At 35.6% G+C, this 69,000-nt stretch overlaps 3 protein-coding genes across 3 annotated transcripts; all 3 read left to right on the forward strand.

Moving 5' to 3' along the window:
• Nucleotides 1-31,178: 31,178 nt before the first annotated feature.
• Nucleotides 31,179-31,595, forward strand: LOC127080564 (uncharacterized). Its single transcript, XM_051020881.1, has one exon. The coding sequence runs from the start codon at nt 31,179-31,181 to the stop codon at nt 31,593-31,595; it is 417 nt and encodes a 138-aa protein (XP_050876838.1).
• A 6,636-nt stretch (nt 31,596-38,231) lies between these two features.
• On the forward strand, nt 38,232-38,648 carry LOC127080565 (uncharacterized). Its single transcript, XM_051020882.1, has one exon. It carries the CDS (start codon nt 38,232-38,234, stop codon nt 38,646-38,648), a length of 417 nt encoding a protein of 138 aa, XP_050876839.1.
• A 110-nt stretch (nt 38,649-38,758) lies between these two features.
• On the forward strand, nt 38,759-39,943 carry LOC127080566 (uncharacterized). The gene has a single exon (XM_051020883.1). The coding sequence runs from the start codon at nt 38,759-38,761 to the stop codon at nt 39,941-39,943; it is 1,185 nt and encodes a 394-aa protein (XP_050876840.1).
• Nucleotides 39,944-69,000: the final 29,057 nt, after the last annotated feature.

Consider the following 69,000-nt stretch of genomic DNA (forward strand, 5'->3'; position numbering starts at 1 on the left):
TAATACCACTCCAACTGTGTGCCAGATAGACTCTCTTGGAAGAAATGGATCCATAACTTCCTATCAGTGGTATATGGCTGAATCTTTCTCACATAAGCTCTCAGATGCATCTGAGGACAAGATGCACCATCGTACTTAGTGAAAGTGGGGATCTTGAATTTGCGAGGAGTGACCACATCAGAGACCAGTCCCAAGCTTTCGAAATCCAGACCGGGCGCCTTTTGACCCTCCATAGCTAGCATACGTTCTTCCAGCAACTTATACTTATCCTCTTTTGGAGAGTACTGTTCATCTTCATAATCTTCCTCGTCGTCCTCCTGGTTGAGAGGATCAACATTCTCATCTTCCGAATCATTTTCTGTCTCCTCCTCTTGATCCTTCGGAAGTCTAATCTTGATTCCCGCAGCCTGTCCTTTACGCCTTCTTCCCGGGTTAATGTAACTCACAGGTTTCTAGTCTTTCTTCTTCTCGAGCAAGAGAGCCTTCAGTTCCTCCTGCCCCTTGGATAAGCTCAGCATCATCTCCTGGAATTGAGCATTCTGAGCCTGGAGATCTTTGACAGTTTGTTCGAGAGCCATTTTTCTGTTTAGAAGGAAGACCGTGAGAATATTGATCTTTTAGGATACCTGTTATGCAATGTTATGTTATGCTATGCAATGTATGAAATGTTTTCAAGGACTCCTGGAATTTAACTTTGCGTAAACCACCAAAAAGAGGGAAACTTTTATTAATAATTTTTAATCAATGTTCATTACAATAAATAATAGAATACAACAAAAGCTCAAGTCTCCCAGGGACGGCTTCTTTTCGGACGAAGATATGTATTGAGTCTTCGTTCCTCATTAAGCTGGCTGGTGAGTTCTAACACTTTCTTCCTTTCAGCACAGAACTAAGATTCAAAAGTATCCCTTTCCTCCCTCAACTGGATCCAGGATCTCTTCAACTCTTCAACATCGGTAGGCATATCTGGATAAGGAATGATCTGAGAAGTACCTCCTTCAGCTTCTGGTTCAATAATCAGCGGTCCGACTGCAAGATATGGCATGCCAAGTTCACGAGCTCTTGCGCGTACCCATCTGAGATAAGGTTCCATAGGAATAGAGTTTTTCGGTCCTAAAGTACTTCTTTTCACCATGCCCCAAGCTCATACAAATCTTTGACGGAGACCTTGGGAATCGTTGTCATAGTCAAACGCCGTGCCTTGGATGATTATTTCATGTGGACCGTCTCTTCGAGCATAACCAAACTGGCGTAGGGCTAAAGCTGGGTTATAAGTAATACCTCCTCTTATCCCCAGGAGTGGTATGTTAGAGAATTCTCCACAACGGTCGATGATGATAACATTTTCTTCAAGATGAGGACACCAACAGATGTCCGAATGGGAGAGTGACATTATCCTTTGAGACCATTTCAAATTTTGCTCATTCTTCAAGACTGATTGAGGAAGGTGCGAAATAAACCACCTAGACAAGAAAGGTATGCAGCACATGAGAGTCCCTTGCCTTTTCATAGTACGAGTGTGAAGGGAATGCAAAATGTCTCCGAGCAAGGTAGGTACAGGGTTATGAGTGAGAAATATCTTAATAGCATTCATATCTACGAATTGGTCGGGATTAGGAAATAACACCAAACCATAGATTAGTAACGCTAGAATGTCTTCGAAAGCATGGACATTCATAACCTTTAAGAATTCTCGGGCCTTACTTATCAGAAACTTGGCAAGTAAACCCTTAACTCCACTTCTTGTTACCCAATTGGTTTCAATATCGGACTTTGTCATGTGTAAAGCCGCGGCAACTTCTTCAGACTTCGGAATCTTTTCTAAACCACTGAAAGGTGTTTGATCAAGGATAGGTATCCCAAGCATCCTGGAGAATTCTTCTAATGTGGGTACCAACTGATAATCTGGGAAGGTGAAGCAATGATGTTTGGGATCGAAGAACTGGAATAGAACCCTCATCATATCCTCTTTGAAACCAGTGGTAACCAAATTGAGGAGAGAACCATGTTTCTTGATGAACTGAGCATGATCGGGAAGTTCTGACACTAAATCCTTGAGTTGAGGAGAGATCGTTACAAGATTGATCCGGATGGTCTTCCTGAAAGCCATAACCTGTTTAATAGAGCAAAGCCAAATCCCTAAGTCCTTGAAATGGTTAGTACAATGCCATGATGTTATGATGTTATGATGTTATGTAAATAACAAGCAAGTCACACAACCATCACCCCTAAGTTTTAAGGCTTGCATGAGTTCCATAGGTAAGTACCCTCCCCACTGAAGTTTGGTTGGTTCAACCTGTCCTAGAATAGTAACCGGGTTCTAGAAGGATCTCAAATCATTGACCTTTCCTTAAGTCCACTTCAGTGCAACACCAAGTGGTTGACCAAAGCTTCCCCAAAGTCCAATCTCAAAGAGTGTAGTATCGAGTCTCAACCAACCCCAGTCGGAACCGAAGTCAGTTATCTCACTACTTTCTAATGGCTAGGATGAGTCAATTAGGGTTCTAAAGGTCTGGTTAATGCTTTGATGACACCGCGCGGGAGCCAAATTTTTTCTCAAGTAAACATGAGGAACATCAGGACATCCAAAGTGTCGCATTAATCGTAGCCATCATTTTGACCATTCCAGTATACGCCGGATAGTCGCGATGATATATTGCTACTTACCTAAGGTACACTAGATCCGAGTGTAGGATCTTTCACTCAAGCATAAAATACCCAAGCAATCCCTTAAAAGTAAATCAGACAATTTGAATAAGTGATCTTGTTTTTAAGGTAACCTCTCCTTTTAAGGGTCCCCAGCAGAGTCGCCAGTTCTGTCATACGGTGAACTGACTTTGTGTGTTTTGCTTCGGAAAGCAAATGTCGCGGATAGCAAGAGTCGCCACCGACTTTTCTTTTATCCAATAAGGAAAGGTGGAAAAGAACAGGAAATACCTTAATTAGATTTTGGGTTCGGGAGGTACATTATACAAAGGGAAGGTGTTAGCACCCTTTGTATCCATGGTTATCCATGGGCTCTTAATTGCTTGATCACTTATGTTTTTCTTGTCTGAAAAAGTGTGTGAGAGTTGTTTAGAAAATGTTTTGAAAAGAGAGTTTAACTTTGTAATGATTCCTGTATGAATATATACAAAGTATTTATCTCGTTTAATTTTGAAAGCTGTTTAGAAAAATATAACTTGGCAATGATTCTAGTATGAATGTATACCAAGTGGTGATTTTCTAGTAATTGCAAAGTGGGAGGTATGAAAAATGTTTTAGGTGGTGAGTCGGCAATTAAGAGTTATACCTGCCTAAGGTCTTTATGGGCCTTTCCTATCCTTATGAGGGTAAAACTGTCCTTACTATTGAGAAATAAGTAGTCTTATCCTTTGGATGCAAAAGGGTCATCATAGGGTCATCGATTGGTCATTGAAGGCAACATTTGTAAGGATACCTTAGCATTCGAAGGGACGATCATCATTTAACCGTAGGCTACAACGAAGGGTCATCGAGGGACGAAATCATATATTCGAAGGCAACATCCGAGGGACTATGATTTATTTTATAGGGACGTGATGATTTAATCGAAGGGTCTTTGCTAAGTGTATCCCCACATTCGCGGGACATGACCGTAATACCGGAGTCGTAGGGTAACAAAGAGAGGTCCAAGATCACTTATTTAAAGGCAAAGTTTTACAATTAATTAGATAGCCGTAATCAATTAGGTAATTAGAGTGAATTTCCACATTAAAATCGATTAAACAATTAGGATGAATCTCCACATCAAAATCAACTAAATAATTAGGATGAATCTCCACAAGGGTATCCCACAAATAAAGTGGAATACCTAGCAAGCTACTTGTTCCTGGGAATATGTGAACCCTTACAACATTCAGCACACAGGTCAGAATACCAAATGGGGGTGCAATCGAGGATTGCACCGCAAAGGAAAACACAGCAGTAGGAATGTCAGGCAAAATAACGCATGATTAACATAGAACAGATCAAATAAGCACAGAACAGAACACCCAAAATATTAGCGACTGTCACGTTCGCCTCTGCCTCGCCTAGCGAATACTCGCTACATGCTCGCTTAGCGACGTGCTAGCGAGCAGCTGCGGGTTTTGAATTTCAGAACAATATGACCTCAGCCTGCTGCACGCCTTATGGCGTCCAATACACAAATCACATGGTTCAGCATTCACAATATTCAGGCACACTTAAATTCACATGCAAAGCCTCAGATATGTTTATGAATTCAATTATAATATCACATATGCAAATTAAGAACATAAAGCGGTAATAGTAATGCAAAACCTGTTTGCAATTGAATTGCAACCTTGAATTGGCAAGTCGGATTGAGTTGGGCGGAGGTGACCTTGATGCGGATGAGCTTCCTTCAGGGTTTCCTTTAGGGTTGCTCCGAATTCTCTGGGTTAGCCTCCAGGGTTTTGCTATGCCTTCTCTCTATCTCCCGTCTTCCTTCCGTTTTCATTCTGTTTTCGTCCTGTTTTCTGAATGAAGTCCTTGGTATTTATAATGGTTTGTTGTGACCTAATGGGCTCAGAATGAAGCCCAAAATTTTCTGGTATTCGCAAGCTTCGCTAGGCGAGTATTGTATCGAAGGGTTCGCTAGGCAAAGGATTTGCTCGCCTAGCGAGCATGCCAGTTTGGGTCATTTTCTGGATTTGGCCATCTGTGAGCTGGGTCTTGGTTCCTTTAAGGTCAATGCCTTGGAAAATAAGTTGGGGTGCCTTAAAAAATGTCATGCAAAATTAACGGGCAAATTTTGGGGTATGACAATGTTTATTGAGTTTTTTCACCGTTCTTAAACAAATCTTTGTTATCCATTTAGTGAGTATCAACCCTCAAGATACTACCATTAGTGATCTGTGTTAAACCTAAAACTTAGATGAACTTCATCTTCTACCTCCAAACATCTTCTTCAATTTAGGACACTCTATTTCTTCATTAAACTAAGCTAAAAACCATCATTTATTCCATAAAAAAAAACTCAAAAACATCATTTATTTCATTAACAAATTTCAGAACTCCATCACCTTTTCTCCAACTTTAATGACACAAGGAAAACATGCATTCAAGTTAGAAATGTTAGTTGTTGTTCTTGTTGTTCTTTTTGTTATTGTTCTTTTTGTTGTTCTTGTTGTTATTCTTGTTGTTGTTCTTATTGTTGTTGTTGTTGTTTTTTTTCTCATTGTTCTTGTTGTTGTTGATATTGTTGTTGTTTTTGTTATTTTTCTTCTTCTTGTGGTTCTTATTGTAGTAGTTGTTGTTGCTATTGTTGTTTTTGTTGTTGTTCTACTGCTACTTTTATTCTATTTTATTTTATTAAAAGATATACAACAACGGTTGTTTAAAGTAAACATTGTGATAGGTTGAGACATACAACAACGGTTGTTTAAAGTAACTGTTGTGGTAGGTAGCGTGCTAATTGACTTATAATCACAGTCGCACGACTGTGGTGGAAAACATCATACGTACAATCACAACTTACCTCACAACCATTTTGAGAGGTGTTTTCCATAGTAGTGAAACTTTTTTACCACTTACTTTAGGGGTAATAATCTCGCCCTTTTATTTCAAAAATCATGCAAACCCTAAAAAAATATACATGTTAAAAAAATAATTGCTAATAAAAAGTATTCAAAAGTAAATTGAACATTTTAGTATTATAAATACATATTACTAAGTCATATAGAATATTTACTTATTAGTCTTCCCATATCTCATCTTGATGATCATAAAGAAATGCATGCACATCATATGAATCATTTTCTTCATGTGAGGGACGCATGTGTGTTGCAAAAGAATGGGACTTTAATATATTAAGAGTTAAATCTTGATTTTCATCACTAGCAGAAATATGTTTTCCTTATATAATATTTTACATCTATTGTTAGAAGGATCAGTGATATAAAAAACATGTTTTTTTGGGATGCCATGATGAATGATTCTTTTATATAAGCCGCCTTGCGAAGGTCAACACGTATGAACCCTGATTCATCCTTGTATACTAGTGTTATTGTCAATCCACTTGCATTTAAATAAAGAAACTATAAATATAACATAATAAATCTTTTGAATCTCCTGAATAACCCCAAAGTATAGTATATATGTCATTACAAGATTATTATCTTTGGAACTAGAGAATTACATGGATTTAGCATCAACCATAACCCCATTATTTTGCATGGCACTAAGGTCATCCTTTGATTTTGTGTAGAATCGAAATTTACTAATTTCATATGCACTCCAAGTTATTACATTAAACTTAGGTATATATGACATCCATTTAATTATCTTGGGTTCACCATTATCCTTAGAAACCCTTTCATTAAATCAATTTATGAAGTTTTATGCTCTGTCAACAACCATTTTTCATTTAGAAACCCTTCCATTAAAATACTTTATGAAGTTTTTGTTATGCCTGGTCAACAACCATTTTTCATTCTTCTAGGGGAATGTTTCCTTGATAAACCTTTTGCGAGCATATAATTAAGGTTGAACATCATCAACATTATTTAATATATACAAATTTGCTTGAATAACTATTGACCCATTATTAGTGTTACCAAAATGTCCCAATTAATAAATGGTCAGTCCCAACTAATATTAATTAAGTCAACCTGAACTTACTATTTACTTTATTTATCCCAATTGATAACTTTTAGAGCACATAGGAACTCAGTTGATCTCAATTAATAGGAATTTAGGTATTTAAGAAAATACGGGGTATTACATCTTCCCCCTTACATAAAATTCGTCCTCAAATTTAAATATTACCTGGAAGAGATGAGGGTAAGCTTCTCGCATTTCTGACTCCATTGCCCAGGTAGCATCGTCCGAATGTGATTCATCCCACAGAACCTTAACAAGAGGAATCTCCTTATTCCTTAATAACTTAACTTCTCGTCCTGCAATATGACTTGGTAGAGGTTCCAAATTCATATTTGCTTCTACTTCTGTTGAATCTAGAAGGATGGGATAAAGAGAATCGGGAATGAACTTCCGGAATTGAGGTACGTGAAAAATGTCATGTATTTCTGATAGGGAAGGTGGTAAAGCTAATCTGTAAGCTACTTCTCCAATCCTCTTTATAATCTGGTATGGCCCTATGTATCTCGGACTTAGCTTCCGTGACTGAAACGGTCCTTTCATTCTTAACCTCAGAGTCACCTTCAAAAATACATAATCACCTTCATCAAATTCCAATGGTCTTCTCCGGTGATCCGCATAGCTCTTTTGGCGATCTTGCGCTTTCTTCATCTTATCACGGACCATCCGTATCTTTTTGGTAGTCTCTTGAATAATCTCCGGTCCTAAGATCCTTTCTTCACTAACTTCCGTCCAACATAGAGGGGTTCTACATTTCCGTCCATACAAGGCTTCATAAGGAGCCATCCTGATACTTGTATGATAACTATTGTTATATGCGAATTCAATCAATCGTAAGAGCTCCTTCCAATTCCCTCCACTTCCAAGTACACAAGCTCTTAACATATCTTTCAGCATCTGTCTTGTCTGTTCAGTCTGACCATCCGTTTGAGGATGATTAGAAGTACTCAAACACAATCTCAATCCCATATCTTGCTGGAATGCTTTCCAAAATCTTGAAGTAAACTTTAGGTCTCTATCAGACACAATACTAGTTGGAACACCATGCAACCTAACAATTTGTGAAAAGTGCAACCGTGCAAGATGACTTGCCTGTAAGTAGTCTTCACGGCCAAGAAGTGCGCGGACTAGGTCAACCGATCCACAATCACCCAAATTAAATCATAACACCTTGGGTCCGAGGTAACCCCACTGCAAAATCCATTGAAATACTATCCCATTTCCAAACTGGAATCTCTAAAGGTCGTAATAAACCACCTGGCTTCTGATGTTCGATCTTTACTTGCTAGCATACTACGCATTCCGACACATACTCTGCAATATCCCTTTTCATTCCAGGCCACCAATAATCCTTCTTCAAGTCTTGATACATCTTCTACGAACATGGATGTATAGTAAACACCCCTTTGTGAGATTCCTCCAAAACTTTTCTTTTCAGCTCAACATCATTCAGAACACAAATCCTTTGATTAAACATAATAACTCCATCCGGTGACTGAGCGAAACCTGGTTGAATCGACATCTCTTGCAACTTCTCATCTATCATTTGTCCTTGTCGAATCTCTTCCCTTAGGTTAGAAGTAACATTCAAATTTCCCATTATCACCCCATTCTGCGTCCAACTAAAATAAAGATAAAGATCTCAGAACTTTTCCAACAATGCGTATTCTAACATCATCAACTCAGTTTTATGAATCTCTTTCCAACTTAAGGCATCCGCAACCTTATTCGCCTTCCCCGGGTGATACTTAAGCTCAAAATCAAAGTCCTTCAAATACTCCATCCATCTCCTTTGTCTCATGTTTAACTCTTTCTGGTCAAATAAGTATTTCAAACTCTTGTGATCACTAAACATCTCAAAATTCACCCCATACAAGTAATGTTGCCACACCTTTAATGCAAAAACAACAATAGCTAGTTCAAGATCATGAGTCGGATAGTTCTCTTCATGAGGCTTCAACTGACGAGAGGCATAGGCTACAACCTGACCAATCTGCATTAACACCCCTCCTAATCCTTTCTTAGAGGCATCACAAAATACTTCATAAGGCTTACTAGGATCCAGGATGATTAAAATAGGAGCAATTGTTAGCTTTTCCTTCAAACTCATGAAACTCTTATCACACTTCGAATCCCATTTAAAAGAAGTTTCCTTTCGGGTAAGTCTAGTCATTGGTAATGCTATCTGCGAAAACTCCTTTATAAACCTTCGATAGTAACCTGCCAAACCTAAGAAACTTCTTACTTCAGAAGCATTCTGCGGTCTTTCCCAATTAATAACTGCTTCAACTTTAGAGGGATCCACTGATACTTCTCCTTGTGATATTGCATGACCAAGAAACTTCACTTCGTTCATCCAAAACTCACACTTACTTAATTGGGAAAAAAGTTGCTTCTCTTGTAGTACTGATAGAATAATCCTTAGGTGTTCTCCATGCTCTTGGGGAGTACGAGAATAACTAAGAATGTCATCAATAAAGATCACCACGAACTGGTCCAAGTAAGGTTGAAATATCTGATTCATATACTCCATGAAAACAGCAGGGGCATTCATTACACCAAACGACATTACAAGGAACTCATAATGGCCATATTGGGTTCTAAATGCGGTCTTTGGTACATCCGAACTCTTAACTCTTATTTGATGATGGCCCGATCGTAAATTAATCTTCGAGTACACACAGGTTCCTTCAACTGATCTAACAAATCGTCTATCCTTGGCAGAGGATACTTGTTCTTAATGGTAACTTTATTCAACTGGCGATAAGCAACACATAACCGCTCACTACCATCCTTCTTCTTTACTAATAACACTGTAGCTCTCCATGGTGAGACACTAGGTCGAATGAAAAGCTTGGTTAACAACTCTTCCAATTGATTCTTCAACTCTCTCAACTCGAGTGGCGCCATGCGGTACGGAGAAATGGAGATTGGAGTCGTCACAAGTATCAGATCAATAGATAATTCCACTTCCCTTACAAGAGGAAGAGAGGTGACATCCTCAAGGAAAACTCCCGGAAATTCACAAACGACATGAATTTGTGTAACACTCAGATTATCACTAGATTCCTTGGTAAGTACCAAGAGAACTGACTTTTCATTCTCAAATAAGAAATTAACCATGCCAACTGTACCTTCCAAGATAGTAGTTAATATATCCTTTGGAGTAGCTTCACTAGATGGAATGATAATCAACTTCTCTTCACATCCAATAAACACCGAATTGGCGGAAATCCAATCCATCCCCAAAACCACATCAACCTTCTTAAGTGGTAAACAAATAAGATCAATCTGGAAAATTCTACCATTCACCGAGAGCGAACAATTTTCAAAAATCAACGGTGTCTCAACAACATCATCCATGGCGGTAGTAACCACCATAGGAGGAGACAAGGAAATTGCTTGCAAGCCAAGACGCTTCATGCACTAAATTGATACAAAAGAGTGTGTCTCCCCACAATCAAACAATACAAAACAAGGATGATTATTGACGAGACACGTACCAGCAATTAAGGCATTGTTGCTCTTAGCCTTCCTTGCATCCAAAGTATAAACTCGATCAGTACTGCTCCCCTGCATCTGATTCTTATTCTGGGGACATTCCCTAGACATGTGTCTCTACCTTTGACAAGTAAAACACCTAACTCCACTTCCAACACATCTTCCAAAATGAGACTTATTACACACTTGACATTGAGGAGAATGGTTAGGTCTTGCATGTTGCACATGTTTTCCTTTGAAAGACTAAGATCTAGGCCTAAACTAGCTAGCTGGCCTCCCTTGGTCTCTCTGTTAACTCCTATACTGATCCCTTTCTTCTTGAACTTTCTTCAAACTGTTCTCAGCCACATAACATTGCCTTAAAAATTCAGCATAAGTAGTGAATTCCCTTTAAGAAATACTATGAGAAATTTCACCCCTTAGACCAAAAAGAAACTGATCAATCTTCCACCTCTCATCTAGTGCGTACGCAGCTTGTCTAGAATAAGCAGCCATATCTTCAAACTTCTCACCATACGTAGATATTGTCATAGTACCCTGCCTAAGCTGTTGAAACTCAAACTCTTTCTGAGTCCTCCAAGAACTAGGAAAATACTTATCCAGGAAAATAGTCTTAAAATGCTCCCAATCCTTAGGTATTCCTTGATTGGTCATAAGAGTTGAAGCAATCTCCCACCATCTCACAGTGGGACCCTTCATCATGTGAGAAGCAAACACAACCTTATTCTCTTCACTACAATGCACTATCTGAAAAATCCTTTCCATGCTGGTTATCCACTCCTGAGACTTCACATGATTCAACCCACCATGGAACTCAGGAGGATTCATGCAGAAGAATTCTCGGAAACTGCCACCTCCATCTTCTTGTGGAACCCCTTGAGGATGTAAACCACCATTCCAGTATTGCATCATCTGTTGCATGAATTGATTATATTGATGTTGCATCTGTTGCACAAACTGAGGCCATTGAAAAACTTCACTACCACTTGCCGGTTCAGAGTCTGTATTCTGGGATCTGGGCTTATCACGACCTCTGCGTCTGTCAGCCGTGATCCTGAATGTCATACAAATAGGATTAAGTTGATCAGGCTCAATACTATGAATTAACATCAAGGACAATGATGACAACCCACATATGAGGCAGAAAGAAATAATTATAATATTTCATGGCTAGGTCAAGGATACGACCTGCTCTGATACCAATTGTAACACCCACATATAATATATGTCTAGAATACATATTATACATAGTGTAAAACTAGTACTGAAATACATAAGCGCCTAGCAACACATTATATATATATATATATATATATATATATATATATATATATATATATATATATATATATATATATATATATATATATATATATATATATATATATATATATATATATATATATATATATATATATATATATATATATATATATATATATATATATATATATATGCCCCAAAGAAACATAACATGGCATAAAATGTACATAAAAGTGCCCAAAATAAAACTAGGAGCTAGACCATTAAACAATAATCTAAAAAATATCTACAAGCGGAGCAGCCATCCAGTCATTAGGTAAGCAAGACGTCACTCTATCTTACCCTTACCCTTCGCCTGCTCAGAACCACCTGAAAAATAATCAACAACGTGGGGTGAGATAATAATCTTAGTGGGTTCCCTATCTTATGGGTCCACTCGACTCTACAGGGTTTTCTAATCAATATTCAACTCAAGTCAGCAAGGTAGCGAAGACTTAAGCGATGGTAAACTAACTCGTAATGTATGGCAACATGCACCTGAGTTCTCACAACTCAACCATGATCATTATTCAGATCACGAAACATCAATTCCAGAACGGACTTACGTCTAAGCCAGGCCTGATTCATGCATGCTCATATGATTCGACTTTCGCGATAGATATTTGGTTCTCTATGAGGCTTAATCCCCCATTCAAGTGACTTTCACCCGTATGGGTTTCTAACCCACTAAGGGTCTCTTTCACCGTATGGGCCTCTAACCCACTTAGGTGTCCACCTTTCCCCCACGTCCTCCGTGGTTGGGACTCAAACCCAATTGAGGCAAGAATCATTGGTCTCACATCCCAATGCTTACTCATCTAAGCATACCAAATAAATATGTGCACCATCACAGAAAAACACACATTTTGAATACAAGATCGAATCCACAAATCATCGGTTGCACAAATCATAACAAGATCCGTCAATCACATGTGACTTCGTTCACCATCATACACAAGTAATAACATGGCAGGTTCCATACAATGCATCTCATTCTCAATTATCGCAACCATTCGTCCACGACCTCCACATAAGCGTCGTGCGAATGAATACCGTCTTCTAGTGTTATCCAAGTTATAAACCTAGCTTATGGCCTAATACCAATCCTAGGTAAACTCACTAGTTTCATTATGTAATCTTCACCATTAACATTTATTCAACACAAGCATAGCATCACAAATGATTAATGGTTGAAAGAATGCACTTAAAGACCTTTAAGAAGTGGAATTTGAGGTTTTTAACATAAGCCAATCAATTGGTTGGGGAAGCCCAATCGATTGGTTCCTCTCACATTTTTGTTTTTCAAAGTTTGTAAAGGATCAACCAATTGATCCTTAGTGTAAATCGATTGGCTCACTAAAATTTTCCACTATTCCTAAACAGAAAGTTCATGCAATCGATTGCAATACACTGTCAATCGATTGGTCCTGCTAAAATTACATTTTCTGCAAAACAAAAAGGTTGTGCAATCGATTGGTGACAGGGACCAATCGATTGGTCCTCACACATTTCCACATTTTTATTTCACAGAACACCATTTCCTCTATTACTTCATTTCTAACAAACCATCCACTTCTTCTTCCAACAAAACCCATCATACTACATGCTCATATACACATATATACAAAGGATTCCAAGTTCATAACCACAAGGATTTCAAGGACATAATCCCAACCAATCATTTAACCACAACCACAATAAATCATGTAGTCACAACAATCATGAAGAACATATCAAAGCACATGTTCATAGAAATCAACAAAATCAAGAGAAATATTCATCATATAGCATGGATTTTCATGATTTATCTATGATTCTACAACTCTAATCTTCTTGAAATCCTAGGTTTTCTAACTAAAACCCACCTCAAGAAATGGAAGAGGAGAAGTTATTGTAGATGATATGGTGATGATGGAGATGATGATGTTGGTTCCAAGCTCTTGATCTTTCCAAGCTTTTCTTCTTCTTCTTCTTCTCTACTAGCTTGGTTTCTCTTCTTCTCTTGAGCTACTTCTTTGTCTCTGTTCACTTGTCTGATACATAGAGAAAGCAATTGGCATATGGTAGGTAGTAAGCGATAGTAACATGTGGACCACAAGCCATGGAGCATTTCTGTGGTTAGAAGTTGGGTAGAAACAAATATCTTAAGTGGTACTAACCCTAATATTTGTTCTACCAGAGCTATTGACCCATTATTAGTGTTACCAAAATGTCCCAATTAATATTAATTAAGTCATCCTGAACTCACTATTTACTCTATTTATTCCAATTGATAACTTTTAGAGCACATTGGAACTCAATTGATCTCAATTAATAGGAACTTAGGTATTTAAGAAAATATGGGGTATTACAGATATATCATGGGAGTGTCATTCTCTCTCTCTCTCTCTCTCTCTCTCTCTCTCTCTCTCTCTCTCTTTATATATATATATATATATATATATATATATATATATATATATATATATATATATATATATATATATATATATATATATATATATATATATATATAACTAACCTATTCCCTCAATTTTTTTAAAAATCGAGGGAATATAGCTATAAGGGAGTTCACTTCGATCTCAGTTACTGCATTTTATGTTATTTTATATTTAATATTTTTTTTCAGTTGGCGGATTTCCAACTTTCCTTTTTTTCTTTGCTAATTTTTTTTTTTCATTTTTTATTAGTATTAACCTAGGTTACATAATTCAACTGAGAGGTAATATATTTTGCATTAATATTTTCAAATCAATTTTTTCAAAAGACCTTTTTAATTTTGTATTTTATATAATCAAATCCCTCTATTTTTGAAAAAACTAACGTGATAGATATTTTAAATGTATTTCCAAAATATGACGCTATGGTGTTTTTTTTTATTAAAAGATACACGTAATTTTTTTATGAAAAACCGACGTGATGTATCTTTTGCATGAAATACTTCAGAGAATTAGACTCTAACTTTTCATTACTTATCAATACTCTAACTTCATATCGTCATTCTCTTTGCAAAAATCATAGGCAATTTTCATCGTAACTCTCATAAAAACTTTTCCAATAATTGACATTCATCAACACTCAAACATCAAAATACTTGCACTTGTTTCACTGAAAAGGCTTTTGTATTATTAAAATGGCTTTAGTATCACTGAAATGACTTTTGTTTCTCTTGATCATTTTTTTTCCATTTGATCACTAAAATATTGTTAGCCAGTATGTTTTTACATGTTCTTTATCACTGAAATGATGTTAGTTAGTAAGTTTCTTTATTTAGATAGTAATGGCCAATTCGAGAAGCACCTCCCATACAACATCTGCTCCAACCTCTATTAATTCAAAATGTAAAAGAATAACTAGGGGTACCACAATGTATACCAAGGTGAAAAAAGTCCACAAACAGAGTATTCGTTACTCTGTAACAGTTGATGTTGCTATCGGCGGGGCTTATGGTGAAAATACTGAGAACTTTATGGGTTACATTGTGTTACAAGGTATAAGTAAAGTGAATATTTTGATAGATAGATAACATGACATTGAAGATGATTTGAAAAATACCATGTGGACCAATATTATGGTATTTATTTTGAATTTTATGATTTATTTTGTAAGTATATATGATCATTTTTTTTTGTTTAATACTAATAACAACTGTATTGCGTAAATACAAGAGGTGTTTCATGTTAGTCCAGATGATAGTATGGGGAAAAGGAAATTTCTTACATATGCTAATGTAGGGACGAAGCCAGAAATTTTAAGTAGTAGGGGCAAATTTATATATAAAAAAATTTCATTGTAAATATAACAATAAACATGCAACTTTTATGTCATTTTAAATATGATTTATAAAAATATTTATAGAAAAAAATAAGGTTAAATATACAACACCCCCTAATGTAGGTGAATTTCGCTTTACCCCCTATAAGCCTTGATTGCACTCCATCTCCACCATCACGCCATGAGAAATGGAAAAGGGCACGTCAAAGAAAAGGCGACGAGTTCACATCAGAGGCTACACGCAAAGTGGCCGAAAAGGTTTTAAGTAAATACTTTTTTCAACAATATTTATTTTAGTTAAATCAATTTGGTAAAGATGAAATTTTATTTGTGTTGCAGGATTTACTGGTTGAACCATCCAAAGAAGACCTCTTCGTTCCACAAGATTGTCAAAATATCTTGGTAGAAGCGATTGGAATCGAGGAGCATCCTGATCATGTATGTGGTCTTGGAAGAGGTGTTGGCTTCAATTCACATTTTGGACCATCTAAATCATGTAGATAAGAAAAACGTAAGAGAGAGATTGAAGAGATAGTCGTTGTACATGTGAGAGAGGTAAGGGAAACATGGATTCAGGAGGCAAGGGAGAGTTTGTTGTAGCAGGTGCAGAAGACTGTCCAGAAGGATCAAGAGTAACAAGAGAGGTTGGTCAAGGAGGAGCACAAGAAGTTGAAGAAGGAAGAGTTTGAGAGGATGTCCGAGAAGAGAACCCACGGTGTGCTTAAGGTATAATTAAAGTTAAAAAATTGGGTTGTATGTTGTTGTTTTTATTGTTTGCATATTTTAATTTTTGTATTGTATTTCTGTTGTTTTTATGATGCAGAAATTGAATTTGTTGGATCTACTTAACCAATAAATTTCAAATGCTCAGTTGTGCATTCATGATAAAGTTATGGGTGGTACAAGCACGAAATAAAGTTGTTCTGTCCACCAGGATAATATTGAAACTACACCACTATAACTATGTAACACTAAGAGACTTTCAATAACATTACATAGTATTCTAGACATCTGCCAAGATATTAAATTAAGTCAAGATCCTGATCAATTTTCGTACTTTCTTAGACTCCAGTTATGGAATTTTTTTAAAGGGGGAAGAATGGCTAGACAATACTATATTGCAATTGTGGTGCTCGTAAGCATAGTTTTTACGTTCATTTCTATTTATATTCATATGTTCTCGTACTTTAACAAAGATTTGAGTCTTGCATGTTCTTGCATGAGATATATGTTGAAAAGAATTTAAGAAAGTATGGTTTCCTAGATCTAGGGTACATTAGCCTTCATGGTGGTATGGTAGCAAACAACATCATGCTTTACGTACAAGAGAAGTTGTTGAACGAGAACAAGGAATGTTATTTGGCCCCATTTTTCTGCCCGTAAGCATATATTAATTTGTGTTTTCATTTATAAATTAACGTTATACATATTAATAACTATTATGAATGTTTATGCAGTAGTCATTGACAACTAACTATTATATGTCTGAAGCAAAATGATGTAATTATGTTTTACGTGTTGCACAAGGAACTTGAAGAAGTTATGGATAATGCTTTGAGTGGGTAAGTGGTATTATTTTTATTATTCAAATGTTACCTTTAGTTTTGAATAGTTTTTATTCATGTTTAATTTTAACCAACATGTGTAGATTGATGGAGAGATATAATGAAATCAAACCTAATGTACTTGGTAGAAAGCCAAAGTTCTATTACCCAAAAGTAAGTATATTACTTGTTCTTTTTTACATTCTTTTATTTGTGTGTATTAGAGAGATAAATGTATGAAAATTATTTGTAGTGGTGAAAACAACTCGAAAACCATTCTTGTCTCTGAAGGCATTACAAATGGATGGACTAAGCATAAAGTATTAGCTTAATCCATATACATGTAATTTATGTATATTTCCTAAGTTAATATTATTGTTGTTAGCTTATTATAATTCAAAATTTGTTCTAATTATAAGAGTTTAACAACATATCACTATATTCACAAGAAGATATGGATGACATTTGATCACGTTGGGTCAGTGTCTTCTTATCTTGTTTTGAAACTCAACAACAATAGTTTTTCTTGGTTGTGCAAATATATAAATTTTGTATTTTGTGTTGATGAGAACAATGTAAATTTGTACATTTTGATTTTGAACACAATGTAAATCTTGTATACTGTGTTGATGAGAATAATGTAAATTTGCACATTTGATTTTGAAAACAATGTAAATCTTGTAATATATGTTGATGAGAACAATATTAATTTGTGCATTTAAAATGATTGGATTATGGTTCTGCCAATATTCTATTTCTGTGTAAAAAATGATACAGGCTAGTCAAAATGAGCTTTAAGACAAATTATATATGACAATATATAAGATTTAACCCCCCGATTATAAAGTAAAATCAATGTACCAACATAATTGATTACCTAAAATTTTAAATAAAACTGAGAGGTAAAGTGGAAGGCGCTTCATAGTTTTGAAAAAAAATATGTTGTTGCTATGGATCGAATGAATGACCTTTTCCATTATAACCTCGATTTTTAAATAACCGAGGGGTAAAATGGATCATTTTCATGTCGCCCTTCATTACATCGGTTGTGCAACCAAGATAAAATCAATTTCGTGTCCGAGATGAGATACGTTATTTGTAGTAATGCAATTAATTTGAGAACTTTCATCGATACAAGTTTTTTGACATTTAATGAGTACCCTTACGGAACTTTGATACCGGGAAAATATTGGCAACAAGTTTTTTTTTCTTTTCTAAACAGAGTGTAACATGCTGAGGAAAATATGTTTTTTTACCTATTTGTTTTATGGATAACTCTTGTCTGATACCCATCTCCATCAAATGTAGATGAGCATTTTTACCATCTTATGTCTTGTCTTGAATGTTGAGAGTTTAGAATGTTCCAATCATACTATAACAAACATTTATCTCCACGTGCATCACATAAAGACAATGTCTTACATCGAGGCTAGACCAATATGGAAGATCAAAGAACACCGACCTCTTTTTTCATATATGTTTTTCCACTGGATATTTTTTGTTCTTTATAAAGACAACATTAATGTGTTGTTGTCGTTTATAAATTTCCTACCCATTTAAGGGCTTTGGAGCGATATCAAACTCCTAATCACCATTAAAAGCCTTACTCAATATACGATATGGTTAATTGAGTCTTAGAAATTTTTGATGCCCAAGGAAAATAGTCTTTGTTCTATTATTTATTTGGTGGAAGCATGTATCAGTTTCACATATAGGACATGCTTTATGTCCCTGAAAGCTCTACCCAAAAAAATTACCGTATGCAAGAAATTTATTGATTGTCCAAAACAACATGATATGCATTATCAACATCAACTCCTTCCTCTCACACTACGCCAAATAAGGGAAAAGAGGGCGCTTATTTTGGCCTATAACAGCGCTTTTAAGCGCCCTCTAAAGTGGCGCTGGCATAGGTAAAGACATCGCTTTGTTTTCCAGGAGAAAGCGCTGTCTAAAGTGGCCCTTTAAGGGCCACATTATAGTGCGCTTTCAGAAAAAAACGCCCTCTGGAGTGGTCCATAAAGGGACACCTTAGAGGGCGCTTTCTGGAAAAAGCGCCCTCTAAAGTTGTCAATGTAAAGTGTTTAGAGGGCGCTTTCTGGAAAAAGCACCCTCTAAAGTTGTCAATGTAAAGTGTTTAGAGGGCGCTTTCTGGACAAAGCGCCCTCTAAAGTTGTCAATGTAAAATGTTTAGAGAGCGCTTCCTACAGAAAGCGCCCTCTAAAGTGTTAAGCGCCCTCTAAAGTTGTCAATGTAAAGTGTTTAGAGGGCGCTTTCTGGACAAAGCGCCCTCTAAAGTTGTCAATGTAAAATGTTTAGAGGGCGCTTCCTACAGAAAGCGCCCTCTAAAGTGTTAGTTATTTTAAAAAAAATTGTTTGAAAAACAGTGGATATTTAATTGGTAACCTGTTCGCATGCTGCAAAAGTGTAAAATTCATATTGATTTCATCCTTTAATCCAATGTCATACACCATTAATCCATTGATATATACAACATGAATCCATTTATATACAACATTAATCTTCCATATATACAACATAATATATGATTCTTTGATCAACAATATACAACAACATATTCATGATTTAGTAAAAGTACAACAACAATATACAACATATATACAACAACAGCATACAACAACAACATTCCATACATATATGTACAACAATATACAACCTAGCTATATGATTCTTTGATCAACAATGAAATGACACAACTCATCCTTCATTTCATCCAAATGAGCTCTTGAGTAAGATTTGTATTCCTCAAAGTACTACAATTAAGAGAATAAAACATATTCATGATTTAGTAACAAATTAGATGAAATATCCGATAATATTAAAATAAACCCTAAGTTATTATTCCATACCATTTTTGGGATGTCTATACGATTCAACGCAATGATATCTCTCATAAATCTCAATACAAAAAATCCGCAATCGACCGAATTATTTTGCTGAGGACACTACACAGAAAAACAAACAATATATATATAGTTAATTTCTTACAAACACTATTATAAGCAAAAAAACAAACACTATTATAAGCAAAAATAAGATACTTAATATATACCTGAACTCTGATCCAGGTAATGTCCTTCCTATTGCGATAATTCTTTTTCGATCTAAATTTTATTATTGCCCTAACAAAATAAAAACGTATATTGAGATCAATCTGACATACATAATTAAATATACAAATACACACGAATATTTAGGGGAATTTCACTTACGCGTCAACCGTCTTCTTCATACTCGGATATTTACTCCAATCACCCGATAACGAATCGAGATAATACACTATTAGTCTCGAAAGATCCATAGCAACCAACACCCAGTGACCACTGTAAAATAAAACAAAAATTTAGATGAATGAAAATTTTCTACGTAAAAGATATACATAGATTAGAATGAAATTATTAGAAAGAAAATCTAACCCGTTGCCAGAATTAAACGGTAAAAAATACAAACTGGGTGTAGTATTATCGCCGGCCGCCATGAATCTATCGACTAGATCATTCTTTACGGATGTTGGATTTTTCGTTATTAACGTTGCGTTGATACGGGAAGCAACAATAAAATTGAAACGGTTACACAATTCAGTTCCCCGCAGCAATGTTACATACATATACCTTAAATAGAAACATAATAAACATTAGACTACTCATTGAAATGTGTAAATAAATTGTTCAACTAAGTAAATTATAGATTGATCGGAGTACCATATGTATGTATGAATGACAGCGATGCCCAATTCGTCGTGTTCAAAAAGTTGTTGCATGTCCTCCTTTGCAATTATTTCGAAATGAGCAGCTCCGAAAACACCTTCATCAAAATCTATACTACGAATGGCCCCGTGCATAATATCGGACTCATTCACCATTTTCTCAAGACGCATCATAATTTGAGATTTTGTCCCGGACGTCGTTGGAGGAATATCGTTACCAGCTTTTTTCAACTTTCGACCGGGAACCTAGAAATTCATATAAATTAAATCATGACTTTTTGTGATGCAACAAAATAGTTGCGTATATAATTCAATAGGTATATATATTTTTACCTCTTTTAGAGATGCAACCGACTCGATGCGTCTTGAAATCCCTTTACCAGCTTTATGCGTGGGTCTTGTAGGAGTCTAACATTACCATGTAATAAGGATTGATTAAATATCATAATTGTAGCTGAATTGAAATGTGAATACTAAAGATTCATAATCATTTAGAACATATATACCTCGGCATCTGGGAAAATTAGATCTGACGGCCATCCAACAAAGGATCCGACTGCTTCTCGCATCAACGTTGTCTCTGAAACAACGTCAGGTAATGGTAGAAGCGCGTCGGTATCTAATACAAGGTCAATCGAAACTTTCATATATCCCACCGGGAGGGGATTATGGTGAAGTAATTCACCCGAAGTGTTGTGCACTTTTCCCTTGCCAACCATGCGATAAGTTGGTGACGATAGATACAGCTGACAAGGTGAAATGCCCTAAACCAATAATAAATGTTATTGTTAACGTGTATATGTGTCAAGTAAAAAAGTGCTATTTTAATTTCATAATAACATATATAATTACCTCGGGAAATTTCGGTTGACAATTGATACTAGCTCGGTCACTAGTATCTTTTGCCTCGGAGGCGCACCTTTCCTCTCTATACCTTGCATTCTCGTTTTGCAGTTGGAGTACTTGTGCCCTTAACTCCGCCAAGGTCTCCATCACCTCTTTGTTGGTAGGATTTTTTGTTTTTGGTTTTTTATAAAATGACGACGGAGTCACACCAAAACCCTTACCCCTCACACGACCGGAATACTCAGGAACATTTAGTACTCGACTAAGTACGCTCCTGCAATCCTGGACCTCGGTTGAAGGTAAGGTTTGGGATAAAGTCTCTTGAAATATTATTAGAGGAGATTAAAAATGAATTATATGTCTAACAAAATTTTCGATATAATTAAAGAAATAATGTTACATATACTTACACATTCGTCATAAACAGTTTGGACCGCTTCAACGACAGCCCCATCCTTCCCAACCCGAGCAGCCTTCCATAATACGTGCTCCGGAAGAGATGTTGCGTCACTTTTCTCCTCGGCTAGCTACACATTGAATTAGATTATAAGATCATCAGTTATAACATATTGTGACAATGTATAAGCTCATAGCATTTGAATATACTCACAATTCTTTGTTGTAACCGTGCATATCCCGTACGCCCTTTTTTGTACGGATACGCGGGTTTTGATGCCCTTTTCCGATTTATGTCGCTTACTTCCTGGATAAAAAAGTTTAAGGCATATTAGAACCAAGTAACTTAACAATTGTATAATACCATAATTAATAGACATTACATGGAATTTTTCGTTTCTTCGTTTGGCGACAAAGTTATTCCATTCATCGGCTGAAATAATCTCGGCATACTTCATTGGCCGTTCTGCTTCAACAAATTTTCCTTCCTCATCCTTGAGAAATTTGTTGGACAAAAAGGATCGAAATCCTCGGAGTCTTTTTCCGGCCAATTGAATACAATATTTTTGCCGGCTTTCATCGATGTGAAAGGATCTCTAAAAAACATACACATGGAGTGTGTTATTATAAAGTAATATTATAACAATATATGGTCAACAAATAGTCAACAAAAAAACATATAACAATATATGGTAAGTACCTGTATCTCCGACCATATTTTTTCTTTGCCAACCTTCAAGTCCGGACTTCTCCAATTATCACATGTAATCGGAATATGTTGTCGAACAAGGAAACCAATGTAACTTGCCAACATTGAACCGTTAGGCTCAATTAGTTGGTCTTCAGCACTCCAATGTACTTCAAATTTTACACCCTTGTCTCTTGCACGAATGATTGACTTCATAACAGTCAATCCTCGTTTGATTTCTTTTTCAACATTGTTACGTGATCCATTCGCGTCATGGGTATCGTCTTGGTTAGCCATTTTATCTGTAATATAGAAATGATTCAATAAGACCCAAGTAAGACAATGATTCAATACGTGAACACATTCATATACCTTCCATTTCTCTCATGTTACAACAATCTAAACTCTTTTTTTTTTTATCAATATTGAATATAAACTCACACACACCTACTGCATGCAAAAGACCAATGCAAACTTATGGTGTTTGGAACATGAACAAACTTGCATCCATAATCATCAAACTTCCAAGCACAAGCTCAAACACACTTCAAATGATATCAGTTTTCAATCAGAAATAAAAAACTCAGTTTGCCCTAAACAACATTAATCAACATAATACACAAAATGTAAAACTAAGTTTAGAAAATGCCCTAATCAAACACATGAAGAAAGTGAACGGTAACGATGGAGAAGAGAAATACCTTCAAGGTGACGGTAACGATGGAGAAGAAAGTGAACAGTGACGGTGGACGTGAACGTGAACGCAGCAGCAGAAAAAGGCGACGGCGACGATGACGGTGAGGGAGGGAGAACGAACGGAGGACGAGAGTAATCGCTGTAGAGAGTAATCGAAGTAGAGAGAAAACCTAGTTACGTAAACGAAATAGCTTATAGAGAGGGAAAATAAAGAGACATGCAGTATATGTTATAATTTTAATGTTTACTAAAGGGGACCTTGGAGGGCGCTTTTGTAAAAAAAGCGCCCTCTAAAGGGGGCCTAAGAGGGCGCTTCTGAAAGCGCTCTCTAAGGCTTTCCAAAAGCGCCTTCTAAACTGGAAATGTACATGGACATAGAGAGCGTTTTTTAAAAGCGCCCTCTAAGGGTAACCTTAGAGGGCGCTTTTAAAAAAGCGTCCTCTATTGGTATCCCTCCATTTCCTCATTATTTTTTCGCTTCACTTTAGAGTGCGCTTTGTTACAAAAGCGCCCTCTAAAGTGCGCTGTCTATTCCAATAGTAAGCTCCTTATTTTTTCTCTTCACTTTAGAGTGCGCTTTTGTAATAAAGCGCCCTCTAAGGGGCGCTGTCTATTCCAGTTTTTGGCGTAGTGTCACAAAACTTTTAAATGTTCTAAAAATGGGTTATATAAAACATATATATTATTTCCAGGTTGTTTCGGACCCGGGATTATCATAGACAACATCATATATTTATGCTTCACGCACCACCACAAGATATGTTGTAAATTATTAGAAGAATAAACCATAAAGTATGGTTATTACTCATTACAATACAACTTCATTTCGTGGGTGGAGAGTCTAAGTTTAAAGTTTCTTAGCTCATGACCAAAATCTATAAACAAATCATTAATTTTCTTTCATTGCAATGAATTAGTTACATTGGGAATTTGTCCATCACATTTTCTTTCATCCACGTGTCATCTAACATTCTTTGTGTCATTTACATTAGAAAACAATCTATTAAACCTTGGAAATATTTCTAGGTACCACATCACCTTTTCAAGAGGACTCTTTTTTACACCACCATCATCTTCATTATCATCATCAACACTATTGTCATTCAGCTTGTAGTATGACTCCCCATACATCGAGAACTCATTCACTTTTTCACACTCTTTCATGTACAATATGAAATCATAATGAAATTCATGTATTTTTGACATCCGTGAAAAAAATTCACCTTGGAATTAATAGCTTTTCCTTATCACTATGCAAAGTATCATAGACATTCACTCTCCTAAAATAATCTTCTCTAGTATCACAAATTATATCTTCTAGTTGATCATCCATATCTTCATTAACTTCATCTCTATGTGACATAATTTTTTATTCACTTCACCAGGCCATACACATGTCGTATAATTTTGACAAATTCCATCACAACATAAATGCTTAATTATTTCTTCATTTCCACATATTTTTGTATTCCCGCGTATAACACAAAGAAAATAAAAAGTTATTTATTCACAGGAAGGTCTCTTTTAGAGAATTCAAGAAATTGAACTACCTCATTCTTATACTCATCACTTAAAATATTGAATTTCATACAACTATGATCCATAACTATATACTTTCTAATAATCATTTTACACTTATATAAACTACTGATTTTGAAAACATTTAAGAAAGACGACAAGACTTTGGCAAGTTAAAACAACAACAACAACACCATCTTACCATTCACCATTTTATATTTTTGGGTTTTAATATCATTATGAATAGTTTCTCAATATTGTCATCCAAAGGTAGCAATCAATCTTTAAAATTTTTCATTAGATGACTCATTGAGAAACTATTCCTAACAACAACTAATATAGCACAACAATAACAACAAAACAATAACATAAAGAAAAAAACAACAACAAAATGAACAACAATAAGAAAAATACTAAATAAAGTTTAGTTTAGAGGAGAAATATGAATTAATAAATGGAAAATAAAATTTGGAAGCGGAAAGATGAACGAGGTTTAGAGCTTTATATGCAAAACTGGGGTAACTTTTGCCCTCGGTTTTTAAAATATACTATCTGTATACAAAAATTACCTTGGTTAGTATTCCATGGTAATTTTTGTTAGGAAATATACTATTTTTTGTAGTGAACGTACAAATATAAAAAATATTAATAAAGAGATTGATTGTCTTATGCATATATAATGTAACTTTTAGTCGCCTATTTAATCAAATTATATCATGATACTATTTTGTTATATTGACTATTAAAATATCTCAACAAAAAATAAAATTCTAACTATACATTGAGTTATGAGTAACCACGTAAGTGAATTTGATACCACATCTTTATCGAAAACCTTAAAGCACACTACTATAGAAAATACCTCTCATAACGGTTGGAAAAGAGATACAATCATGTCCAACCAACCGTTGTAAGGTAATGTATGATTGTATGTATGATGATTTCCACCACGGGTGTAGAACCGTTGTGATAAACTAGGTAGCACGATATATATCACAACAGTCAAATTATACAACCGTTGTGATATAAAGCGAAAGATCATGGGTACGAAACCCAGTGATTGTATGTTTAATAAGATTTTGCAATCTATAAATAACAATGGTTGGTATAAATAACCATGACTAAATACTTTGCTTTATTTTATTTTATTTTTCCATATATTGTAAACCTGTATCTTTTACACACACACACACACACACACACACACACACACACACACACACACACACACACACACACACACACACACACACACACACACACACACACACACACACACACACACACACACACACACACACACACACACACACACACACACACACACACACACACACACACACACACACACACACACACACACACACACACACACACACACACACACACACACACACACACACACACACACACACACACACACACACACACACACACACACACACACACACACACACACACACACACACACACACACACACACACACACACACACACACACACACACACACACACACACACACACACACACACACACACACACACACACACACACACACACACACACACACACACACACACACACACACACACACACACACACACACACACACACACACACACACACACACACACACACACACACACACACACACACACACACACACACACACACACACACACACACACACACACACACACACACACACACACACACACACACACACACACACACACACACACACACACACACACACCACACACACACACACACACACACACACACACACACACACACACACACACACACACACACACACACACACACACACACACACACACACACACACACACACACACACCACACACACACACACACACACACACACACACACACACACACACACACACACACACACACACACACACACACACACACACACACACACACACACACACACACACACACACACACACACACACACACACACACATATATATATATATATATATATATATATATAATAGTTAAATATTTAGAAAATATCAAATTAAGTAATAAAACAATATTTACAACCATCAAAGACAAATTCATACAGTACCACCCCATTTTCAACTAACACAATGAAAATAAATGCCCAACGTCTATGAACGGTCTAAGTCTTCGGGAGAGAAAGGTGTCTTATTGTTAAACGTCTACATAAATAAGTGAATAAAATTGAATATCACTTTATTTGAATTATAATTGTAAATTAATTTAACATTAATAAATTATCAAAAACATTTCATGACATTATATCTACCTGGTCCCACAAATCAATAATGTCGATTGAGACAATGTTAAACATGTGTTTCATTACATAGTACTCACACTCATATCCTTCAGCTTGTTTCTTAGTCAACAAATTTAAAAATTTAATGAATATATAACCACACATTTCAAGAATATATATAAGTGAATGTCACAATTAATCCACTTACCATGGGCTCACAAAATGCGAGTTTTTTTTATAGAGTTATTCAACCTATAGTATCTCTCCACAACCCTGTATATTGAAAATGATTTAAAAATATTACACACTAAGATAATTACAAAGTCAAAGAAAATATTACTAAAAGTCTCATAAACATAAAGTTACCTATTAATAATTTGTTTCATGTTAGGATCAAGTTCATAGTGTAACGAACACATTGTAGTTATCATATTCGTCCGAAGAGATATGATGATCAATTGATAATATTCTCTGAATGAACAATACAAGCATACATAATTAGTATTTGGTAAAACATGAAAACTAACTATAATAGAGAAATCATGATCTTAAAATTACTAACTTATTAAGGGATTACCTCAATGTACCTAAATGGTAAACCAAATACAAAAAACACAAAAGGAGTTAGTTCTATACAAAATGAATGTACCATAATGAGATATACTTACATGCACCAAACTTGTAGTAACCCTACGTCCAGCCACTGAGTTCCAATGATCATATCCTTTATATATTTAGGAATGATTAAGAATTCCTCTAACCCTTATATCTCATGATCATGTTCTAGCACAAGAGTAAACACTATGTCTTCGTTGCGCATAACATATTAAAACATTTTGGAATATGATTCTTCAAAGGGAGCCAATAACTCATTATGGATCTCTCTACCGGTGAGGGCGGCTGAACAACTTCCTTTTATACTTGCACCATGTATAACACTTCTATCAGGTTATTGATCATCAACATCATCCTCTTCATCTTTACAATGTGGAATGGCTCCACGGGTTCTCTACATCATAAAAAACACAGGAACACAAAACAAAATTAACACAATTTATATATCATACATCTCAGATATCACAATATTCAAACTCTCACATACCACATATAACTCTTTTATTTCTTCCAATTCTTTCTTGTGAGTTTCCCGCTCCGCTTCTAACTTCTCTTCAAATTCTTACTTTTTAGTATCTATCTTCCTTTGAAGCTCTTCCAATGTTTCTTTCTGCACTAGTACGGTGTTTTTTTTAGATGTACCAAAAAAACACTCTTAGGCCGACGCCATCTCCAACCCTATGAACACGCCCACCATTCTCCTTTGTTCTGATTGCTTATACTAATATAACATATCGTGGTTTTGGAACAAAGGAACCTTCACAGACTGGGTTAACCAATAAATCCTACACAACATGATAAGACATACATTATTTATTACCAAAGCGATTTAAATAACACTCAACATATGCACAACAAGTCCTACTTACAATTTTATCAACTACTAATCTTGCGGCATCTGAAGTGTAGTGTCTGTAACACTCCAATTTAATTTATGTATTTATTTATTAGGTGTTTATTTTAATCAATCATTATTTGGTGTGATAATTAATTAAATATTTGTTCTGGTGATTATTTGAATTATTTGAATATATGTGTTATTTGAATAATTGAATTTTATGAGTAGAAATAACAATTGTCTAGTAATGGGCCTAATTAATTAGAGTGGGTGGATAAGTGGGTTAAACCCATTATGAGTTAAAAAGATAGTAAGGATTTTAGAGATTAGAGTTAGTTTTGTAAATCAAGAGAAGAAGAGAGAATATAAGAGAAGAGAAGAGAAAGAGGAGAAGAGGAAACTAGAAGAAGAAGGACCTAGAGATTTCATCTATACTAAGGTAAGGGTGGGATTTAAAGTGCTCATGGCTAAACATAATGTATGTAATGTATGTGGGTTAGATATTATAAACTTAGGATTTGGGGATTTTGATTTTTGAGAAACCCTAACATGTGTTTATGTTTTAATCCATAAAATTGATGTTTATGGTAAGCTATAATGTTTCTATATTGAATTCCATAAATGAGTATGTGTATAGAACATGATTTGGTGTATAATTGCATGTTTGAGTTTCACTTGAAAATGGTTGATTTGGGAGTTTGGTGAAATATATATATATATATATATATATATATATATATATATATATATATATATATATATATATATATATATAATATAATATATATATATATATATATATATATATATATATATATATATATATATATATATATTATAATATATATATATATATATATATATATATATATATATATATATATATATATATATATATATATATATATATATATATATATATATATATTTCATGAAAAATGATGGATTAATGTGGTTTTATGATGAAAATTTGTGCTGGACAGTAGCATTTTCGCAACAACAGTTTTTCTGGTTTTTGACAGCATTTTCACATTAGCAAATTTTCTGGTTTTGACAACATTTTTAAAAACTTGTAAATTCAATAACTTTTGAACCGTAACTCCGTTTGAGGTTCCGTTTGGACCATTATGAAGCTAAGAATATTATCTATAACGTGATATTCCATTTGATAACAGTAGATTAATATTTTATCAAAAGAATCTTAATATGGATGTATGTTGTATGTGTGGTGAATGTGAATGTCATGTTTTCTATTGTTTGAAATGTATTGGATGGTTTTAGATGGATTTTGTGAAGAAACATAATACTTGAAATTATGCATGTAGTAATGTGAATTGGTGAATATGATGAATAACATGAATTGGCTTGTTTGCTTTATGTTAATGTGTTTCGATGAGATGATGAATGCTATTTGATGTATTGTTTGGGATTGAAGTCATGGTAGGTGTATGTTGTGCAAATGTTGGATGTGGTATGCTTATGTATGATTAAGGGGTTGCGATCGTCTTAATTTCATGAGTCTTGTTGTTGTTGCACACTTCCACTAGCATGAGTCTATGAAAGAGGCAATGTTGGGTAATCTCGCGTAGATTATTTGCTTGTCCCAAACCTAACATCGAATGGGGTTTGAAAGCTTAAGGCCGAATCAAGCTTTAGAGGTGGTTATCTAGTCTATTTGAGAGACGCTCGGCAAGCCGAAAATGATGACGGATGGGATCCACATGCATATCGCATTGAGTCACGCATTGAGTCACACGTGTCAGTGTGGATTATTGTTTGTGTGATTACGTGATATGATTGTGTGGATATGATTTTGGTAGATATGCATATACGTGGTTTTTAGGTGATCCATTTGATATGAGTTCTTGATGTGTTTTTGATGTGATATGTGTGCATATTTGTGATATATGTGATGAAATGGTGACTTGTATACATTATGGAATCATGTGAAAGTTGTATACATATTTGATGATGATTTATAAATGATGATGAATGATAATATGTACATGAAATTGATATGTTGTGAAATATGACTTTTGTACATCGTTTAGTATTTATAAATGAATACTTGTGGATTATTGAGCCATGTCCTATGATGGTAAACATGTGATTCTTTAATAAGATGATATGATGCATGTTTGTATGAAGCGTAGTGAATTGTAATAATATACGTATGTTTGTTATTAATTTCATATTATTATGTTTTTCTATAATGATTTGAATTTTCACCCTTCTGTTGGAATGATGTTCTATTGCGACATCGCTCAGGTACCAGAGATAGTGGTGCTCCGCACAAGGATTAGATTCGAAGGCTAGTTCTTGTTGTGTTTTGACTAGGTAGTCTATAATTCTCTGGTCATGTAACACTTGGGTTTATGGGATTATTTGTATTTGTTTTTAGGTTGAGATATATTGTTGTGCTCTCTTTTATCTTGTTATTTTGATATGTTGGTTTTGATGTTAAGTGGCCTTAGAGCCCAAAACGATATTTTGTGGTAGATGATTTTTGGGAATTATCACTATTTACGATTTATAAAGAGAGATGTTATTCCGCTGTGTGAGTTTGCATGTTGGTTATTTGGTTTTGATTTATAATCAGTGTTACTTGTATGTCCTCGTGTATGCATGCTTTAATTTACTCTGATTATGCAATTGTATGTTGTATTTGAGTAGTAGTAGTTCGGGTGATGTTACATTAGTGGTATTAGAGCACGGTCGGTCATTCGACAAGGTTATGAATTTGTTTGATTCCATTGTATCTGATTTGTGTGTATGACACAATCGATACGGTTTATTTAACAATCCTTGTTGTTATGGTTGTTTGGTTGGTAGCAGGAAGATGGTTGCTGGAAGGAATGATGATGCGCTTGTGGCGGCATTGACACTGTTGGTTGGTGCCATTCCGCAAATGAATGTTGGTGATCGAGAGCGTGATGCTGATGAGTTCCGTGCTTCGGGGAAGTTCCAAAGGAATAATCCGCCAACTTGTGAAGGAGCTCATGAACTTGACAAAGCTCAAGAGTGGTTTAAGGCGATTGAGAAAATCTATCTAGTTATGAACTGTTCAGATGCGCAGAAGGTGCAGTTTGGCACACATATGCTCGACAAAGAAGCTGAGGATTGGTGGCGTAACACTGTTCAAGGATTTGATGAGGATGGCATTGAAGCGACTTGGGCATTTTTCCGTCTTGCTTTTCTAGAGAAGTATTTTCCAGAAGATGTTCGTGGAAAGAAGGAAATTGAATTCTTGAGTTGAAGCAAGGTAATGGTACCGTAGCTGAGTATGCTACAAGGTTTGAGGAGTTGATCAAATTTTGTCCCCATTACAATACTGCTAATGTTGAGAGATCCAAGTGTCTTAAGTTTGTGAATTGTTTGAGACCTGATATTCAGAAGGCAATGGGTTACCAACAGATTATAAGATTTTATGAGTTGGTTAACAAGAGTAGGATCTATGATGAGGATAGCCGTGAGAGTGCTGCTCGTTACAAGTCCTTGCATGATAAGAAAGGAAAAGGGAAATTCTGAGGGAAGCCATATGATGGTAAGAAGAAAGCTGGTGATGGCAAGAAGACGAGTGGGGGAGGATCTCACACTCCTGTTAAGTGCTTCATATGTGGTGTTGAGGGACATCGTGCTCCCGAGTGTCCTAAGGGCGATGTGACTTATTTCAAGTGTGGAAAGCAAGGTCACAAATCTTTTGATTGCAGAGTTGCTTCGAATGTGACTTGCTACAACTGTGGTGAGCAAGGTCACATTAGTACCAAGTGAAACAAGTCGAAGAAGAAGCAAGCCAAAGGGAAAGTGTTTGCATTGTCCGGTGCTGATACTTCTACCAAGGAGAGATTGATTCAACGTATGTGCTTTATTAATAATATGCCTTTGATTGCTATTATTCATACAGGTGTGATGCATTCTTTTATTTCTTTGGATTATGCTAAGAGATTGAATCTTGAATTATCTGTTATGAGTGGAAGCATGGTTATTGATACTCCGGCTATGCGTTCAGTGACTACTTCATCTGTTTGTTTGAAATGTCTGTTGAATATTTGTGATAAAGATTTTGAAGTTGATTTAGTGTGTCTTCCATTGAGTCAACTTGATGTTATTTTGGGAGTGGATTGGTTGAGGGCCAACTATGCCTATATCAATTATTTTACGAAAGATGTTCTTTTTCTTGAGCCAGAGAAGGAAGATGATTTATTCTTGTCTACTCAACAAGTGAATGAATCTATGCGAGATGGTGCTGAAGTATTTATGTTGGTGGCAAGTTTGAAGCTTCGTGAAAATGGAACAGTGGGTGAATTTTCAGTTGTTCGTGATTTTCCTGAAGTGTTTCCTGATGAGGTTAGCGATTTGCCGCTTGAACATGAAGTTGAGTTCACAATTGATTTGATTCCTGGTACTAATCTGGTATCGATGGCTCCGTATCGGATATCACCATATGAGTTGTAAGATTTGAAGAGTCAACTAGAGGATTTGCTTGATAAGTGGTTTATTTGAACGAGTGTGTCACTATGGGGTGCACCTGTCTTGTTAGTTAAGAAGAAAGAAGGTATTATGAGGTTGTGTATGGATTACAGACAACTAAATAAGGTTACTATCAAGAATAAATATCCGCTTCCAAGGATTGATGATTTGAGGGATCAGTTGGTTGGTGCTTGTGTATTAGCAAGATTGATTTGAGGTCTAGGTATCATCATATCCGTGTGAAAGCTGAAGATATTCAGAAGACTTGTTTTAGAACAAGGTATGGATACTATGAGTATTCGGTGATGCCTTTCGGTGTAACGAATCCACCCGGTGTATTTATGGAGTACATAAATTGGATTTTTCTTAAATATCTCGATAAGTTTGTTGTTGTGTTTATCGATGATATTTTGATCTATTCGAAGAGTGAAGAGGATCATGTTGAGAATTTGAGGATTGTTTAATCTGTATTGAAAGAGAAGCAGTTGTTTGCTAAACTTTCGAAGTGCGAGTTTTGGTTGAAGAAAGTGAATTTCCTTGGCCATGTGATCTCTAGTGGTGGTATTTCGGTTGATCCTTCTAAGATTGAGGCTATATCTCAATGGGAAGCTCCAAAATTTGTGTCTGAGATTTGTAGTTTTCTTGGTTTGGTAAGTTATTATTGAAAGTTTATTGAAGGCCTTTCTAAGTTATATTTGCCGTTAACGCAGTTGACTAGGAAAGGTCAAGCTTTCATTTGGACTGCACTGTGTGAAGCTAGTTTTCAAGAGATGAAGAGGAGGTTGACTACTGCTTCTGTTTTGATTTTACCGAATCTATTAGAACCATTTGTTGTGTATTGTGACACCTCTTTGATGGGTTTAGGAGGTGTGTTAATGCAGAATTAACAAGTTGTAGCTTATGCTTCAATGCAACTCAAAGTGCATGAGAGGAATTATCTGACTCATGATTTGAAATTAGTTGCTGTTATGTTTGTTTTGAAGACTTGGAGACATTATTTGTTTGGGTCAAGATTCGACGTGTTTAGTGATCACAAGAGTTTGAAGTATTTGTTCGATCAAAAAAAGTTGAATATGAGGCAAAGGAGATGGTTGGAATTCTTGAAGGATTATGATTTTGATTTGAATTACCATCCTGGCAAAGCGAACGTTGTAGTCGACGCTTTGAGTAGGAAATCTTTGCATATGTCGATGTTGATGGTGCGAGAATTGGAATTGCTTGAACAACTTCGAGATATGAGTTTGGTTTGTGAAGAGACTTCTTTTGGAGTGAAGCTTGGTATGTTGAAGCTTACTAGTGGAATTTTGGATGAGATACGAGAAGGTCAAAAATCTGATTTGGTTTTGGTAGATCGATTGACGTTGATCAATCAAGGTAAAAGTGTTGATTTCCGAATTGATGAGAATGGTATCATGAGGTGTCATGATAGAGTTTGTGTTCCCGATGTTTTGGATTTGAGAAAGAGGATTCTTGATGAAGGACATCGTAGTGGTTTGAGTATTCATCCTTGTGCTACTAAGATATATCAAGATTTTAGGAAATTGTTTTGGTGGCCTGGTATGAAGAAAGAGATTGCGGAATTTGTGTATTCGTGTTTAATTTGTCAGAAATCAAAGATTGAGCATCAGAAGTTGTCTGGTTTGTTACAACCGTTATATATTCCTGAATGGAAATGGGATAGTATTTCTATGGATTTTGTTTCTAGTTTACCTAGGACTCCGAGTAATTGTGAAACTATTTGGGTTATTGTGGACAGGTTGACAAAATATGCTCACTTTATTCGGATTAGAATGGATTATTCGATGGAGAGGCTTGCAAAGCTGTATATTGAGAAAATTGTCAGTTTGCATGGTATTTCGTCTAACATTGTGTCAGATAGGGATGTGAGGTTTACTTCGAGATTTTGGGAAGGTTTGCAACGGGCTTTGGGTACAAAGTTATGTTTGAATTTTGCTTCTCATCCGCAGACAAGTGGTCATATTGAGAGGACAATTCAGTCGCTTGAGGATCTTTTGAGAGCTTGTGTTTTGGAACAGGGAGGTGCTTGGGATAGTTATTTTCCTTTGATTGAGTTTACCTACAACAATAGTTTTCATTCGAGTATTGGTATGGCTCCGTTTGAAGCTTTGTATGGAAGAAGGTGTAGGACGCCTTTGTGTTGGTAAGAATCTAGAGAGAGTGTTGTGGTTGGACCTGATATAGTTCAACAGACTACTGATAAGATTAAAATGATCAGAGAGAAGTTGAAGGTTTCTCAGAATCATCAGAAGAGTTACCATGATAAGACAAGGAAAGCGCTTGAGTTTGAGTTAGATGATCATGTGTTTTTAAGAGTTACTCCGGTAACAGATGTTGGTAGACCATTGAAGTTGTGTAAGTTGACGCTGCATTTTATTGGTCCATATCAGATTTCCGAGAAAATAGGTGATGTGGCTTATCGGATTACGTTTCTGTCGTCACTTGCTAATCTCCATGATGTATTTCACATGTCTCAATTGAGGAGATATATTGCGGATCCTTCACATGATTTCCAATTAGATGAGGTTGAGATTAGAGATGATTTGACCGTGGAGACATTACCTATGCGGATAGAAGATAGAGAGGTGAAACAACTTTGTGGTAAAGAGATCAATTTGGTGAAAGTTGTTTAGGAAGGACCGGATGGTGGAAATGTGACGTGGGAGCTTGAGAGTCAGATGAGAGATTCATATCCCGAGTTGTTTGCTTAAGGTAATTTTCGAGGACGGAAATATTTCAAGTGGGGAAGAGTTGTAACACCCCAATTTAATTTCCATATTTATTTATTAGGTGTTTATTTTGATTAATCATTATTTGGTGTGATAATTAATTAAATATGTGTTCTGATGATTATTTGAATATATGTGTTATTTGAATAATTGAATTTTATGAGTAGAAATAGCAATTGTCTAGTAATGGGTCTAATTAATTAGAATGGGTGGATAAGTGGGTTAAGCCCATTATGAGTTAAAAAGATAGTAAGGTTTTAGAGATTAGAGTTAGTTTTGTAAAACAAGAGAATAAGAGAGAATAGAAGAGAAGAGAAGAGAAAGAGGAGAAGAGGAAACTAGAAGAAAAAGAACCTAGAGATTTCATCTATACTAAGGTAAGGGTGGGATTTAAAGTGGTCATGGGTAAACATAATGTATGTAATATATGTGTGTTAGATATCATGAACTTAGGATTTGTGGATTTTGGTTTTGGAGAAACCCTAACATGTGTTTATGTTTTAATCCATGAAATTGATGTTTATGTTATGCTATGATGTTTCTATATTGAATTCCATGAATGGATATGTGTATAGAACATGATTTGGTGTATAATTGCATGTTTGAGTTTTACTTAAAAATGGTTGTTTTGAGATTTTGGTGAAAATTAGTGGAGCTTAAAATCTTGTTTTTATGATCGTAATAGTTGTTATATGATATGTATAGGTTGTATAACTATTTATTTCATGAAAAATGATGGATTAATGTGATTTTATGATGAAAATTCGTGCTGGACAGTAGCATTTTTGTAACAGCAGTTTTTCAAGTTTTTGACAGCATTTTCGCAACAGCAAATATTCTGATTTTGACAGCATTTTGAAAAACTTGTAAATTCAATAACTTTTGAACCGTAACCCCGTTTGAGGTGACATTTGGATCGTTACGAAGCTAAGAATATTATATATAACATGATATTCATTTTGATAACAGTAGATTAATATTTTACCAAAAGAATCCTAATATGGATGTATGTTGTATATGTGGTGAATGTGAATGACATGTTTTCTATTGTTTGACATGTATTGGATGGTTTTAGATGAATTTTGTGAAGAAACATAATACTTGAAATTATGTATGTGATGATGTGAATTGGTGAATTTGATGAATAACATGAATTGCTTGTTTTCTTTATGTTAATGTGTTGTGATGAGATGATGAATGCTATTTGATGTATTGTTTGGGATTGAAGTCATGTTAGGTGTATGTTGTGCAAATGTTGGATGTGGTATGCTTATGTATGATTAAGGGGTTGCGATCGTCTTAATTTCATGAGTTTTGTTGTTGTTGCACACTTACACTAGCATGAGTCTATGAAAGAGGCAATGTTGGGTAATCTCGCCTAGATTATTTGCTTGTCCCAAACCTAACGATGAATGGGGTTTGAAAGCTTAAGGCTGAATCGAGCTTTAGAGATGGTTATCTAGTCAATTTGAGAGACGCTCGGGATGCTTGAAATGATAACGGATGCGATCCACATGCATATCGCATTGAGTCACACAATGAGTCACATGTGTCAGTGTGAATTGTTGTTTGTGTGATTATGTGATATGATTGTGTGGATATGACTTTGGTGGATATGCATATACGTGGATATTAGGTGATCCATTTGATATGAATTATTGATGTGTTGTTGATGTGATATGTGTGCATATTTGTGATATATGTGATGAAATGGCGACTTGTATACATTATGGAATCATGTGAAAGTTGTATACATATTTGATGATGATTTGTAAATGATGATGCATGATAATATGTACATGAAATCGATATGTTGCGAAATATGAATTTTGTACATCGTTTAGTATTTATAAATGAATACTTGTGGATTGTTGAGCCATGTCGTATGATGGTAAACATGTGATTCTTTAATAAGATGATATGATGCATGTTTGTATGGAGTGTGACGAATTCTAATAATATATGTATGTTTTTTATACATTTTCATATTATTATGTTTTTCTATAATGATTTGAATTATCACCCTTCTGTTGGAATGATGTTCTATCGCGACATTGCTCAGGTACCAGAGATAGTGGTGTTTCACACAAGGATTAGATTCGGAGGCTAGTTCTTGTTGTGTTTTGACTAGGTAGTCTATAGTGCTCTGGTCATGTAACACTTGGGTTTATGGGATTATTTATATTTGTTTTGATGTTGAGAGATATTGTTGTGCTCTCTTTTATCTTGTTATTTATATATGTTGGTTTTGATGTTGAGTGGCCTTAGAGCCCAAAACGGTATTTTGTGGTAGATGATTTACGGGAATCATCACTATTTACCATTTATGAAGAGAGATGTTATTCCGCTGTTTGAGTTTGCATGTTGGTTATTTGGTTTTGATTTATTATCCGTATTAGTTGTATGTGACCATGGTATGTGTTGTTTCTTGTAGAAGTAAATGTGATGCCCTTGTGGATGCATACTTTAATTTACTCTGATTATGCAATTGTATGTTGTATTTGAGTAGTAGTAGTTTGGGGGGTGTTACATTAGTGGTATTAGAGCACGGTCGGTCATTCGGCCAGGTTATGAATTTGTTTGATTCAATTGTATCTGATTTGTGTGTATGACACAATCGATACGGTTTGTTTAACAATCCTTGTTGTGGTGGTTGTTTGGTTGGTAACAGGAAGATGGTTGCTGGAAGGAATGATGATGCGCTTGTGGCGGCATTGACCCTGTTGGCTGGTTCCATTCTGCAAATGAATGCTGGTGATCGGGAGTGTGATGCTGATGAGTTCCGTGCTTTGGGGAAGTTCCAGAGGAATAATCCGATAACTTTTGAAGGAAGTCATGAACCTAACAAAGCTCAAGAGTGGTTGAAGGCGATTGAGAAAATATTTCGAGTAAAGAATTGTTCAGATGCGCGGAAGGTGCAGTTTGGCACTCATATGTTCGATCAAAAAGCTGAGGATTGGTGGCGCAACACTATTCAGAGATTTGATGAGGATGGCATTGAAGTGAGTTGGGAATTTTTCCGTGATGCTTTTATGGAGAAGGATTTTCCAGAAGATGTTCGTGGAAAGAAGGAAATTGAATTCTTGAGTTGAAGCAAGGTAATGGTACCGTAGCTGAGTATGCTGCAAAGTTTGAGGAGTTGATCAAATTTTGTCCCCATTACAATATTGCTAATGCCGAGAGATCCAAGTGTCTTAAGTTTATGAATGACTTGAGACCTGATATCAAGAAGGCAATGCCTTACCAACAGATTACGAGATTTTATGAGTTGGTTAACAAGAGTAGGATCTATGATGAGGATAGCCGTGAGAGTGCTGCTCATTACAAGTCCCTGCATGATAAGAAAGGAAAAGGGAAATTCCGAGAGAAGTCGTATGATGGTAAGAAGAAAGCTGGTGATGGCAAGAAGACGAGTGAGGGAGGATCTCACGCTCTTGTAAAGTGCTTCATATGTGGTGTTGAGGGACATCATGCTCCCGAGTGTCCTAAGGGCGATGTGACTTATTTCAAGTGTGGCAAGCAAGGTCACAAATCTTTTGATTGCAGAGTTACTTCGAATGTGACTTGCTACAACTGTGGTAAGCAAGGGCACATTAGTACCAAGTGCAACAAGCCGAAGAAGAAGCAAGTCAAAGGAAAAGTGTTTGCATTGTCCGGTGTTGATACTTCTACCAAGGAGAGATTGATTCAACGTATGTGCTTTATTAATAATATGTCTTTGATTGCTATTATTGATATTGGTACGACACATTATTTTATTTCTTTGGATTGTGCTAAGAGATTGAATCTTGAATTATCTGTTATGTGTGGAAGCATGGTTATTGATACTCCGGCTATGGGTTCAGTGACTACTTCATCTGTTTGTTTGAAATGTCCATTGAATATTTGTGACAAAGATTTTGAAGTTGATTTAGTGTGTCTTCCATTGAGTCAACTTGATGTTATTTTGGGAATGGACTGGTTGAGGGCCAACCATGCCTATATCAATTGTTTTGCAAAAGCTGTTCTTTTTCTTGAGCCAAAAAAGGAAGGTGAATTATTCTTGTCTACTCAACAAGTGAATGAATCTGTGCGAGATGGTGCTGAAGTGTTTATGTTGGTGGTAAGTTTACATCTTAGTGAAAATGGAACAGTGGGTGAATTTCCAGTTTTTCGTGATTTTCCTGAAGTGTTTCTTGATGAGGTTAGCGATTTGCCGCTTGAACATGGAGATAAGTTCATGATTAATTTGATTCCTGGTACTAATCCGGTATCGATGGCTTCGTATCGGATGTCACCGTATGATTTGAAAGGTTTGAAGAGTCAGCTAGAGTATTTGCTTGATAAGAGGTGTATTCGCCCAAGTGTGTCACCGTGGGGTGCACCTGTCTTGTTAGTTAAGAAGTAAGAAGGTACTATGAGGTTGTGTGTGGATTACAGACAACTGAATAAGGTTACTATCAAGAATAAGTATCCGCTTCTGATGATTGATGATTTGATGGATCAGTTGGTTAGTGCTCATGTGTTTAGCAAGATTGATTTGAGGTCTAGGTATCATCAGATCTGTGTGAAAGCTGAAGATATTCAGAAGTCTTCTTTTAGAACAGGGTATGGACACTATGAGTATTCGGTGATGCCTTTCAGTGTGACGAATGCACCTGGTGTATTTGTGGAGTACATGAATCGGATTTTGCATAAATATCTTGATAAGTTTGTTGTTGTGTTTATCGATGATATTTTGATCGATTCGAAGAGTGAAGAGGATCATGCTGTTCATCTGAGGATTGTTTTATCTGTATTGAAAGGGAAGCAGTTGTTTGATAAACTTTCGAAGTGCGAGTTTTGGTTGAAGGAAGTGAGTTTCCTTGGACATGTGATCTCTAGTGGTGGTATTTCGGTTGATCTTTCTAAGATGGAAGCTATATCTCAATGGGAAGTGCCGAAATATGTGTATGAGATTTGTAGTTTTCTTGGTTTGGCAAGTTATTATCGAAAGTTTATTGAAAGCTTTTCTAAGTTATCTTTGTCATTAATGCAATTGACTAGGAAAGGTCAAGCTTTCATTTGGACTGCACAGTGTGAAGCTAGTTTTCAAGAGCTGAAGAGGAGATTGACTACTGCTCCTGTTTTGGTTTTACTGAATCCATCAAAACCATTTGTTGTGTATTGTAACGCTTCTTTGATAGGTTTAGGAGGTGTGTTAATGCAGAATCAACAAGTTGTAGCTTATGCTTCAAAGCAACTCAAAGTGCATGAGAGGAATTATCCGACTCATGACTTGGAATTAGTTGTTGTTGTGTTTGTTTTGAAGACTTAAAGACATTATTTGTTTGGGTCGAGATTTGATGTGTTTAGTGATCACAAGAGTTTGAAGTATTTGTTCGATCAGAAAGAGTTGAATATAAGGAAAAGGAGATGGTTGGAATTCTTGAAGAATTATGATTTTGATTTGAATTACCATCCTGGTAAAGCGAATGTTGTAGTCGACGCTTTAAGTAGGAAATCTTTGCATATGTCGATGTCGATGGTGCAAGAATTGGAATTGCTTGAACAATTTCGAGATATGAGTTTGGTTTGTGAAGAGACTTCTTTTGGAGTGAAGCTTGGTATGTTGAAGCTTACTAGTGGAATTTTGGATGAGATTTGAGAAGGTCAGAAATCTGATTTGGTTTTGGTGGATCGATTGACGTTGATCAATCAAGGTAAAAATGGTGATTTTTCGAATTGATGAGAATGATACCATGAGGTGTCATGATAGAGTTTGTGTTCCCGATGTTTCGGATTAGAGAAAGAGGATTCTTGATGAAGGACATCGTAGTGGTGTTTTGCACAAGGATTAGATTCAGAGGCTAGTTCTTGTTGTGTTTTGACTAGGTAGTCTATAGTGCTCTGGTCATGTAACACTTGTGTTTATGGGATTATTTGTATTTGTTTTGATGTTGAGAGATATTGTTGTGATCTCTTTTATCTTATTATTTGGATATGTTGATTTTGATGTTGAGTGGCCTTAGAGCCCAAAAGATATTTTGTGGTAGAGGATTTATGGGAATCCTCACTATTTACCATTTATGAAGAGAGATGTTATTCCATTGTTTGAGTTTGCATGTTGGTTATTTGGTTTTGATTTATAATCCGTGTTACTTTTATATGACCATGGCATGTGTTGTTTCTAGTAGAAGTGAATGTGATGCCCTCGTGTATGCATGCTTTAATTTAGTCTAATTATGCAATTGTATGTTGTATTTGAGTAGTAGTAGTTCGGGGGGTGTTATAGTGTCCATTTGGTGTTTGTCGAACCCTCTTCCATTTCTCATGTCGTGATGGTGGAAATGGTTCCCGATCACGACTCATGGAGTCCCCATCTCCTATCTGTTATTTTTTTAGCAACCATTGTTTTCTCAAGTTTCCTGTATCCCCCACGAGACAATCTATGAGGGTATTTATTTTTAGACTTGTTGAAGTTTCCTACTTCACTTTTAACCTGTTTTAAACATAGTAAAAATATTAGCTTCCATGGTTGTATCCCTAAAATTATCATAAAATACAAATGGTACTAACCATGAACTCCTCAAAATGTTAACTACACATTTACATCAATAAGTATGTATTAGTGTTTATATAAAGATATATTGAATCAATGAAAATTAAAATTAATATACTTGAACGTCTATCCATATGCTATTTTTCACATCATCTATTACATCTTTTCAATCATATAATAATACACTGACTTTGCTACGTCAAAGGAAAGCATCATAACTCTTAAAAAGCGAGGAATATGGACCGTCAAGAATAATATAAACGACACTAAACTAAATCGGAATTCTGACACCCGACTTGCAAACTTTTATTAATTTAGCCATCATTATGGCATCTCTTTGATGTTTTTTCTTGTTGTCCTACTATATATTGAGAATCATTTGTACTGGTTTCATTTGTATACACAACTTTGTCGCTACTAGATGAAGAAAAGGCCATTTATAAAGACATAAGCTTCAACAACAACAAATAAGCATCAACGACAACAAATACCTAAGCATCAACAACAAAAATAAGCATCATCAACCACAATAAGCATCAACAATGACAAATACATAAGCAACAATATGTCATCATCAACAACAACGACATCAAACACAATAGTGGCATTAACAACAACAAATATGAACCAACAAAACCAAATACATAAGCATCAACAACAACAAATAAGCATCATCATCAACAACAACATCATCAACAACAAATACACAAACATCACCAATAATAACATCATCAACAAACATCATCAACGACATCATTAACAAACATCATCAACAATAGCATAATGTCATACCCCAAAATTTGCCCGTTAATATTACAAGGCATTTTTTAAGGCACTCCAACTTATTTTTCAAGGCATTAATCTTAAAAGAACAAAGACCCAGCACATAGATGGCCAAATCCAGAAAATGGCCTAAACTGGCCTGCTCGCTAGGCGAGCAATTCCTTTGCCTAGCGAACCCTTCGCTACGCCACTCGCCTAGCGAAGCTTGCGAATACCAGAAAATTCTGGGCTTCATTCTGAGCCCATTAGGTCACAAAAAGAGCATTATAAATACTACAACTTCAGTCAGAACAAAAAAAACGAAAAACGGAAGGAAAACCGGAGATAGAAAGAAGGCACAACAAACCCTGGAGGCTAACCAAGAGAATTCAGAGCAACCCTAAAGGAAACCCTGAAGGAAGCTCATCCGCATCCAGGTCACCTCCGCCCAACTCAATCCGACTTGCCAATTCAAGGTTGCAATTCGATTGCAAACAGGTTTTATATTACCATTACCGCTTTATGTTCTTAATTTGCATGTGATATTATAATTGAATTCATAAACATATTTGAGGTTTTGCATGTGAATTTAAGTGTGCCTGAATATTGTGAATGCTGAACCATGTAATTTGTGTATTGGACGCCATAAGGCGTGCAGCAAGCTGAGGTCATACTGTTCTGAAATTCAAAACCCGCAGCCGCTCGCTAGCACATTGCTAAGCGAGCATGTAGCGAGTATTCGCTAGGCCTTCGCTAGGCGAGGCAGAGGCGAACGTGACAGTCGCTAATATTTTGGGTGTTCTGTTCTGTGCTTATTTGATCTGTTCTATGTTAATCATGCGTTATTTTGCCTGACATTCCTACTACTGTGTTTCCCTTTGCGGTGTAATCCTCGATTGCACCCCCATTTGGTATTCTGACCTGTGTGCTGAATGTTGTAAGGGTTCACATATTCCTAGGAACAAGTAGCTTGCTAGGTATTCCACTTTATTTGTGGGATACCCTTGTGGAGATTCCTCCTAATTATTTAGTTGATTTTAATGTCGAGATTCATCCTAATTGTTTAATCGATTTTAATGTGGAAATTCACTCTAATTACCTAATTGATTACGGCTATCTAATTAATTGTAAAACTTTGACTTTAAATAAGTGATCCTAGACCTCTCTTTGTTACCCTACGACTCCGGTATTACGGTCATGTCCCGCGAATGTGGGGATACACTTAGCATAGACCCTTCGATTAAATCATCATGTCCCTATAAAATAAGTCATAGTCCCTCGGATGTTGCCTTCGAATATATGATTTTTGTCCCTCGATGACCCTTCGTTGTAGCCTACGGTTAAATGATGATCGTCCCTTCGAATGCTAAGGTATCCTTACAAATGTTGCCTTCAATGACCAATCGATGACCCTGCGATGACCCTTTTACATCCAAAGGATAAAACTACTTACTTCTTAATAGTAAGGACAGTTTTACCATCATAAGGATAGGAAATGCCCATAAAGACCTTGGGTAGGTATAACTCCTAAATGCTTGCTCACAACTTAAACTACTTTTCACACCTCACACTTTTCAAAACCTCCATTAGAAAATCACCACTTGGTATACATTCGTACTAGAATCATTGCCAAGTTATATTTTTCTAAACATCTTTCAAAATTAAACGAGATAAATACTTTGTATACATTCGTACAAGAATCATTACAAAGTTAAACTCTCTTTTCAAAACATTTTCTAAACAGCTCTCACACACTTTTTCAGACAAGAAAAACATAAGTGATCAAGCAATTAAGAGCCCATGGATAACCATGGATACAAAGGGTGCTAACACCTTCCCTTTGTATAATGTACCTCCCGAATCCAAAATCTAATTAAGGTCTTTCCTGTTCTTTTCCACCTTTCCTTATTGGATAAAAGAAAAGTCGGTGGCGACTCTTGCTATCCGCGACATTTGCTTTCCGAAGCAAAACACACAAAGTCAGTTCACCGTATGACAGAACTGGCGACTCTGCTGGGGACGCCTTAAAAAGAGAGGTTACCTTAAAAACAAGATCACTTATTCAGATTGTCTGATTTACTGTTAAGGGATTGCTTGGGTATTTTATGCTTGAGTGAAAGATCCTACACCCGGATCTAGTGTACCTTAGGTAAGTAGCAATAGATCATCGCGACTATCTGGCGTATACTGGAATGGTCAAAATGATGGCTACGGTTAATGTGGCACTTTGGATGTCCTGAAGTTCCTCATGTTTACTTGAGGAAAAATTTGGCTTCCGCGTGGTGTCATCGAAGCATTAACCAGACCTTTAGAACCCTAATTGACTCATCCTAGCCATTAGAAAGTAGTGAGATAACTGACTTCGGTTCCGACTGGGGTTGGTTGAGACTCGATACTACACTCTTTGAGATTGGACTTTAGGGAAGCTTCGGTCAACCACTTGGTGTTGCACTGAGGTGGACTTAAAGGAAGGTCAATGATTTGAGATCCTTCTAGGACCCGGTTACTATTCTAGGACAGGTTGAACCAACCAAACTTCAGTGGGGAGGGTATTTACCTATGGAACTCATGCAAGCCTTAAAACCTAGGAAGGATCGTTGTGTGACTTGTTTGTATTTGTTACTTATTTAACATCACAACATCATAACATCATAACATCATAACATCATAACATTGTACTAACCATTTCAAGGACTTAGGGATTTAGCTTTGCTCTGTTAAACAGGTTATGGCTTCCAGGAAGACCATCCGGATCAATTTTGTAGCAATCTCTCCTCAACTCAAGGATTTAGTGTCAGAACTTCCCGATCAGGCTCAGTTTATCAAGAAACATGGTTCTCTCCTCAATTTGGTTACCACTGGTTTCAAAGAAGATATGATGAGAGTCCTATTCCAGTTCTTCGATCCTAAACATCATTGCTTCACCTTCCCAGATTATCAGTTGGTACCCACATTAGAAGAATTCTCCAGGCTGCTTGGGATACCTATCCTTGATCAAACACCTTTCAGTGGTTTAGAAAAGATTCCGAAGTCTGAAGAAGTTGCCGCGGCTTTACACATGACAAAGTCCGATATTGAAACCAATTGGGTAACAAGAAGTGGAGTTAAGGGTTTACTTGCCAAGTTTCTGATAAATAAGGCCCGAGAATTCTTAAAAGATGTGAATGTCCATGCTTTCGAAGATGTCCTAGCATTACTAATCTATGGTTTGGTGTTATTCCCTAATCCAGACCAATTCATAGACGTGAATGCTATTAAGATATTCCTCACTCATAACCCCGTGCCTACCTTGCTCGGAGACATTTTGCATTCCCTTCACACTCGTACTATGAAAAGGCAAGGGACTCTCATGTGCTGCATACCTTTATTGTCTAGGTGGTTTATTTTACACCTTCCTCAATCAGTCTTGAAGAATGAGCAAAATCTGAAATGGTCTCAAAGGATAATGTCACTCTCCCGTTCGGACATCCGTTGGTGTCCTCATCTCAAAGAAAATGTTATCATCATTGACCGTTGTGGGGAATTCTCTAACATACCACTCCTGGGGATAAGAGGAGGTATTACTTATAACCCAGCTTTAGCCCTACGCCAGTTTGGTTATGCTCGAAGAGACGGTCCACATGAAATAATTATCCAAGGCACCGTGTTTGACTATGATAACGATTCCCAAGGTCTCCGTCAGAGATTTGTACGAGCCTGGGGCATGGTGAAAAGAAGCACTTTAGGACAGAAAAACTCTATTCCTATGGAACCTTATCTCAGATGGGTACGCGCCAGAGCTCGTGAACTTGTCATGCCATATCTTGCAGTCGGACCGCTGATTGTTGAACCAGAAGCTGAAGGAGGTACTTCTCAGATCATTCCTTATCCAGATATGCCTACCGATGTTGAAGAGTTGAAGAGATCCTGGATCCAATTGAGGGAGGAAAGGGATACTTTTGAAGCTCAGTTCTGTGCTGAAAGGAAGAAAGTGTTAGAACTCACCAGCCAGCTTAATGAGGAACGAAGACTCAATACATATCTTCGTCCGAAAAGAAGCCGTCCCTGGGAGACTTGAGCTTTTGTTGTATTTTATTATTTATTGTAATGAACATTGATTGAAAATTATTAACAAAAGTTTCCCTCTTTTTGGTGGTTTACGCAAAGTTAAATTCCAGGAGTCCTTGAAAACATTTCATACATTGCATAGCATAACATAACGTTGCATAACAGGTATCCTAAAAGATCAATATTCTCACGGTCTTCCTTCTAAACAGAAAAATGGCTCTCGAACAAACTGTCAAAGATCTCCAGGCTCAGAATGCTCAATTCCAGGAGATGATGCTGAGCTTATCCAAGGGGCAGGAGGAACTGAAGGCTCTCTTGCTCGAGAAGAAGAAAGACTAGAAACCTGTGAGTTACATTAACCCGGGAAGAAGGCGTAAAAGACAGGTTGCAGGAGTCAAGATTAGACTTCCGAAGGATCAAGAAGAGGAGACAGAAAATGATTCAGGAGAGGAGGATGTTGATCTCTTCAACTCTGAGGACGACGATGAAGATTATGAGAATGAACAGTACTCTCCAAGAGATGGCAAGTACAAGTTGCTGGAAGAACGTATGCTAGCTATGGAGGGTCAGAAGGCGCCCGGTCTGGATTTTGAAAGCTTGGGACTGGTCTCTGATGTAGTCATTCCTCACAAATTCAAGACCCCCACTTTCACTAAGTACGATGGTGCGTCTTGTCCTCAGATGCATCTGAGAGCGTATGTGAGAAAGATCCAGCCGTATACCACTGATAGGAAGCTATGGATTCATTTCTTCCAAGAGAGTCTATCTAGCACACAGTTGGAATGGTATTATCAGCTTGAGAGCTCTAACATCCGCACCTGGACTGATTTGGCAACAGCTTTCTACAAGCACTACCAGTATAATTCTGAATTGGCGCCTACTCGGCTACAGTTGCAGAATATGACTATGGGATCTATAGAAAGCTTCAAAGAATATGCTCAAAAATGGAGAGATTTGGCTGGCAGAGTCAAACCCCCCATGACTGATCGAGAATTAGTGGACATGTTCATGGGTACACTGACTGGTCCATTCTACAGCCATCTACTGGGAAGTTCTTCAACAGGTTTCACTGACCTTATATTGACGGGTGAACGTGTTGAAAGTGGTATTCGAAGTGGAAAGATACAGGTAGCTACCTCCGCAAGCACCAGAAAGACCCATCAGGGAAAGAATGAATCAAATGCTGTGTACGGTGAAAGGAGTCGTAACAAGAAAAGTCGTGACCATACCATTGGAGCAGTTAAGATTGCAGCACCGCCATCTCAAAACTTCCAGCACAAACAAGACAGGCCAAGAAGGCAGTTTACCAAGATCAATATGACTTTAGCACAGGCACTGCAGGGTATGCTAAAAGCAAATTTGATTACCCTCAGAGATCCTCCTACGAATCCCAACACTACTTCTTCTCGTTATAATCCCAATGTCAGGTGTGCATATCACTCCGATAGTCCCGGGCATGATACAAACGATTGTTGGTCGTTGAAGAATAAGATTCAGGATATGATCGACGCTGGTGAAATTGAATTTGATCCTCCAGGGACCCCTAATGTCATCACTGCACCTATGCCTAACCATGACAAGGCTGTTAATGCTGTGGATGACAATTCTCACATTTCTAATGTAGCTGATTTAACATCTCCTCTCCTGATCATCAAGAAGAATTTATTGCAAGCTGGTTTATTTCCAGGTTGTGCTGAAAATTGCGATCGCTGTATACTCAGACCCAATGAGTGCTTGAAGTTGAGGAATGGTATTCAACGACTGATGGATGATCGCACAATTCTCTTCGAAAAGGTTCCTAAGGTGGAAAACCCTACTGAAGAAATATCTGTGATTGCTAGGTCCAAAGTTCCAGTGAAGATTACCGCTACCAGAGCACCTGTGAAGATTACTGCTGAGCCCCAGGTAGCTCCCCTAATCATCACTGCACCTGGCCCAGTACCGTATTCCTCCAGCAAAGTCATTCCGTGGCATTATGGAGGTGATGTTTACATCCATGGCGTAAAGCAAGTTGGTAATTCTGCTAATCTTAATGACATTGTTGGGACTAGTAAAGTTACTCGAAGTGGAAGGATCTTCTCTCCAGAAATCTCACCTCCCGCCCCTGAAACTCGAGGAAAGGAACCAGTTAACCCTTCTCAGTCAGGGACACCCGTCGAAGTTACTACTGAAGATGTTGCCAAACAAGAAATGGAAGAAGTGCTGAAAATCATCCGCAAGAGTGATTTTGATGTGGTAGAACAGCTGGGGCATACCCCGTCTAAGATCTCGATGTTATCCTTGTTATTATCTTCTGAATCTCATGCCAAAGCGTTGATAAAATTCTTGAAGACTGCTCATGTACCTCAGGAGACCTCCGTCGATCAGTTCGAAAACTATGTTGCTAACCTGACTGTTGACAATGGCTTAGGCTTTTCCGATGCTGACCTGACACCAGCAGGAAAGAATCACAATAAAGCTCTGCATATCTCCATTGAGTGTAAAGGGATCACCTTGTCTCATGTGTTGATCGATAATGGCTCTTCTTTGAATGTAGTATCGACAGCTGTGCTCGATAAACTTGATTGTAAAAGCATTGAACTAAAGCCTAGTGACATTGTGGTGCGTGCTTACGATGGTACGAAGAGTGTTGTCCATGGTGAAGTGGTTCTCCCTATCAAGATCGGACCTCAAGTCTTCAACACTATCTTTCACGTAATGAACATTCGTCCTGCCTATTCTTGCTTGCTGGGACGCCCTTGGATTCATGGGGCAAGTGTTGTAGCCTCGTCTCTCCATCAAAAGCTGAGGTATCCAATAGAGGGCAAGATTGTCACTGTGTGTGGAGAAGAAGAATATATTGTCAGTAGTGTGCAGCCCTTCAGATACGTCGAGATGGATGGCGAATTCTTTGAGACTCCCACTCAGTCATTTGAAATGGTTCACCCGCCCAGTCCTGTCCTTAAGCCGACTCCCCTTGTGCCCAAGGTTATTCGTGCTCCTCCTGCCATGATTTCTCTGAAGGACGCTCAAGCCGTGGTCGAAAATGGTGGTCGTACTGGTTGGGGTCAACTGATCAACGTACCATACAAGTCTGACAAGTCTGGTCTGGGATTTAACTCTGAAAGGATGGTCAAAGATCAGATTAATGCTGTAGAAGATGCTGATAGCGATTGCGACCTGGATAGCTGGATTTTCCCAACAATTGGTGAATGACTCAATAATTGGAAGGCTGAAGACACTATCCCGATTTCCTTTAGTCAGGAGTAATTGTTATTGTCTATTTTAGTATTGCAAATTTTTTTAGTTTTTACAATTGAACTTCTTAAAGCATTGTGTCTATGCCCGGGGCACAATAGCTAATTTGTTAAGGGTTTTGTCATTTTCATAAGCATATTCACATTCAATAAATCAATGGACTTTTTGCATTCAAATATTGCGCTCTTTATCTTTCCTGTCATCTTCCAAAAAAGCTATGTTTTCTTACACACACTCACGTAACGAATTGCAGATCCATACCCACTCTGGATCCTGTTGATAATAGTTCTACTACTGTTCATTATGACTTTGAAAATCCGATCTACCAAGCCGAGGATGGAAGTGAGGAAGATTGTGAAGTACCTGGAGAACTTGCCAGACTGTTACTGCAAAAAGAAAGAACTATACAGCCACATGAAGAGTCAATCGAAATGGTAAACTTGGGTACTGAAGTGGACAAGAAAGAAGTCAAAATAGGAGCAGGCTTGGGAGACAGTGTCAAGGAAAGATTGATTCAGATGTTACATGACTATATGGAGATTTTTGCTTGGTCGTATGAAGACATGCCAGGACTGGATACTGATATAGTAGTGCATCGTTTGCCAATGAAGGAAGATTGTCATCCTGTTAAGCAAAAGGTTCATCGTATGCGTCCTGAGATGTCCGAGAAAATCAAAGCCGAAGTTATGAAACAGTTCAATGCCGGTTTTGTAGCTGTTACTTCTTACCCCCAATGGGTTGCTAATGTGGTACCAGTGCCGAAGAAGGATGGTAAGGTGCGAATGTGCGTAGATTACAGAGATTTGAATAAAGCGAGTCCCAAAGATGACTTTCCACTCCCGCATATTGATGTTCTGGTAGATAACACCGCTCAACACAAAGTATTCTCCTTCATGGATGGATTCTCGGGTTATAACCAGATTAAGATGGCACCTGAAGACATGGAGAAAACTACGTTTGTGACGCAATGGGGCACTTTCTGTTACAAAGTAATGCCATTCGGTTTAAAGAACGCTGGGGCAACGTACCAGCGTGCTATGGTGGTTTTGTTCCATGATATGATTCATCATGAAATAGAAGTTTATGTGGATGACATGATAGCCAGATCTCATACTGAAGAAGAACATCTCGATCATTTGTACAAATTGTTTGAGAGGTTGAAGAAATATAAGCTGAGATTGAACCCGAACAAATGCACCTTTGGAGTAAGATCCGGTAAACTCTTGGGATTTATTGTCAGTGGTAGAGGAATTGAGGTTGACTCGGCTAAGGTGAGAGCTATTCAAGAGATGCCAGTTCCCCGTACGGATAAAGAAGTCAGAGGTTTCTTGGGACGTTTGAACTATATTGCCCGATTTATTTCCCATTTGACTGCTACCTGCAAACCCATCTTCAAACTACTAAGGAAAAATAAAGAGATGATATGGAATGATGAATGTCAAGAAGCTTTCGACAAAATCAAGAAGTATCTCCAAGAACCTCCAATTCTGGTGCCACCAGTTGAAGGAAGACCTCTAATTATGTATTTGACCGTGTTAGAAAATTCAATGGGGTGTGTGTTGGGGCAACATGACGAGTCTGGTCGAAAAGAGCATGCCATATACTACCTTAGCAAAAAGTTTACCGACTGTGAAACAAGATACTCACTGCTCGAGAGAACTTGCTGTGCTTTGGCCTGGGCTGCTCGCCGACTAAGACAGTATATGTTGAATCATACCACTTTGTTGATTTCTAAGATGGATCCCATCAAATACATATTTGAGAAACCTGCCCTCTCCGGAAGAATAGCGAGATGGCAGATGATTTTAACAGAGTATGATATCCAGTATACTACCCAGAAAGCAATCAAAGGAAGCGTGCTAGCTGATCATTTGGCTCATCAAGCAGTGGATGATTACCAATCTATGAATTTTGAGTTCCCAGATGAGGATGTCATGCTTGTTACTGATTACGAAGAACCTGGACCGGATGAAGGACCCGAACCGGGATCCCGATGGACTATGGTTTTTGATGGATCTTCTAATGCATTGGGCAATGGTGTTGGTGTTGTAATCGTTTCCCCCAAGGGTGGCCATACGCCTTTCACTGCTAGACTATGTTTCGATTGTACCAACAATATGGCCGAGTATGAAGCATGTATTTTGGGACTCAGAGCTGCTATAGACCTGAGAATCAAGTTTTTGAGTGTGTACGGAGACTCAGCATTAGTAATCAGCCAAATCAAAGGAGAATGGGACACTAAACATCCGAATCTCATCCCTTATCGAGAGCGGGTGTTGACATTAATCCCATACTTTGAAGAGATTACATTCGAACATATCCCACGAGAAGAGAATCAGTTGGCAGACGCCTTGGCCACCATGTCATCCATGTTCAGAGTCAGATGGGACAATGAAGCTCCCAGGATCACCATTGAACGACTAGAGGAACCAGCATATTGTTATGAACTTAACGCTGCTGAAGTAGAAGAGAAACCTTGGTTCCACGAAGTAAAAAGATATTTAGAAGCTCAGGAATACCCTGAAGGGGCATCCATCAATGACAGAAAATTCCTGAGGAAGTTCTCCGCTAAATTCTTTTTGAGTAATGGAATATTATACAAACGTAATCATGATTCGACTTTGCTTCGTTGTGTGAATAAAAAGGAAGCAGAAAAGATTATGGAAGACATGCATGACGGTATTTTTGGGACTCACTCTAGTGGACATACGATGGCCAAGAAGATTCTGAGATCAGGGTATTATTGGTCTACCATGGAAGCTGATTGCCACCATCACTCCAGAACTTGTCACAAGTGCCAGATCTATGCGGATAAAGTACATGTGCCTCCTGCTCCATTGAACGTGTTGACAGCCCCTTGTCCCTTTGCAATGTGGGGCATTGATATGATCGGAGAGATTAAACCTACCGCTTCTAACGGACATCGCTTCATTCTTGTTGCGATTGATTACTTTACAAAGTGGGTAGAGGCAGCCTCATTTGCTTCTGTTACCAAGAATGTGGTGGCACGGTTCATCAAGAATAGTCTTATTTGTCGATATGGCGTCCCTGAAAGAGTTATCACTGACAATGGCACCAATTTGAACAACAAAATGATTACTGAACTCTGCACGCAGTTCAAGATAAAACACCATAACTCTTCTCCGTACCGGCCAAAGATGAACGGCGCCGTGGAGGCTGCTAATAAGAATATCAAGAAGATCATACAAAAGATGACAGTAACGTACAAAGACTGGCATAAGATGTTACCATTTGCTCTTCATGGTTATCGCACTTCAGTACGCACTTCGACAGGGGCAACTCCCTTCTCTTTAGTCTATGAAATGGAAGCCGTTCTACCAGTGGAAGTTCAGATTCCCTCTCTAAGAATCATGAAAGAGGCAAGCTTAGATGAGGATGAATGGATTCAGACTCGACTCGATCAGATAAATTTGATTGATGAAAAGAGACTCGCGGCTGTTTGTCATGGGCAGATATATCAGAAGCGCATGACCCAGGCATTTAACAAAAGAATCAAGGGACGGGTGTATCAAATCGGCGAATTGGTGATAAAGCGTATCATTCTACCACAAAGTGACCCCAGGGGCAAATGGACTCCCACATACGAAGGGCCATTTGTAGTTAAGAAGGTATTCTCTGGTGGAGCCATGATACTTGCTACGATGGATGGCGAAGACTTCCCACATCCCGTGAATGCAGACATAGTTAAAAAATACTACGCATAAAAGAGACCCGCTAGGTCGACGTACCTAGGCAAAAGTAAGGGCATCCCGGCGAACCAAAAGGGTTCGGGCAAAAATTAGGGATAAACATATAAAAATGTACACCCGGCAAGTCGAAAACCTGAAAAGGCGGCTTGGGCAAAAAAGGGTATCCTGGTGGACTGAAAACCTGAAAAGGCGGTCCAGGCAAAAATTAGGGATTAAAAGCGTATGACTATGTCCCGTTCTCAGACAGCTTTATCCAAGTTCAAGGGACTGAACAAGCCAATCAATTCTATCCGACAGCAGGAGATGAGACGCTTGAAGACATAATGACAGTAGTAGAATTAAAATCAACAGGGCTTTTCCTTCATATCTTTTCTTTATGTTCTCGACAATTTCCTCTTACTAGGATTTCTGTCTCCATGTACACAAATTGCCTGTTTATAGGCCCTCTTTCAAAATCAATATAATTTTATTTCCAAAAAGATGCTTTTGTTTTACTTTTTCTGTTTTGTTTGCATAAACATCCATTGATTTAATTTGAATTGATATGTGCATTTGAATATGATCGATGTGTACCAAAAATGCATGCATAAAATAGAAATAGCAATCACTACGAGACTTCAGGATCGAGGAGAAGGTCTAACCATGCTTTCCAATGAATCCGTTGCTAATTCTATTCCCCAGCAAAGCCAATTATTCCCCAGAAGCAATTGGCATTACTAGACAAATTGGTCATCTCTTCCACCCCCAGCCAGACTTCTGTTAAATATTTCTACCATCAGACAGAAATCAAGTATCCCTAGATGAGAAGGGGTCATCAATACAAGTATCTCCAACCAGAAGATGGAGATTTATTTTCCCCAGGGGGTCGCCAAAAAAAAAAAATTTAAAAAAAAAATGTTCAGACGCATAATTCATTCATTACATCATTTCACAACATACGCATGCATACATTGTTCGCATTTATTTTCATAAGCATAAAACATCTCATGCATCATGGCATGGCACGGAGCTAACTTTATTTTTCAGTTAATTATCCTCCTGATACAGTCAAAACAAAGGTCCATCCAGACGGACATCTTTATCAATTACATTCAAGATTCAACTACATCTCTCAGATACAATCCATATGAGCATTCACTCTGGCAAGCGCTCTGATATCCGCCCAATGGTGGCATCATTAAACCCACCCCAGATATTCATTGCAAATACAACATATACAAATACTATCAGATATAGCCTGGCGTACGGTTCACTCTGATTCAGCTCAACATATGACTCCTTCAACTCAGATGCGATCTAACGTACGATCCATCCTGACATTCTGCGACTCCAATACGGTCTAGCGTACGATCCATTCTGACCTTCAAATCCTCAGATACTGCCTAGCGTATGGTACATTCCGGGATGTAGTCTAGCGTACGACTACTTTCTTCTTCAGATACAGCCTAACGTACGGTTCATTCTGCAACTCCAATACAGTCTAATGTACGACCCATTTGGATCTTCAACTCAGATACGATCTAGCGTACGATCCATTCTGATCTTTCATCCCCGGCGAAGTCATCCGCCTAATGAACAACTCACTCTGCTATTCAGATACGGTCTAGCGTATGATCCATTCTGATCCCTTATCCCCAGCAGCGTATAACACACTCTGACTCCCCAGCAAAGTCGACAGCATAATGGAGGACTCACTATACGGTCTAGCGTATGACCCGGTATGACCCCCATGTCTTCAGATATCGTCTAATATACGACGCACTCCGAAGCTCTCATCATCAAACTTCCTGGATGGCATCTTTAAGCCCATCTTCATCAAGACTAACTATTGATTAACAAGTGAAAATTTTGGGGCATTCTAAGTGTTCAATAATCTTCCACCTCCAGACCACGAATGGCGTACATACCATTCTAACTCTCTCGGTTCAAGAATATTGAACAGGGGCAGCTGTCATACCCCAAAATTTGCCCGTTAATATTACAAGGCATTTTTTAAGGCACTCCAACTTATTTTTCAAGGCATTAATCTTAAAAGAACAAAGACCCAACACATAGATGGCCAAATCCAGAAAATGGCCTAAACTGGCTTGCTCGCTAGGCCAGCAGTTCCTTCGCCTAGCGAACCCTTCGCTACGCCACTCTCCTAGCGAAGCTTGCGAATACCAGAAAATTCTGGGCTTCATTCTGAGCCCATTAGGTCACAAAAAGAGCATTATAAATACTACAACTTCAGTCAGAACAAAAAAAACGAAAAACGGAAGGAAAACCGGAGATAGAAAGAAGGCACAACAAACCCTGGAGGCTAACCAAGAGAATTCAAAGCAACCCTAAAGGAAACCCTGAAGGAAGCTCATCCGCATCCAGGTCACCTCCGCCCAACTCAATCCGACTTGCCAATTCAAGGTTGCAATTCGATTGCAAACAGGTTTTATATTACCATTACCGCTTTATGTTCTTAATTTGCATGTGATATTATAATTGAATTCATAAACATATTTGAGGTTTTGCATGTGAATTTAAGTGTGCCTGAATATTGTGAATGTTGAACCATGTAATTTGTGTATTGGACGCCATAAGGCGTGCAGCAAGCTGAGGTCATACTGTTCTGAAATTCAAAACCCGCAGCCGCTCGCTAGCACATCGCTAAGCGAGCATGTAGCGAGTATTCGCTAGGCCTTCGCTAGGCGAGGCAGAGGCGAACGTGACAGTCGCTAATATTGTGGGTGTTCTGTTCTGTGCTTATTTGATCTGTTCTATGTTAATCATGCGTTATTTTGCCTGACATTCCTACTGCTGTGTTTTCCTTTGCGGTGTAATCCTCGATTGCACCCCCATTTGGTATTCTGACCTGTGTGCTGAATGTTGTAAGGGTTCACATATTCCCAGGAATAAGTAGCTTGCTAGGTATTCCACTTTATTTGTGGGATACCCTTGTGGAGATTCCTCCTAATTATTTAGTTAATTTTAATGTGGAGATTCATCCTAATTGTTTAATCGATTTTAATGTGGAAATTCACTCTAATTACCTAATTGATTATGGCTATCTAATTAATTGTAAAACTTTGACTTTAAATAAGTGATCCTAGACCTCTCTTTGTTACCCTACGACTCTGGTATTACGGTCATGTCCCGCGAATGTGGGGATACACTTAGCAAAGACCCTTCGATTAAATCATCATGTCCCTATAAAATAAGTCATAGTCCCTCGGATGTTGCCTTCGAATATATGATTTTTGTCCCTCGATGACCCTTCGTTGTAGCCTACGGTTAAATGATGATCGTCCCTTCGAATGCTAAGGTATCCTTACAAATGTTGCCTTCAATGACCAATCGATGACCCTGCGATGACCCTTTTACATCCAAAGGATAAAACTACTTACTTCTTAATAGTAAGGACAGTTTTACCCTCATAAGGATAGGAAATGCCCATAAAGACCTTGGGTAGGTATAACTCCTAAATGCTTGCTCACAACTTAAACTACTTTTCACACCTCACACTTTTCAAAACCTCCATTAGAAAATCACCACTTGGTATACATTCGTACTAGAATCATTGCCAAGTTATATTTTTCTAAACAGCTTTCAAAATTAAACGAGATAAATACTTTGTATACATTCGTACAAGAATCATTACAAAGTTAAACTCTCTTTTCAAAACATTTTCTAAACAGCTCTCACACACTTTTTCAGACAAGAAAAACATAAGTGATCAAGCAATTAAGAGCCCATGGATAACCATGGATACAAAGGGTGCTAACACCTTCCCTTTGTATAATGTACCTCCCGAACCCAAAATCTAATTAAGGTCTTTCCTGTTCTTTTCCACCTTTCCTTATTGGATAAAAGAAAAGTCGGTGGCGACTCTTGCTATCCGCGATATTTGCTTTCCGAAGCAAAACACACAAAGTCAGTTCACCGTATGACACATAATTATTAAACATCATTAACAATAGCATCATCAACAAACATTATCAATAATAGCATCATCAACAATAACATCATCAACAATAGCATCAACAATAACATCATCAACAAACATCATCAATAATAGTATCATCAATAACAATAGTGGCATCAAGACACAAATATCATCAACAATAGCATCATCAATAATATCATCATCAACAACAAATACATAAACACCAATGGAATGTAACTTTACTGTAGATTCACGTGGAAAAAGTTTACGTATCAAAAACATGATGAATACGTAAAAAAATATTGTCAAAATCTTTGAGTTCCTCCTCAACATCTAAATCGAAGGCTAGTCAAGAACGAAAAAGACGGTGTCCGCTCCTTCCTCAATTGTACAAAAGTTGACATATTGGTTGAAAATGTTGTTTCTTTAGGTTTGAAATTGGTGTTGTACGTTTTGTTAGGGTTGAAACTGTTTTTGTATCGTTATGGTTGAAAATGGTGTTGTTTGGTTAGGTTAGGGTTGAAAGTTATGTTGTTTCGTCAGGCATTTTTTCTTGATGGAAATGAAAATTTGGAAATGAAGAGACAAGTTAGCTAGCTCTGTTTAAAGTGAGTAAATAATATTACCATAATTGTTTATCAAAATCATTGTGGTATATGATGAAATTTTTTAAAAGCGTCAGGTTTTAAAAAAATAATTTTTTAAAAAATAATGAAAAATATATTATAACGGTGCTTTTAGAAAACCATGGTGATATAAGATTTATATTAATGATATTTTATAAAAAGCGTCAGGTCTTAAGCAATTAAATTTTTTTAAATATAATGAAAATATATTATAACAATGTGTTTAAACAACAATGGTGATATAAGATTTTCATTAATGATATTTTATAAAAAAGAATTACATTTTAACTTATTAAAAAATAGAAAATGTATCAAAACAGTTAGTTTAAAGAACCGTACTGATATAACTTTATTTTTTAAAACAAAATTGAAGGTTGATTATAATATACTGAAAAAATCACGAATTAGCAGGCGCTGAGAATCAAACTCATAAAAGGTCAACTGATATCACGGCGGTTGTTTTAAAAACCCGAGGTAATAAATTAACAACAACAATATATATATATATATATATATATATATATATTATATATATATATATATATATATATATATATATATATATATATATATATATATATATATATATATATATATATATTATATATATATATATATATATATATATATATATATATATATATATTATATATATATATATATTTCAGTATTATATATTTTGAAAATATTACTTTTATTTCTAAATTTTATTAATATTTATATTATAGTATTTGTTAGAATAAAATTTGAAAAAACAATATATATATATATATATATATATATATATATATATATATATATAATATATATATATATATATATATATATATATATATATATATATATATATATATATATATATATATGTATGTGTGGTTTATATTATTTAATATATAAATATGTATGTTGTATATATGTATTGTTTATCTTATTTAATATATAAACATGTATGTTATTTATATTTTCTAGTGTATAAATATAAAAAATAATATTGTTTATATATTTTGTTATATATAAATTTGTAATATTAGTTTAGAAAACATATTATATATTTTTATAAAAGAATAGATTTTAAAAAAGAAATTATATTTTTTTATTATTTAGAAAATTTGTAATATGTTTTAGTAATATATTTATAGAAAATATGAATTAAATCTTATAGAAAACAAATTATATTTTAATATATACTTAGAAAGCATGTAAATTTGTAAGAAAAAAGTATAGATTTATTTTGAAAACATTAAATATATATTAAATATTTTTATAAAAGAGTATTTATAAAATAAGTTTAACAAACATATTATATATTTTTAATAAAATAATAGATTTTATATTAATATACACTTTTTATTTAAAAAGTAAGAATTAAATCATAAAAATATACAATTTGGAATATATTTAGAAAGTATGCACTTTTTAAAAGTATATAATTTGTAATACAAATTTGTAATATATAAATATACACTTTTTATTTAGTTATGAATATATTTATTTAAACCATATTGTTGATATATTTTGTTGTTAATAAATTTTTAAAATGAGTTTAAGAAACATACTATATATTTTTATAAAAGAATATATTATATATTAATATACACTTTTTATTTAGAAATGTAATATATTTTGGTAATATACTTATAGAAAATATGAATTAAATTATAAATGTATATAATTTGTAAGTTAAAATATATTTTTAAAGTATGTAAATTTGTAAGAAATATATATATATATATATATATATATATATATATATATATATATATATATATAATATATTTTTGAAAATATTAAATATGTATTAAATATATGTATTATATGATATGTTAGTGGAAAACATTAAATATATTTAAATAGAATAATAATTAAATTTAGTTAAGAAAATGATTTAGTTATGAATATATGTTAGTTATATGATATCTTAGTTAGAAACTTAATATAGTTATATGTTTGTGAATAGATCAATTTTCCTTTTCTTAAATTTAAATTTGAACATGAACAACGTTGCACATGGGCAGTATGAAGTATTGTTAGTTTTATCGTAGTTGGATGTATGATAGAACGTATCCAAGAATGCGTGGGTCTAAACCACATTTTGAAGAAGAAGTTGTTGTGTTTGTCAGATATGTGTTTGCTCAAGAATGTTGTCGAAGCGAATGAGGGGTAAGATGCCCGTGTTTAAAGTGTGGTTGCAGAAATATAATTAGTGACCAAAATATAGTGAAACATCACTTGTAGAAAGGTGGTTTTAGGCCAGATTATTAGGTGTGGTATTCTAATAGAGAAATACTGTCAGAAATGAATAAAGAGGCTTCAAGCAGTCAAACACATGTTGGACCTGAGATAAATATAGAGGCATCAAGCAGTTAACCACAGTTGCAATACCATGAATAATTTAATCTCATTGATGATATGGTCAGTGATGCATTATGGGTGAATGTGACTTATGATAAACTTCAAGATTTTGATGCAGATGAGCTCCCGAACGAGAAAACACAAAAGTTTTACTAATTGTTTAAAGAAATAAATATACCACTCTTTAAGGGGTTTTCTGACTCCAGGCTATCCATGTGTGTGAGGCTCTTGGCTGGGAAGTCAAATTGGAATGTTCCTAATCAATGTTTGTCAGAATCTGAGGTATTTGTTTCGTAGTAAAGGCGTTGATCGAAGCAAAAACAAGTTGGAGTGAAGTCCATATTCTATCTGCCAATAATACCTAGATTATAAAGAATGTTTGCATTAATTCATAGTGCAAGACAAATGACATGGAATCATACAAATACCACTAGTTCAGGCATGATGTGACATCCATCTTATGGAGAGGCATGGAAACACTTTGATAAAATACATCAAGATTTTGCAGTAGAACCCATAAATGTCATACTCATATTATGCTCAGATGGTTCTACTCCGTATATCCAATCGTTAGCAATTGCTTATTCTTGTTGGCCAATTATTGCTACCCCGTATAATATCCCTCATGAGATGTGCTTGACTAAATCTTACATGTTTTTGACATGCCTTATTCCAGGACCGTCGAGTCCAAAGGCGGGAATATATGTTTATTTACATCCTTTAATTGATGATTTGAAGAGGTTGTGGATTGGAGAATGGACTTATGATGTTTCTCGTAAACAAAAATTTAATATGCGAGATGCTTTGATGTGGATAATTAACGAATTTTTTGGATATGGCATATTGTCTGGTTGGGGTACGCATGGCAAAATGGGATGTCCATATTGCACGGGACACACAAAAGCGTTTACTTTGGAAATGGGTGGGAAAAGTTTGTGGTTTGACTGTCACCGTAGGTTCTTACCTATAAACACAGTATTTCTCGATCCCACATAATCAAGATATGTGATTCTGATCAGAAATTCAACACAAATTCTCCAAACAGAAATCAATCACACAACGCCTCACCGTTTCACTCGTGTTTCCCGTGGAGTTTCTCTGTGGAACTGAATCGGAGCTCTAGATACTAATTATTGGTACACAAGGTGATAAAGATGAACAATGTGACAAGAGATAAGAGAGAATAATAACAAACCTCCATAACTCAAAATTGGTTACAAATGATTGCGTGCACACACACAACTACACAGACTGCAAAATGGAATAAAAGATACTAACCTGTAATAAACGTTGTCTACAAATTTATGAAAATATGAATTAATTCTAATAGATATTGTATTTCTTTATTGAAAAGAAAAAGAATCCTATAAACAAAAACACATTTGTCAAAAATTGTAAGTTGAATATTATTTTATCTTTAATATTTATTAGGGGCGTTTAATATAGATTTTGTTAAAGGTATTTTTGATAAATTTAATTAATTATATTTAATTTTTATTATAATAAAATTTATTTTTTTAAACTTATTTTGATAAGGATACACTTTAGATCGTCTCTTAAGAAATCCATATCAAATAAACTCATTTTATAAAGTCTATTTAATTTTTAATGATAATAAATTTCTAATGCACTAATATTAAAATATTAATAAGAATATTAATTGTTATATTCATAGATAATGTAGTATACACTACGATAAAATATAAATTTATTATCGAGATTTCACTTCTATGAAATAATGTGGTATTCATATTCATACTGCTATGTGCATATGTTCAACGAGATGATAAAAGAAAGGTTGCAAATTCTCTAGAAAGTGGTTAATTTCAAGGTATTTATTGTTTGATAAGAACTTTAAGTTTGATTACACATAAATTATTGTTTTGAATTGAAAATACTTTATTCTATTTTCATTTTACCCTTTTAGATATTTTATTAGATGCATCAGATTTGACTGATTTTTGACTTTTTATTTGTGTAGGAAGCAGTTTGAAGGTACTTACCAAATCAATGTTAACCCTTTAATCACCTTCATTTTTGAATGTTGATTAATATTTTATCTATATAAGATAAGTCATAGAAATATGTAATTACTATTAACTAGGATATATGATTCTACATGCTATTTATTAGCAGGTTTTTATAGCTAAATAACAGAGATTTTCTTAATGCCTAGCATAGTGGTATGAACAGTTTTTGTACTTGTAAATCATTTTGTATTGAAATAGAGTTTTGTATTTTCTTTAAAATAATAATTTAGATTAGCTACTTGCTTTGTATTCCATTTTGACATATAAATGTGAGATGTAAGTGTGACCATACTAGATGGCTTTATATACCAATATTACAATCCTTGAATTTTTTAGTGTATTTACAAATCTCACATGGTATTAGTATGAAAGTTTTCTTTTTAATTAAATGGTTAACATTCATTAGAAAATAGAAAATGGAAGAGATCACCATATATATGTTTTAGCTTTGTAGGCTGATGTAAACATCAAGAATCAATAAAGCTTTGCATGAGATGAGAGTTGATCAGTTTAGAATAGTAGAAAATAAGCTTAGGCGTGTGTAAAAATTGAAACTTCTAACTACCAATATAAATACACATGTATATAAATGTATTTGTTTCTTCATAAATAATGAGTTGTAATATCTGTTTCTTCATAAATGTATCTGTTTTTAAATTGAAACTTTAAAAAATGTCGTTTTTGTTAATTGTGGTGGCTTAAACAACCACAATCCTGCAAATTTAGTCGTAGTAATCAATGCATTATTTTTGTAGTGAATGTATAATTTTGGTATATATAGTTTTGTTTGTGTAATTTGATTCAATTTCAAAAAAAAAAATTAATTTTTGTTTCAAACAAATACACGTTAAAACAAAAATGTAAAATAAAAAAAATATTTTTTGAAAAACAAGGGACTTCCTTTAGGTTCTGAGGTAAAAACCCTTATGCTAACACCTATCACCTTGGGTAATAGAAGCTATTAAGAGAGAAAATTGAGTTTTTCAGTTTTAAGTGCAACAAAGAGTAAAAGTATGTCGCTTTTCAGTTTTGAAAATACAAAAATGTTGTTTTTGGTAATCGAACTCATGATCAGTGCAACTTTTTCTTTCGGTTGACACATCCTATCGAGTGAAAAAGTCGCCCGCTTTCCATTTTTTCTCCTCGACCATTGGTCAGAGGTGAAAATTTGCATATTTTCCATAACACTCTTCGTTACCTTGCCCATCCAACCGATCTAAAAGTCGTTTTTCAACCGATGTAGAAATCCTTTTTAATAGTAGTTTTTTTAATAGAAAATCAGAAATGACAAACCAAAAAACCAAAAAATTACCCCAAACAGAGATGCCCTATGCCAAAAATAAAATTGCAAAAAGAGATAAACCCAACTACCCGAAATCGAAAAGGAGAAACCACAACCAAATCGAAAAATCAAAAAACCAAAAAACCAAACCAAACCAAACCAAAAAAATCAACCACCCACCAAACCATAACCCCCAATAGGAAAAAAACAAACCACTCATTGAATTGATCTAAACACAGGCACATAAGACCTCTGGAGTGAGCAACCTAAAAGAAGGAGAACCTGAACACCTAAAAAAATAAAAGGAGAACAACTGACAATCAAACGCACTCTTGAAAACCCAACCACTTGTGCGAGTCCCGCTCCCAATCATGTATATGATGAACATGGTTTTTGCCACCCTCATTGAGGGTGACATTTTATCATGGGTGAGTATCTTTTTGCCCACCATAGATAAGTGGGTGTTTTAGCCATTGATATATTATTATTTAATTTTGATGGTCGAGATCGATTACCCGTTACCTATTAGTTATTTATTACCAGATTTTATTTTTTAACTATTTATTATTTTTTATATTAAATAATATATTTAGTTAATCTAAAAAATTAATTTTATTATTTTATGTTCATCTTCTTCATTTTTTCATCTTCTTCATCTAAATTCCATTGAAAAACACAATAAATTGTAGAATAAAAAAAATCTCAAATATGTCAATAATAATCTTTTAAAATCCAATTTCAATCCCAGATATGCTACCATATGAATATGTGTTGAAATTTTGTAGATGAAATTTTAGGTTTGAGATTCATCTTTAAAGACGCATATTCATCTTCAAACCCAGATTCACCTTCATTTTCAAACTCAGATTCACCTGCACCTTCATCTTCCATCATCTCTAAAAAACCAGATTCACCAGCATCTTCATCATTTATCATCTCTAAAAACTCAAAATCATTCATCTCATCTTCACTATTTTTTGGTCAAATTTTCCAGAGAGAAAGTTTACGTGGTTGGTTTAAAATAATAAGCTTATGGATGGAATTTTGGGTTTGAGGTCTATTGGCACAGTGAAGTTTTGTACTTCTTATTTTGTTTCTGATACCTTGTAGTAGTGATATTAGGCATTGAGATTTGAAATCTATCTTTTTAACTTAAAACTTCAAGAAGAAGTGATTTTGAAGAAATGAAAAAAAATATTCAAAAAACTCAAATTTAAGAAACTAATGATGTAGTAGATGAAGAAACACAATTAAAGTTTGTGTAAACCTTGGTCATTAGAATTTCGTTACATATTATATCCTGCATAATTAAAGAATTATTAGCATAATTGAAAATTTAAAATCTTGAGAAATAAACAAATATGGATGAAATATCATGAGATTACAGCTAGTGTATTTTGTTTGTCTTCCAGATTTTCAATGTTACAATTCTTTCTCTGCCGATAGGTTTTGGAGTATCCTCGATTTTGTAAATGTCTACAAGCAAAAAAACGTAGATTATAAAAAATATGAGTGTGCATGCAAGAAATCAAGGAAGATATTTTCCTTAGGTTAAGATTAAGATAGTAAAAAACTTTGAATGATGTTTAAAATTTCAAACTTTGTAAACCCAAACTCATATTCTAGTCTTACGATCTAGAGTTAGATCATCTCCATGAGGATTTTGGACTTCATATTCAGCAGCAGGCAAAGAGACATTAGTCATGTTGTGGCAACCTTTGGTTATCCATTATGTTAGAGTTGGATGATCCATCCATGATTTCTTCAAAGCACCTATTAAAACAATTAGATTTTGATGATGTATATGTACTTAATGATAACAAGAAAGTAAAGGTTGAGAAAGATGAGTACTTAAATGAGAATTTTATCCAACTTATATAGAGGAAACATAATCTTTGCTAAAGTAATATTTTATATTTACAATTAATTGTTTTAATTATATTTTTCTTTTCATTATATTTACATCCAAAAAGACAATTAAAAATGAAAATGTACATTAAATACAAGTTAAAATATTAAATAACTAAAGTTTTTTAATAGCAATTATATAAAATATATAAAGAATATGGTCAATAATTATTTCAATTAAAATTAAAATTCATTTGTTCCACATCACTTTAATAGTATCTGAATTGAATCAAGATTCGCAATCTTTTGTCTAATAGGATGTACAAATGTAGTTTGATGTTGAGTATCTTTACCGAAGAAAAGAAGAATCCTATAAACAAAAAGACATTTGTCGAAAATTATAAATTGAATATATTCATTTTTAATATTTATTAAAGGACCTCAAATATAGATTTTGTTAAAGTGTAACTTTAATATTTTCAATAAAATTATTAAATATATTTATTTTTTATTATAACAAAATTTATATTGTATGTAATATGCAATACTATACATAGTATATTTCATGACAAACTTTCACGCCAGCCAATGAAAATTTGAGGTCAAATGATATTGTAGTTATAAGACCAAGAAGATATTGTATCTAATGTATTTAGACTATGTCAAAATACATGCATGTCGTAATGATTGCATATTATACAGGAAAAAGCATGAAAACTTGAAGGAGTGTCTGAGGTGTGGGGAGTCACACTATAAGAAGAAGTACAATGGTGTTAAAGATGATTATGGTGTAGCTAAAAAGGATGTTCCTTCCATGGTGATGTGGTACCTACCGATAACACAAAGGTTCAAGAGACACTTTTCTAATATAAATGACACAAAGAATACTAGATGGCATTCATATGAAAGATTATGTGATGGAAAAATTTGCCATGTAGCTAATTCATTGTAATGAAAGCAAATTTATATGTTGTTTCCATATTTTTCCCTTGAGCCAAGGAACCTTGGGCTTGGAATTAGCACTGACAAAATGAATCTATTTGGTAATTTAAGTACTAACCATACTTTATGACATGTTCTTCTCATAATTTACAACATGTCTATGTGATTGTGAATGAAGCACAAACATATGATGTTATTAATGATGATTTCGAGTCCAAAACAACTAGGGAACGACATATATGTTTATTTAATGCCATTGATTAAAGATTTAAGAATTTTATGGGAAGAAGGTGTTGATGTTGATGATGTGTATACATGTGATAACTTTAAGCTGCATGTTCTGTTGTTTTGAAATCAATAACTTTCTTGCATATATGGTAATTTGTCTGGGTATAACATCAAGGGATGAAAGCGCGTCCAATATGTCAAGATGATACATGCTTCCACCCAATTAAAAAATGGAAAAGACACTGTTTACCTTGGGCATCAAAAACTTCTAAGACTTAATCATCCATATCTTAGATTGATGAAGTCTTTTAATAAAAAAACATGAGCTTGATATTGCTCTAAACCCTTAATCAGGAATGACATTTATAATAGACAACAACACATTAATGATGTCTTTGGAAAGAAACGAAAAGGGCCCATAGAGAAAAAAATATAGGAAAAAAAGGTCGATGTTCTTTGATCTTCCATATTGATCTAACCTCGATGTAAGACATTGTCTTGATGTCATGCATGTGGAGAAAAATGTATGTGATAGCTTGATTGGAATACTTAGAAACATTAAAGAAAAGACAAGAGATACTAAGAAATCCCGTGAAGATATGGTGGTGATGGGTATACGATAAGAGTTATTCCGAAAAGATTTAGGAAATATAACATATTTCCCTCCTGCATGTTGAACTCTATCTAAAAAAGAAAAAAAAAGTTTTTTGTGATTGTTTCGAGGGTACTCATCAAATGTGAAGAAATTGTGTCATTGAATGATCTCAAATTAGTTGGCTGAAAATCTCATGATTGTCATGTCTTGATGCAATAACTTCTATCATATGAATTATATCGAAAAATGTAAGGGTAATTATAACCAGATTGTACTTATTCTTCAATGATATATGTAATAAAGTCATTGAAACTGAAAATTTAGATGAGTTGGAACATGGGGTTGCAAATATCTTGTGTAAATTATATATGTTTTTCCCTTCACCATTTTTTGACATTATGCTTCACTTAATTGTTCATCTAGTACAGGAGATTAGAATTTGTGGTTCAGTTTATTTAGAATGAATTTATCTAATACAACGATACACAAAGATATTTAAAGGGTATACAAAGAATCATCACCATCCCGATGCTTAGATCGTTGAATTGTACATCACCGAAGAAGCTATTGGGTTTTTTACAAACTATTTGTCATAAGAAAACTCTAGAAATTCATGAGTCTCGTAATGATGAACGATATGATGGAAGATGTATTCAAGGTTTAATTCTTAAGAAATTTGATCGAGACGTAGTTCTTCAAGCACATTTTCATATATTGAATAACCTTAGTGAAGTTCAGCCTTACTTGACCATTCACAAATGTTTTATCAAGGAAAAATTCCCCCAGATGAATGAAAAAATATTGTTGAAATAACATAACAAAACTTTTATAACTTGGTTTAATGAAAGGGTTTCTAAAGAGAGTATTTCGTGAGAGACAATTAAATGAATGTCACATATGCTGAGTACATGTATACAACACTACAATGTCTCCTATAACTGACACTTTATGGTTGTAGCTAGATAGTGATGTCGCTTAGGGCTGATGCTAACTAAATGAAGACAATACCATAGTGTCGTTAACGACCGACGCTACATAAATTGTAGTGTCGATAATAGCCTAAGTTACACCTAAACGCGCATGTTCTATAGCGTCGGATTTTTTGTTTTAGCGTCCCTTTAGCATTTCCTAAGTCGTCGCTAAATTTAGCGTCAGCTCAATTTATGTTTTGCTTCCAAATTTAGTTTGTCAAAAGAAAACTCTCTAGGAATTCCTGAGTTTCTTCTAGTGGCATATTTAATAAGTAAAATGATATAAAGTGAACCAAAATTTGTGACCAATTCCAATTATACTCTCTTAGTATAACCTAACACCCATACATTAGGAAGCCTATAAAAAATTCCAAA

Source organism: Lathyrus oleraceus, chromosome 5, assembly GCF_024323335.1.
Source record: "Lathyrus oleraceus cultivar Zhongwan6 chromosome 5, CAAS_Psat_ZW6_1.0, whole genome shotgun sequence".
Taxonomy (NCBI): Eukaryota; Viridiplantae; Streptophyta; class Magnoliopsida; order Fabales; family Fabaceae; genus Lathyrus; species Lathyrus oleraceus.

Coding starts and splice junctions, on each gene's coding strand:
- LOC127080565 (XM_051020882.1), top strand. CDS start 38,232: ATGGTTGCTGGAAGGAATGATGATGCGCTTGTGGCGGCATTGACCCTG.
- LOC127080566 (XM_051020883.1), top strand. CDS start 38,759: ATGAATGACTTGAGACCTGATATCAAGAAGGCAATGCCTTACCAACAG.
- LOC127080564 (XM_051020881.1), top strand. CDS start 31,179: ATGGTTGCTGGAAGGAATGATGATGCGCTTGTGGCGGCATTGACACTG.